At 37.0% G+C, this 72,089-nt stretch overlaps 2 protein-coding genes and 2 long non-coding RNA genes across 5 annotated transcripts; 2 read left to right on the top strand and 2 right to left on the bottom strand.

The window, feature by feature from the left end:
* Nucleotides 1–17,032: 17,032 nt before the first annotated feature.
* Nucleotides 17,033–26,042, bottom strand: LOC121765176. The gene is made up of 3 exons (XR_006042747.1): nt 25,914–26,042; nt 25,734–25,796; nt 17,033–17,114 (listed from the first exon to the last, which is right to left on the bottom strand). It is a non-coding gene; the product is annotated as an uncharacterized LOC121765176 (long non-coding RNA).
* Nucleotides 26,043–38,081: 12,039 nt separating this feature from the next.
* On the top strand, nt 38,082–46,621 carry LOC121765708 (CCA-adding enzyme-like). Of its 2 annotated transcripts, XM_042161915.1 has the most exons (15): nt 38,082–38,270; nt 38,406–38,463; nt 38,643–38,753; nt 39,958–40,055; nt 40,145–40,228; nt 40,321–40,454; nt 41,127–41,199; nt 41,282–41,327; nt 41,450–41,559; nt 41,768–41,875; nt 41,952–42,011; nt 42,181–42,242; nt 44,119–44,431; nt 45,717–46,268; nt 46,357–46,621. In XM_042161915.1, exons 1-14 carry the CDS (start codon nt 38,208–38,210, stop codon nt 46,224–46,226), a joined length of 1,830 nt encoding a protein of 609 aa, XP_042017849.1. In that variant the 5' UTR covers nt 38,082–38,207; the 3' UTR covers nt 46,227–46,268; nt 46,357–46,621. The 2 variants fall into 2 exon arrangements, with proteins under 2 accessions (XP_042017849.1, XP_042017848.1); XM_042161914.1 differs by having other exon boundaries at nt 45,717–46,621.
* A 616-nt stretch (nt 46,622–47,237) lies between these two features.
* LOC121766119 (cation/H(+) antiporter 1-like) lies at nt 47,238–50,357 on the top strand. The gene is made up of 4 exons (XM_042162461.1): nt 47,238–47,589; nt 47,696–48,691; nt 48,784–49,703; nt 49,950–50,357. Exons 1-4 carry the CDS (start codon nt 47,434–47,436, stop codon nt 50,227–50,229), a joined length of 2,352 nt encoding a protein of 783 aa, XP_042018395.1. The 5' UTR covers nt 47,238–47,433; the 3' UTR covers nt 50,230–50,357.
* Nucleotides 50,358–66,418: 16,061 nt separating this feature from the next.
* LOC121764876 lies at nt 66,419–66,781 on the bottom strand. Its single transcript, XR_006042646.1, has 2 exons — nt 66,695–66,781; nt 66,419–66,612 (listed from the first exon to the last, which is right to left on the bottom strand). It is a non-coding gene; the product is annotated as an uncharacterized LOC121764876 (long non-coding RNA).
* Nucleotides 66,782–72,089: the final 5,308 nt, after the last annotated feature.

Raw genomic sequence — 72,089 nt, forward strand, 5'->3', positions numbered from 1 at the left:
ACTACCGCCAAGTCTCGGAAATGTGCATAGCGTCTTTCACGTATCTCAGTTGCGGAAATACGTGTTCGACCCAAAGCATGTGATTCATTACGAAGAAGTTGCGTTGAATTCCGATTTGAGCTACTAGGAGAGACCCCAAATGGTCTTGGACAGAAAGGTTCAGAATTTGAGAAATAAATCGATAGCTAGCGTAAAAGTGTTGTGGAGAAACCACAGGTACGAAGAAGCCACGTGGGAACTTGAGGAAAAAATGATGGAATTGTACCCGGAACACTTCTCATGAAGGTACCAAATTTCGGGATGAAATTTCTTTTAAGAGTGGTAGGATATAACGCCCCACTTTCGGAACCCTAATTTGCGAAGTAACAAATTTTTGCACTTAATGCTTTTAATGCCGTGAAGTATGTGAATTAAATGATGAGTGAATTAATTCCATATTTTCTGTGTGACCTAATTGCGTTTTGGAATTTAGATTTGATTTGATTAGTCAAATCCGTTGAACATATGACGTGGCCATTGAAAGGTCAAAGTGTTGAGAATATGTGGTGGAAGTGAAAATGGTTGAAATTGTGACGTGGCTGTGTGAATAATCTATGCGGGGTGGAATATATTGTGGCGAATTATTTCTTAAGGGATGAGTGAGATTAAATAGGAGCATCAGTATTCATTTGGCATTTTCGACCCCTGTTATTATTGGAGAAGAAATCCTATTTTTCCTTGGATTTAATTAATTGCTTGGGATATTTATCCAAATTAAATCCAAAACCCGATTATTCCTTATTTTTCACCATGAGAATTCGACCCCTATGCTTGTTCCAAGGGAGATTTCAAAAAGAGTGATGCTAAATGGCCATAATGTGGCCGGCCATAAAAATTTAATTTAGTCCATTTACATGTATAAAAAAATTAGAATTAATGATATAAACTTATATGTGTGTGAATGGACTTGTGAGGTGATACTTATCTTTGAATTCCATTACGTAAAACACATTAATATCACGAATTACTGTATACGTTGAGCAACAATCAAGAAATGACACTAGTAATAAGTTAAGCAAAAACTACGAAAGAGCAACAGTAACATGTTGAACAACATATAATGAAGATGATATAAATGTAAAATCAAGTAGTATTAAACCAAAAATTTGAAAAAAATCAATATTTTTTGTTATTTAATTAATTTATAGCGGGCCATAATGTGGCCGCATAGCTTTATTCTTTCAAAAATCTCCTATTTATGGGAGAAGAAAATCATTTTATTATATTATTTGATCCCTTATTTATTTCCTTCCATGAATAAATACAAATATCCTAGCAATCTTACCATATCTAAGGAGATCTTGCCATATAAATTAGGATTTGAATTTAATTCCTTGTGGGAGAGGAATAAAAATCGCCTACTTCCCTATTTTAATGGTGAAAATTATTATTTTATTCTGCTCCGTATTATTTTATTCTAGTCCGTGAAATACCAAATTAAATCATAGGCTAATTAAATAGCCTTGATTTTGAATTCCTCCTTATTCTTCCCCCATAATTCGTGTCATTCTCCCTCTCTTTCTCTAACTCCACATTATTCATTTAATTAATTATGGAGAATCAAATCTTGGAAATTATCTCTATAAATAAGGGAGGAAAACCCTAACCCTAGCCACTAACTACACGCCACTCTCCACTCTCCCACTCTCTCTCAATTTTTCTTCTATCTTTCTCCAAGAATTCTTCACCTTTTTGAGAAGAATTTAAGTTGAAGCCTCAAGAATTGTTGAAAAATCAAGATTTTACTTTGTTTCTACCGATCGTTTCGATCAAGAAAGGTATAATTGAATTTCTTTTCCTCATCCTCTCCATTGAAACCTTGATTTTGATTCTTTCATGCATATAATGAGTGTATAGATCGTAGATCTAAGTTTTAATCGGGTGGGATTGATGGTTGCATGAGAAAAAGATAGGTATATGCGTTTATGGTTGTTTATGAATGAACTTATGGATGATTTGTGGTGAATGCTATGTGAATATATGAGAACATGATGGTGAGATCTTTTTGAAGCATGATTATGTGTTGGAAGCATGAATATATGTGTTTGGATGAATATTTGATAAACCCTAATTCGAAATTTGGAAGCATGACAACTGTGGTGTTCGGACAGTAGATTCCGACGTCTGTTTGACTAAACGAACGATCTTATTTTGGTGCGAAGTTTTACCTGGGTAAACTTCAAGGTGTCTTCTGTGTTGTGTGTAAATTTCAGCCTTTTTGGATGAAAGACGAATATTTAATGAATTTTTGAAGTCGACTGCTCAGTTCTGCCAGAATTTATATTCTCGTCCAGTGAGTTTCGTTTTTTATTTAACCGACCTAAAGATGTGATTTTGAAGTGAAATTTTAACTGGATGATCTTTGATGTGTCTACTGTATTGTGGTAAAATTTAAGCCGCAACAAAGGTCGGATGAAGTTTTAATGATTTGTACAAATGACTGCGCTATTCTGCCAGATTTCTATCATACAAAAATAATCTATGTTGTTAAGTTTTGAATGGTATACATGATGTATATGTGTTAAGGAACTCATTCTATGATGAACTGATGTGTTTTTCGTTGATGTAAGCTATGGTGTGTTTCCTTGTGTTGATGAACGTTTGAGATGAGTAAATTAAAGAGACGATGGAAGGAACGTTAGGGCATGCATGATAATTTTTTGTGATGAAAGGCTGATTGTATTGTGGTGTTGACAAGGGTTGTCGTGCGTACGTGAGCACAAGGAACGAGGATTGCTTTGAGTTGTGTATTGTGTTATCTAAACAAGCGAGGTGGGCTTTCTTTTAAATAAGGATCATGTCCTAAATATCTTATCGATGGGAATGCAACTATATTTATCATGCGGTATTTTGATTTTAACGTGCCTATCTGATGTGGCTTTTGCCACTATTATTTAAATTTAATTCGGGTCCTCGTAGGGCCGCAAACCCTACTTGGATTAGTGTACACCTATGGTAGACTATGTGCTAGCGTACGGGCTGGCCGGTTAGTGACTTGGTTTGTTGCCATATTCCAAGTCATGTATTGACAGATATGGTTAACGTCTATGGGAAAATGACCGATCAGTCGACTTTTACAATGAGAAATGATTTTCAGTACCCGGGCCTTTCTAAAGCTAAACCCCGATGGTTACTTATGTATGGCATGATAAATAATAATTTTTATGAAAATGTTTTCGGCATAAGTACACTGAGTATCTTTATAGTACTCAGCCCTGCATGTGTTTTCCCTATGTGCAGGTTGAGCGGCGTCAAGAGTATGGTGGTGTTGAGCAAGTTAATTGAAGAATGAAATTTTTATCTTTGATCTGTGAGTGTCGTTGTGTCTTCACACATAACTTCACTCTTCTCTTGGATGCTTCCGCTGAAACCTGTTTTACTTATTGTTTGATCTTGACACTATTTTGAGTTCCGTCTAGAATCTAAAGACATGATACGTTTTGGAGTACGTTGAACCCCTTTGTTATCTTGAATACCAATGATTATAATTGTTTTCTCCTTTGGTCCATCTGTCAAAGAGTCACCCTGACCCTTTTCTCTTGATTTATTGTTCATTTATTTCATTGGTCAAACCCCTTTTTATAAAACCCTAGCCCTTTTATTTGATTGCATTTAAGTCCTGTTAGGTCACGATCGCCGCATTTAATTACCCTATAAGGGCGGTCGTGACATTTGTTCACTCGCATTTGCTTTTGGATGAAGACACGAAAGATTGAGATAATTGACAATAGTATGGCGCCTGAAGGGACGGATCCACTGGACAAGTATGGTTTTGATATTGGAATATTGTTATGTATTAACCAAAAGTTAACATTTGTTTAATAAATAAATACTACTTTCTCCGTCTCGGCTAAGATGACACATTTCTTGGTCGGCACGGGATTTTAGGTGTTATTGGTTAATGTGTATAATTGGAGAGAGAAAAGGTAAAAGTAAGTCTAAAAAAGAGAGAGAAAGAAAATGAATATTTTAATAGGTGTGAGAAAAGTGGTTGGGTGTATTAATTGGAAAGTTTCCAAAAATGAAAATGCGTCATCTTATTTGGGATAAACTAAAAAGGTAAACGTGAGGGAGTATTTGTTTTAGTTTTCTATATAGTTGACATGGCGTGTGCATGCCGTTGACTTTAGCTTTCTATATTGTTGATATTTCACTTAGTATAACGAAATCTATCAAATTTGTTGATATTAATTACATAATTGCAGAAAGATATGTTCGAGCTGTATACTTCACAGGATCTGGTGGAGTTGGGGCAGACAATATTAAGAAATCTAAAACAGTGTCTTCTTAGATATATAAGTTAGGCCACAACCACTAAAAAAAGACTCTGGGACATACCTGATGCGGCATATGAAAACTTATTTTGGGAGAAAGAAAAAAGAATTATTCGAAACAATGCTTGCCTCTGAATTCAATGTAGAAGGTACCAAAATGATAGGATTGGCTAATGACTTTGCCAAGAAAAACAAGGGGATAATGTCTTCTCTGAATGCAAAGTTGAAGGAATTGATTAGTCCCAAAAATTGAATGTATAATCGTAGGTTGAATATGAAACAGAATTCAAAAATGACATGTCTGTTTTTTGGGGTTGAATGTGAAACAATTATCGTAGGTTGTTTATTGGTTTAAACACAATACAGTATATGTCAATTGGCAATGCAGAAAATGTCAACAATGCAACAATTGTATTATATGCACATCAATTAACATTATTATAAGTAGGTCACTGGCTCTCCAAAAATTAACACTATATAAGCATAAAATGTCAAAATGCAATAAATGTATGCTATTCATTCACCATCAATTAACAGTCTTATAGTATGTCGTTTTTTGGTTTATTAAACACTATATATCTCAATTTGCAGTTACATAAGACTAGCGAGTATATCAAATGTCAACATCATACACAATAAATGTGAACTGAAAGTGTAAAAAATGTCAACGTGCAATAAATATATGATATTCAGCATCAATTAACATGATTATAAGTGGGTATTGTCACTGGCTCTGCATAAGTTGACATTGTTAAATTCTAGTAAGTAAAAAGAGCAACTATTTCCCTTTAGTTTCTTTTTAACCTTGCACAATTCCTGAAATCATGAGTTTCTCTTTTACAGATTTACAAGGACCAACACCTTTTCTATTGTGAGCTTCATTCCCTAATCTTGGCCTGTAATGATTATCTTAGGTGCAACATCCATGCATTCAATAAAAACGGTGAACAGCCATGAGAATGCGTCATTGCATACACAACCAGCTCCACAGGACAACCATGATTGTCTTTACTAGTAAATGGACCAACACCATATAATACCTGTTGAATAAAAACATAAACATCAAAATAGATAAATATGAATGTCAATAACTAATGTACCCAGTGTCAACACCATATAATTGTTAACCGATACTAGAAGAATTAGGGACATAGAAGATGATACTTTTTACTGTGTATTTTATTCATTGTACAATAATCCTCTTATAGAGGTTGATACATTGATATACAAGGAAGGTTTCTATTCTCCTACAATTATGCTATCAATCTTCTATAATCTTCTAAATTGATTTCCAAATCATCGTGATTGATATTAAGAAATCTTTCCATTCTAACACTCCCCCTCAAGCTTAGTAGTGGGGTCACCAATACTTAGCTTGCCCAACGCGTCTTCAAAACTCCTAGAACTGACTGCTTTGGTGAGAATGTCCGCCAACTGATCTTCTGATCTTACAAATGGAAATTCCACGACTCCTTTCTCAATTTTCTCCTTGATGAAGTGTCTGTCGACTTCCACGTGTTTGGTTCTGTCGTGCTGCACAGGATTCTCAGCAATGCTTATTGCTGCCTTATTGTCACAATACAGTTGGCTTCTCTGAGGTTGAAAGCCAATCTCTGTCATCAACCTTCTTAGCCACAGTAATTCTGTCAACCCACTCTTGATCCCTCGGAACTCCGCCTCCGCACTAGATAGTGCTACTACCTTCTGTTTCTTGCTTCTCCATGTTACCAGATTTCCTCCAACGAAGGTGAAGTAGCCGGAGGTGGATCGTCTATCTACTGGGTTGCCAGCCCAGTCTGCATCTGTGTACCCACTTATCTCTAGATGTCCTTCCTTTTTGAACAATACTCCATGTCCAACGGTTCCTTTCAAGTACTTCACAATTCTCAACGCGGCTTCCATATGGTCAGTTTGCGGCGAGTGCATGAACTGACTCACAACTCCGACTGCGTAAGCGATATCTGGCCTAGTATGGGAGAGATAGATGAGCTTCCCAACTAAACGCTGATACCTATCACGATCTGCCCGTTCAGCACCTTCTACGACCCTCAGCCCATGATTTACTCCGATTGGCGTGTCAGGAGGTTTGCAATCTAATAGCCCTGTTTCAGCCAGGATGTCGAGAATATATTTCTTCTGCCTCAAGAAAATCCCCCTTTTGGATCTCAACACCTCGATCCCTAAGAAGTATTTGAGGTCGCCCAAATCTTTCATCTCGAATTCCTCAAACAAACTATCTCTTAACTTCTTGATTTCCTCTGCATCATTACCTGTAATAATCATATCATCTACGTAAATGATTAAACAGGTTACCTTCCCTTCTTGTCTTTTGATGAACAGCGTATGGTCCGAGTGACTCTGGTGGAAACCATACGAAATCATAGCATCAGTGAATCTTCCAAACCATACCCTTGGTGATTGTTTCAGTCCATACAAGGTCTTCTTCAGGTGGCAGACTTCTCCCTTTTTGAATCCTTGTGTAAACCCCGGCGGTGCCTCCATATATACCCTCTTCTTCAATTCTCCATGCAGAAAGGCGTTCGTGACGTCGAACTGGTAGAGGGGCCAGTCTTGATTAGCTGCAATCGATAGAAGGACTCTAATTGTGTTCATCTTGGCGACTGGTGAAAAGGTCTCTGCGTAGTCCACCCCATATGTCTGAGTGTACCCCTTTGCTACCAGCCGTGCTTTGTACCTTTCGATGGACCCGTCTGGTTTCCTTTTAATTGTGAACACCCATCTGCAACCAATTGGTCTTACTCCCTCTGGTAGCTTGCTCTTATCCCACGTCTGATTTCGAGCTAGGGCATCCATTTCTTTCTGCATGGCTGCTCTCCAGTGTTTGTGTCGCATAGCTTCCTCTGCTGAATAAGGTATCTCTTCCTCCTCACACAGTGCAGCTTCAAATGCTCGTGCCATCTCCGACAAGTGACTGGTGGCACTATTTGCTATAGCATAGCGTGCGTTCCTGCCAATTTTCTCTGGGGAGTACCTTTTTGGTGGGACTCCTCTGTTCGCCCGTGGTGGCAATATGTACCGTCCGGTATCTTCATCAACGGTAACCTCCTCAGCACTGGAGATGTTGTTGGAGATTTCTTGCGACTCATCTCCCCCTGTCTCATTACTAGTTCCGGACGAGTTATCAGAGTTAGCAGCATCAGAGATGGGAAGAATACTTACATTGGATATCAGGGGAGGATCTTGTTCGTCGACACTGAGTTGGCTGGATTGTTCTACTGAGACCTGCTCGGTGGTCCCGACAACCTTCTCGGGTGGGTCCGCGGTGAGGTAGCTTGGTAATGGCAACCACCTTAGTGGGTCACTATTTCTGCTCTCCCCCTCTATCCTGTCACTCTCCCCCTGACCACTAAGGTGGTGGAAAAAATATTCCGACTCCAAGAAATTACAATTCATTGTGACATGGATTCGTTTGGTTTTGGGGTCATAACATCGGTACCCCTTTTGACTTACCCCATACCCCACGAAAACACATTTTACAGCGCACGGTGAGAGTTTGGTACGTTCGTGTTTCGGAATATGGACAAAAACGGAGCTTCCAAAGATTCTAGGTCTAAGGGTCAAAGGTTGTGGAATTTTAGCCTGTGTCGAGAGGATTTCCAGAGGGGTTTTAAATCCCAAGGTTCGGGTAGGCAGACGGTTTATTAGGTAGGCTGCGGTGGCTAAAGCTTCAGGCCAAAAGTGTTTCGGTGTTTGGGATTCAAGGAGCATTGCTCTAGTCATTTCGAGGAGGATACGGTTTTTCCTTTCTGCTACACCGTTCTGTTCTGGTGTGTGAGGACAGGTGGTTTGATGAAGAATCCCATTATCCCTACAAAAGGTTTTCATACTCGAGTTGACAAATTCCCCCCCATTGTCAGACCGAAGAGTTTGGATATTTTTTTGGTACTGATTTTTCACAAGTTTACAAAAGTGTATAAAATGAGACACGACTTCAGACTTATGCTTCATAAAATAAACCCATAACATACGAGTGCAATCGTCCACAAAAATCAAGAAATATCGAAAACCTTGTCCCCCCACTACAGGTGCGGGTCCCCATATATCAGAATGAACTAGAGAAAACAAAGTCTCAACCCGTGTGTTACTTAACTGATAGGATTGTCTACGGCTTTTGGCCAAAATACAGGTTTCACAATGTAAATTCTTGGAAAAATTGGGAAATAACAAATTTAAATAACTTGCAGAAGGATGACCTAGACGACGATGCCACAACCAAGCTTCTCGATTTGCAGACCCGTGAGTCAGCAACGCGGTTCCTTTTTGAGCTATCTCGTCGACGTAGTACAACCCGTCCTTCTCAGTGCCACGTCCAATAATCTCCTTCGTCTTGATATCCTGCAGTAGACAAAAATTGGGCTGCATTAGTAAGGAGCAATTAAGTTCTCGGGTGACATGGCTAATCGACAATAGCTTGTGTGATAGGGACGGGACATAGAGACAATTTGACAATTTTAATGTTGATGATATGTTTACTGTCCCGGCTCCCTCAACATTCGACACCTCTCCACTGGCTGTCTGAACGTATGCCTTCCCCGGTTTTGTGGGTTCAGTGATGTCGGAGGCATCATAGGTCATTGTATCCGTCGCCCCACAATCAAAGATCCACCTGTCATTTTTTTCCTCACAAGTAGATACTGCACAAGCAGTTGACAATTTTCCGAGTATTTCAAAACGATTCTTACATGAAATAAAATTGACATCATCTCCTTTTTGACAAATAGGGGTGTTACTTCTATTTTCGAAAATATTGGGGTCAATTTGCAAGACTTGTAAAGTTGAGGGATCTGGAGGTAAACAGTGGGGTTCAATATATGGTACTTGAAAACTTGAGGGGCTTGATTGCAAACATGCATCAAGCCCTAATTTGTTACCTCCTTTCGGCGCCGATTCCTCATTCGCCCGATTTGCCAAATTGGCACTTGCAATTCCTCCGTTCATCTCTTCAGGCTGTCGCCGGTCGCCGCTGTTGCCTCGGGTTGGTGCGGCCTCGGTGTTGCCCCCGATGGCGGCGGGCGCTCCGTCTCCAGCCACTGATACCGCCGCGCGACCGCTGCCTCTCCCCTGCGTCGGTTGTCCTCCTCTGCTCGAGTTATGGGGCGGTGGTCGGCCGTATTTGGTTTCCCACCACTCTGGGAAACCCACCACTTCGAAGCAGTTCTCCTTGGTGTGCTTCTTCCGACCACATACCGTACACACCATTTTAGATCTATCTTCGTCCGTCCGTCGGTTCCAGCCATTACCGCCGCCACCGCCACCGTTTCTTTGAGATTGGGGTGTCCTACTTCGCACGGCGAGTCCGGCACCTACTCCCTGCGGGGTGCTCTTCTCCTCGCTGTAGGCAGGTTGAAGGACCCTCATCCTTGCATCCTCCCTCCTTATCTCGGAGTATGCTTCATCCAAAGAGGGAAACGGTTCCATCTTGAGTATTTCCCTCTTAGTATTTTCATACTTGTCATCTAGGGCAGTGAGTAATTGATACACTCTATCTTCTTGTGTACAATTGTCGTAGATCTCGACATCCTCCTGATACTTCATCGGATTTGGTGATTTCTGATCGATTGCTAGCCATATCTCTTGTAATTGAGTCCAGATCTCCTCTAACGTTTCTCCTTTCTGTTTCAGAGTGCTTGCTCGGCGGCGGAGATCGTAGACTTGTATTCTGTCCCCGCCGCTGGAGTATGTCACGGCTAGACTCTTCCACACTTCCCTGGTTGTTGCGTGTTTGGAGATTCGGGTTACTATCTTTGGTTCCATATTTTGAACCAACCACGTGAAGACGCAATGGTCCGCCTGTTGCCACCGTGCAAAGGCTGGATCAGTCTTCGACGGAGGAGCGGGATGCCCGGTGAGGTGGGAGATCATTCCCCTGCCACTGACGGCTCTCTCCATCAATACGACCCACAACGAGTAATTCTCGCTGGTCAGTTTGTAGCCGATATCCAACGGCTTGGTGTCCACCACGATCTCCTGTGGTGGGTTCGGTTCCGGGTTGGCATCTGCTGTGTTCGTCATGGCAAAACTGCTGCGCATGAAGTTTGCAAACATCCTTGCAAACTGCTCTGTCTCTGTTCTGTCGGTAACAATCTCTTTGTGTTCATTGGATTCTGACATCCTTTTACTGATTTTTCACAGGTTTTGGTTACAATTGGTCGGGAAAGGTAAGTTTTTGGTTACAATTGGTCGGGAAAGGTATAGACGATGATGAGATTTCTCTGAGTCACAGGAAAACATCCTGCTCTGGTACCATGTTAACCGATACTAGAAGAATTAGGGACATAGAAGATGATACTTTTTACTGTGTATTTTATTCATTGTACAATAATCCTCTTATAGAGGTTGATACATTGATATACAAGGAAGGTTTCTATTCTCCTACAATTATGCTATCAATCTTCTATAATCTTCTAAATTGATTTCCAAATCATCGTGATTGATATTAAGAAATCTTTCCATTCTAACAATAATACCTGTTGAATAAAAACATAAACATCAAAATAGATAAATATGAATGTCAATAACTAATGTACCCAGTGTCAACTCAATATGCATTATATGTCAATAACTAATAATTGCACTTGTACTCAGTGTGAACTCAACATATATTATATGTCAACAGTGTCAACTCAATATACATTATATGTCAATAACTAATAACCGATGTCAATAATTGCACTTGTACTCAGTGTGAACTCAGCATATATTATATGTCAACAAATATGAATGTGAACATAGATGTAATTACTCGAATACATTGTATGAAATGCTACAATATCTCCAAGCAGGTGGTACTTTCTTTGGGACTCAACATCAGTTCAGAATAAACTAATTAACTTTTTGTCGAATACTAACTAAAATTTATAAAAAAAACCCTCACAAGATTCCTTCTTCTCATGCATTTGGTCTAAAATCACTTGGACATCAACTCCTTTCAATTTCTCTTTAATATCCTGGGAGCAGTATCTGACGTCGTTCAACTCAAAGTGCATCGCACTGAATCATAACCACCAAGAAGTCAGAACAATATTAACTTTGGTGCAATCCTCCAAAACTTGTGATGTACTTCATTCAACTTGCGATTGCCTTTCATAAATCGCTTATGATCTTTTTCAACCACAACATGGTTATGTTTGTCGACAAAATCATGCACAACATAATAATTGAAACCACCTTCAGAACAAAACTTCAAAGTGATTTTCGCTTTGCATCCACATCTTTTTGAGCCACGCTTGTGTCAAAGTATGGCAAGGAATCAATCAACGGAATCAATGGGAGGAGAAGATTGTGGGAATAATTGATTGATATCAAAGAATATTATTTCCTAGAATAGGTTGATACAATTTCCATAGATAAGTGACCAATTATTCCTATATAATTGAGGATGTAAATCATTGTAATGTATCAAGGAATATACGAACCTTTCTACTCCCCATTCTCTGGGTTCCCAATGTCGATCAATACGAGTTTAGCCTCTCTCGATTACCATCTCTAAGATGGTATCAGAGCAGGAAATCAACAAAAAGCCTCAAATGGAGAACAACCTAATACACTCTCCTGAGCTATTGATCGAGACAATCTCAAATCTAATTGATTTGTACAAAGCCAACACTAATCAAAACCAAAATTCCTACCAACCGAAGAACTTCGGCGTTGAGACCAATCCCCCTCCGCCAGGGCCACTCTCTGCAACTCAGTCACACCCAAATGGTGAAGAAAGTAAGGAATCAAGCCGCCAAAACCCTAGACCTCAAAGCACGAAATGTCAGCTGCCGCCACTCGCCCCCTCGTCACAGTGCAGTCGCTGGAGAGCGACATGGCCACCGACGCCAATTCCGCTCCCTACCCCGAAGAAGACCAGCGGCGGCGGCGAACCTAAATCCGATCGACTCAGTCAGCAGCCGCCGGAGTCACCATCCGAACCTAAATCCGATCGATTCAGTCAACAGCATCGACATCAGCGGCGGAAGCAGTAGCACCAGACGGCAGCAGCACCCGTCGCAGGCTGAAGCTCCATTGGCGGCGGAGGTTGTGCAGCGAGGAAGAAGAAAGAAATGGAGGAGGCGCGAGATTTGGGCGAGCGGCGAGGACCAAACACCCACCGCCGACCAAGGCGTCGTGAGGAAGGCCGGCGACGCGAAGGTCTCCCAGGCGGCTAGGGTCTCGAACACCATGAGAGAACCCGTCTCAAATAACCCCCCACACTTCCATAAATCCAACTTTTCCCACCCAAGAATCCTATATTCCATAAGCCACCCCCACTCCTAAATAAATCCCAGAATCCACCCCGAGAAAGTCATAAATTCAAAAATCCACCCCCAAACTCCCATGAATTTCAGAATTAACCCAGAATTTTTCCCAAACCTCAAACTAACCCCAACACAGCCAAAACTTTGCAAATTGCACCCCAGTTACAGAAACAACCCAAAATTCAGCCATCTATTCCGTGTAGAAATTCATTTGAAACCTTAGCATGTTCCTCTACCTCCCAGTCACATACCAAAGACACCCAATGGATATTTGATTGCGGAGCCACCGACACAATGTCATTTGATGCCTCAGATTTTCTAACCATTTCAAAATCCCAAAAATCCTATGTCCAGACCGCCAGTGGAGACCTAGAGCAAGTCCGGGGAGCGGGAACAATTAATATTTCCCCTACGCTACGCCTGTCTAACTGTCTTTATGTTCCGTCATTATCACACAAGCTTTTATCCATCAGTCATGTGACTCAAGAACTGAACTGCAAGTTACTAATGCAACCGAAATTTTGTATATTACAGGATATCAAGACGGGGACGATAGTTGGGCGTGGCACTGAACGATGCGGACTGTACTATGTGGATGAGATAGCCCAATAGAGTACTGCGATGCTGACTCGCGGACTGACAGACAGGCAGGCTTGGCTTTGGCATTGAAGGTTAGGACATCCATCTATATGATATCTTCGTTTACTTTATCCTAAGTTAGCTACTTCTATGCAGTCTTTTCATTGTGAAACTTGTCTATTGGCCAAAAGCCATAGATACTCCTTTAAGTTGAATAACACTAGAATGAAAAAATCATTTGCTTTGATTCACTTTGATATGTGGGGTCCTGCACCCGTTACTGGTGGTCAGAGATTTCGTTATTTCGTGCTATTTGTGGATGATTACACTCGTATGACTTGGGTGTATTTTTTGAAAAATAAGTCTGAAGTTTTCGAAAAGTTCACAGATTTCTATACACTTATCCAAACCCAGTACAACCAAAAAATCCAAATCCTTAGGTCGGATAATGGGGGAGAATTTGTGAATGGAAAAATGCAAGACTTTTTTCGAGAAAATGGTCTAGTCCATCAAACATCATGTGCCTACTCTCCAGAACAGAACGGGGTAGCAGAGAGAAAAAACAGATATATCCTAGAAGTCACCAGAGCCCTATTAATCGAATCTAAAATACCCAAAGCCTTTTGGCCCGAAGCCGTGGCCACCGCAATTTACCTCATGAACCGCCTACCCACTGGAATCCTCCAATTCAAAACTCCCTTAGACATTTTCTCCAAACATTTCGAGTTACCATCGTCACTTTCTCTTGAACCTAGAGTTTTTGGCTGCACGATCTTCGTCCATATCCCTAAACATGAACATACTAAGTTTTCACTGTGCGCCCTCAAATGTGTCTTCTTAGGTTACGGAAAAAACCAGAAAGGCTATAGGTGCTATGATCCGACCACAAATCGCATGCACACAACTATGAATTGTGACTTTATAGAAGGGGAATACTTTTACAGCCAATCTAGTAGTCAGGGGGAGATTCCGCACGATAATAGTCCTACTAGTGATCCACTAAATTGGTTTCCTACACCTATACCTAGCCAGGGGAGAGACCAGTCAGGGGGAGAGGATCAACCTAAGCCAAGTCTTGTCACAGACGTTGGTCCTACTAGTTAGGTGACATTCCTCCGACTTCAACCCCGTCTTCGAATCCTGAGGTAAACAATTCAGTTATGATAATGTACGGCTGGAGAATACTAATGTGAACAGGAACAATGAAGATGGAGACACGGGGCAACCATATGAATTACCCCCCAGAAGTACAAGAGGAATCCCTCCAGGGAGATACTCTCCTGACTGGAAAGGGAGGAAAGCCAGATATGCAGTGGCGAACATTGCTCAAGGCCAGCTTACTGAAATGGCATGTGCATTCGAAGCCGCCCTATATGAAGAAGAGGAGATACCACAGTCATTTGAGGAGGCTTCAAAACACAAGCATTGGAGGGAAGCCATGAAGAAGGAGATAGATGCTCTCATAAAAAACGAGACATGGGAGAAGTGTACACTGTCGACAGGAAAAGAACCGGTTGGATGCCGATGGATATTCACTATAAAACGGCGTGATGATGGTTCAATCGAGAGATATAAGGCAAGACTTGTGGCCAAGGGATATACACAGGTGTATGGAGTAGATTATGAGGAAACCTTCTCCCCAGTTGCCAAATTAGACACTGTTCGAGCCCTACTTTCCGTGGCAGCTTGCAAAGCCTCTACACCAATTTGATGTAACCAATGCATTCGTACATGGTGAATTAGAGAAGGACAAGGAAGTGTACATGGAAGTCCCCTGGGATACTCAGGAGAGTTTGGTGCAGGACAAGTGTGTCGCCTCAGGAAGACACTGTATGGATTAAAGCAATCCCCAATCCCCAAGAATCTGGTTTGGGAGATTCTGTCAAGCAATGTTCAAACACGGTTTTAAGCAAAGCCATTCAAATCATACACTCTTCACCAAGAGAAGGGATGGAAAAGTGACATGTCTAATCATCTATGTGGATGACACGATCATCACGGGAGACGATACTAAAGAAATCCAAAATTTGAGGGAAAATATGGCCAAAGAATTTGAGATGAAAGATCTATGAGCACTAAAGTACTTCCTTGGAATTGAAGTGTTGAGACCCAGACACGGAATATTTCTAAGGCATAAAAAGTATGTACTAGATCTTCTTGCAGAAACCGGGTTGCTAGACTGCAAGCCTCCAGAAACTCCGATGATCCCCAATCATGGATTGAAGATGGAAGAGGGAGCTGAGCTTGCAGGCCGAGAGAGATACCAACGGCTAGTGGGGAGACTCATCTACCTCTCACACACTAGACCCGACATAACCTATGCGGTCGGCATTATTAGCCAGTTTATGCACCGACCTCAAGCCGACCATATGGAGGCTGCATTGAGGATCGTGAGATACCTAAAAGGAACTATTGGCTATGGAGTGTTCCTAGCTAAAAGAGATGATCTGGAAATCGATGAATATACTGATGCCGACTGGGCTAGCAATCCAATTAACAGAAAATCCACCGGGGGATACTTCACATTCATAGGAGGGAACTTAGTCACTTGGAGAAGCAAGAAACAGAAGGTGGTTGCTCTATCAAGTGCAGAGGCAGAATTTCGAGGAATCAAAAGTGGGCTAATGGAAATCATGTGGCTAAGGAGATTGTTGATAGAAATTGGCTTTCCACCCACACGGAAAAGAGTAAATTGTTCTGTGACAACAAAGCCGCAATCAGCATTTCGGAAAATCCAGTACAACACGACCGAACCAAACATGTGGAAGTTGATCGCCACTTCATCAAAGAGAAACTCGAAGGAGGAATCATAGAGTTCCCATTCGTTCAGTCAGAATAGCAACTTGCAGACATCCTCACCAAAGCAGTGCATCCAAAAGTCTTCAAGGAAATTCTGGACAAGTTGAGATACCGTTGCTCAACTTGAGGGGGAGTGTCAAAGTATGGCAAGGAATCAATCAACGGAATCAATGGGAGGAGAAGATTGTGGGAATAATTGATTGATAATTGATTGATATCAAAGAATATTATTTCCTAGAATAGGTTGATACAATTTCCATAGATAAGTGACCAATTATTCCTATATAATTGAGAATGTAAAATCATTTGTAATGTATCAAGGAATATACGAACCTTTCTACTCCCTATTCTCTGTGTTCCCAATGTCGATCAATACGAGTTTAGCTTCTCTCGATTACCATCTCTAAGAGCTTGCGTTTGTTTGAAGATTCTTATTGATTACCTGATAGATCCCCATCTTCAAATATATTGATCTTCAGATTAAGGGATCAACTGTGATGTGAGTAGCTCCAACCTGGAGGCATCACAAGTGCACGAGGGACCCATTACGAGACGGTAGGCCCAACGGCTTAAGGAAGTAGTGCATGGACTGGTACGGGAGGCAGGAAATTGCCGACATAAAGGAGAAACAACAGCCCGAGGCTGTAAAGCCCCGACTTTTTCTACTTTTTAATTGCTCCCAAAAGGACGTCAAAATTTGAAGGAAACTTCATTTTGTCTTTGTTCTTTTCATCAATTAGTGGAGTTATTAATCAAGAGCTCAATTCATTTTATTGAAGTACTCGACTATGCAGCAAACGTGAGAGATGCGATTGGAAACGAAGAAGGAGATTAGTTTTATGGACGACCAAGAAGAGTTTAAATAACGTTTAGTACTTGGGTTAACACCAAAGTATTAAATGTTAATTTATACAACGGATTTAATGCTAAAGAAATTAAGGTGAAGTTGTGATTGATTTCTGAACCGATTGATCGTAGGGAGTATTTTCGTGTTGGACCAGAGGGTTCAAATGTGTTATAACAATTGGGCCTAAAGGAATTAAGTTAAGTATAACCTTAATAAAGGCCGAAGAGGATGTTTGTTTTGAGCCCAAATCTTTTCGTCCAAGATCAAACGCCAGAGACTCCTCTGCTCCCAGTATTTACCTCCATCCTTAATCTGCAATTAAACTTTACAATTGTAAGATCACCATCTTCATCAATCTGTAATTCACAATTGACAGAAATGAGATACAGAGGAGCAAGAACAGAAAAGCTATTGGGGCAGTTTCTTCACAAGTCGTCAATCACAAAGAGAGACCAGACTCCAGAGAATAGAGAGAGCAGGATGTTGATCGTGGCAGCAACGATGACTCCGTTGCTGGACCACAAACTGACGACGCACAAGGGCAGAAGCAGGATGGCGACGGCTGCTTAGTGAGGGGGCAGGTTCGGAGTTGCAGCAGATCAGATATATGTGAAAGATGATGAGCGAGTAAGGCATGCATGCGTGAGAAAAGAAAGGTGGTGAAGCTCGAGACTCAGCATTGAGACAGCTGCATGACTAAGCATCTAGTCAGCCTTGGACGTGATCAAGTTAGTTAGATGTACAGGTTGTTTTACTTGGATATATTTGTGTAATAGCTGATAGTATAAATAGAACACTGTGTATTCGGTTGGTTGGATTATTATTGTTAGCAAGGGAAGAAATCAGAGTATATCAAGGAAATCAAGGAGGAAATACTAAGAGGAAAATCAGGGATATCATACCTTAATTATCATGAACAGAATCAATGTAAATATTTTTGTATGTCTCTGATCCCTATTTAAGGGTACATACTCTATGTTAATAAACACACAATTCGATCCTATTCAGTATTCAACAATTATCAATAAAAAGTGGTGGTTCAGTATTCTTCTTCATGATGAATCACAATCGTGGTGCCACTCATCCGGTTCCTCTGATGGAGGATACCTCAAGCCCTTACTATCTACATCCAAGTGATAGTCCGAGTTTTCAGCTGGGTCCTCATGTTCTAACTGGCGCCAATTACATCAATTGGAGCACATCTGTCACCACAGCTCTTGTGGCGAAGAATAAAATCAATTTTGTTAACGGTGCTCTCCTTGGGCCAGCCGATGATGATCTATTCTTCCCCGTGTAGCTTCGATGCAATAGCATGGTGGATCGTGGCTCAGGAATGGGAATTCGATCTCACCTCAAATTTGCTCGAGCGTCATGTATCTCGATAATCCTCATGACATCTGGTCCGATCTATGTGACACGGCTCGTGCTTATTTCATGTCTCTATCGCAGGGGCAGGATGACATCAATACTTATTTCACCAATTTGAGAATCCTTTGGGAAGAATATAGGCATTCTCAGCCAATTGCATGGTGTATCTGTGGTACATGCCGATGCAACAGTGCTTCGAAGTGGCATCATTACCAAAAGAGAGAGTGTAGCATGCAATTTTTGATCGGCCTCAACTCTAGTTTTTCTCAGATCCGATCAAGTATCCTATCCATTGTTCCTCTACCTTCTATATCCAAAGTTTTCTCCCTTGTTTTGCAGGACACGATTGATGCATGGTGGTGCATCTTCTCTAATTCCTTCAATCATATTCTTTTAATGATGCTCAATCTTTTGAGATGAATCCACCTCAATGTGGATGTGCCACAAGCCGACAATAGTTGACTAAGCTTGTGAAGATTTACATTTATTGTGAATAGTGTTTGGAAATGGGTTTTTCAACATTTGCAGTAAGATTGTGCACACCTCCCTTATTTCTTCAAATGTTGCAGCCATAGAGGGTGGCTATAGGAGTGGAAATTTGCCGAAGAACAAGTGTGCAAGAGTTGCAAATCATAGCAACTAGTGAGAGAGAGCGAGAGAGAGTTTTGGTGAGTTCATTTTGAGACAAGAAAAGTGAGGAAATTCCTATCTCCCTTAAAATTGCAGCTCACTCCTCTTGTGTGTATTTCAAGTTATTCAACTTGAGATTTGTGTTTCCCCTATATAGAGTGTAGGGAGAATTTTGTAAGCCTACTATATACATAGTGGAAGATTTAGACTTCGGTCTCATGGTTTTTCCCAATCTCGGTTTTCCACGTAAAAATTCTCGTCTCACATTTCTGCACCAAATTTGTCTTCTTGGTTTGGTCCCATTATTTAATCCAGCAAGAGGGAAAAGAATTATTATGGTTCCGCTGTGCAAGTATCAATTTATTTTTGATACTCTTTGATAATTATCACCACTTTTCCCAACAAGTGATATCAAAGCCATCGTGGTTCTGAGGTAGATTAAAAATGGAGGAATCGTCTTCGTTTGGTGGCATGTTCAAATTGAGCAGATCGAATTACTCAATTTGGAAGCCAAGCATGTTGGATCTCATCTACTGTAAGGATCTCTATTTGCCCTTACAGGGAGATGATGCCAAACTAAAAGATATGAGTGATGATGAATGGATCATCATGCATAGAAAAATTGTTGGTTACATCCGGCGCTTCATCGAACTCAATACCTTCCATCATTTCGCCAATGAGGAAAAGGTTGAAGTTCTTTGGAAGAAAATGGAAGCTATGTTTGAGAGGAAAAATGCCTTGAACAAAGCATCCATCATCAGCAAAATCGTTCGATTGCAATATGTGGAGAGTGCCAACATGATGAAGCACCTGAAGGGTCTTATTAACCAATCTATCGACATGAAGATTTCTCGTGTTGATGAAGTGATAGCTTTATTGCTACTCAGTTCGTTGCCGGATAGTTGGGACACTCTTGTAGTGTCAATCAGCAACTAGGCTCCACGGGGAGCATTGACCTTCCAGATGGTCAAAGATTGTCTTCTTAACGAAGAATCAAAAGAAGGGAGCAAGATCATTCTTTGAGACAGGCGATGGTTGCTGAAAATTGTAATTGAGGGAGAAGTAAAAATAAAAACTCTCAAAACACGAGAGAGAAATCTAGGGGGAAGTCTAAACATAAAAAGGACTTCAAATGCCACTACGGCGGTGCTCCAAACCACTACGAAAGAGACTGCAGAAAAAAAAAAGAAAAGTGATCAAATGCGGGGAAATAATGAAAATGCTGAGAAGGACATAACGGCAGTTGCAACTGATGGCGATGTTGTAGTAGTTTGCGATGATGCTTGTGTGAGTTCGTCATGCCAACATAGTGACTGGATCGTTGATTGGGGTGCATCATATCACATTACACCGTATCATGATATGTTTGCATCATACACCGGTGGCAGCTTTGGTAAAGTCAGAATGGCCAATCACGGCATGACAGAAGTTGCTGGTATTGGATACATTCATCTACCTGGCACGGGATGTAAGCTCGTTCTGAAAGATGTTCGACATGTGCCTGATATCAGACTCAACATTATATCCACTGGCAAGCTCGACGATGATGGTTACATCAACCATTTCGGCGAAGAAAAATGGAAGTTCATAAAAGGCTCCCTCATTGCAACAAAAGGCAAAATTCGCACTACTTGATGCATGGAATGTTTTCCAATGGAGAAGTGAATGCAGTCGTCAAAAATTCCTCCATTGAGATATGGCATAAGAGGCTTGGCATCTGAGCCAGAAGGGTCTTGAGATCTTGGCTAGAAGAACCCTCATCCCTGAGGTAAAAGGAGTGTGTTTGTAAACCTGAGTTGATTGTTTGGCCGGAAAACAACACAGAGTTGCATTAAAGAGCTTCTCTCCCTCAAGAAGAGCTCAGCCTCTTGATTTGGTGCACACAGATTTGTGCTACATGAAAGACATAACTCTTGGTGGCGCATTATATTTCGTCACTTCATTGACGATTTTTTGAGAAAAGTCTGGTGTTTTGCTCTGAAAACCAAAGACCAAACCTTGGAGGTCTTTAAGAATTTTCAAGCAAAAGTCAAGAGATAGACGAGAAGGAAATTGAAGTGTGTTTGTGCAGATAACAACGGCGAGTACCAAGGCCCATTTGAGCTGCACTGCAAGAACCATGGTATCAAGCTTGACAAAAGTTACCCAAAGACTCCACAACACAATGGAGTGGCAGAGAGGATGAACAGAATGATTTGTGAAAGAATCAAATGCATGTTGTCGCATTCCAAACTGCCAAAACCCTTTTGGGGTGATGCTATGAGGGCTGTAGTGGACTTGATCAACCTTTCTCCATCAACTCCTCTGGGCGGTGACGTTCCAGACAGATTTTTGTCCGGAAAAGACGCGTCTTACAAACACTTGAGAGTTTTTTGCTGCAAGGCATTTTTGCACATTTCAAAAGATGAGAGATCCAATCTTGATGACAAAACCAAACAATGTATCTTCTTGGGATACGCTCATGAAGAGTTTGGTTACAGATTATGGGACCCGATTAACAGGAAGGTCATCAGAAGCAAGGATGTCATATTCCTTGAAGATCAAGTTCCTGATGATGCGAAAGAAAAGCCCGAATCTAATTCAGAAGTTCCTGTCAACTTCGATCCAGTTTCTTCACCGATGGTTCAAGATTACGGGGAGAGATATCCAACCGGAGCAAGGCGATTCGGTTGATAATGAAGCATGTGACAAGGAGATTCAACCTGCACAAGATTAAGTCCCTCAGAAGGTCTACTAGAGAAAGAAAACCTTCTACGACATATAGCCCTCATGAGTATGTAATGCTCACTGATAGAGGAGAGCCAAGCCACAGAGTTTTGCTGAAACCATGGCGCATGACAAAAAGGAGAAGTGGTTAGAGGCCATGAAGGAGGAGATGAACTCCTTACTTCAAAATCACACCTATGACTTGGTGCAGTTGCAAGCCAGCAAGAGACCACTGGAAAACAAGTGGATCTACAAATTGAAGGGTGGGGTGCACAACTCACAACCAAGGTACAAAGCCAGACTGGTTGTGAAAGGTTTTAGTCAAAGAAAGGGTGTTGATTTTGAAGATATTTTCTCACCAGTGGTAAGATGTCTTTAATCAGAGTCGTGCTCGCGATTGTTGCCAGCTCAGACTTGGAGATAGAGCAACTTGATGTGAAGACTGCGTTTCTACATAGAGATTTAGATAAAGAAATCTACATGAACCAACCTGAAGGGTTCAAAGTCAAAGGGAAAGAGAACCTTGTGTGCAGGTTGAAGAAGAGCTTTTATGGCCTAAAACAAGCTCCCAGACTATGGTACATGAAGTTTGAGTCCTTCGTGTCGACCCATGGCTACAACAAGACCACCTCAAATCATTGTGTTTTCTTCAAGAAGTTCACAAGGGGAGAGTTTATCATACTGTTAGTCTACGTTGACGACATGATGATTGTAGGCCATGATGCCAGCAAGATTGATGAGTTGAACAGAGAGCTAAGCGAGTCTTTTGCAATGAAAGACTTGGGCGCAGCCAAGCAGATCCTTGGAATGAAGATCTTCAGGGATAGAAAGAACAAGAAGCTCTGGTTATCTTAAGAACAATACGTTGATAAAGTTCTTGAAAGATTCAGTATGAGCAAGTCGAAGCCAGCACCACTCCACTTCGATGCAATAGCTCTGCTCTGCTCTGCTTAATGCCCGACAAGTGAGACATAAAAGGGAGAGTTGCAAAAGGTGTCATATGCTTCTGCAATGGGCAGTCTAATGCATGCTACGATATGCACCAGACCAGACATAGCTCACGCAGTTGGTGTGGTTAGTAGAATTCTCTCTAACCCGGGAAAAGATCATTGGACTTCAGTGAAATAGATATTTCGGTACCTGCGAGGTACTTCTAAACTTTGTCTGAAGTTTGGCGACAACCATATCCTACTAGATTGATATCCGGTGGCGGACATGGCTGATGACGTAGATTCCAGGAAGTCCACGTCTGGATACCTGATGAGACTTGCAAGGGGAGCTATCTCGTGGCAATCGAAACTTCAAAAATGAGTAGCATTATCCACTACGGAAATTGAGTACATATCTGCGACGGAGGCTTGTAAAGCCATGTTGTGGTTGAAGAAGTTTTTGCAAGAGTTGGACTTGAAGCAAGAAAAGTATGTGCTTTACTGCGACAGTCAAAGCACAATTCACTTGAGTGAGAATTCGAGTTTTCACTCAAGAACGAAGCATATTGATGTGAGGTATCATTGGATACGAGAAGCACTTGATAGAAAGCTTATGCGGCTGGAGAAGGGGCACACCGATGAGAACGGTGCCGATATGATTACCAAGTCCTTACCTCGAGATAAGCTTGAGATCTGCAAACGAGAAGCGGGTCTGGTTGAATCCCCACATGAGGATGAGGGGGAGAATTGTTGAGACGAATCCACCTCATTGTGGATGTGCCACAAGCCAACAATAGTGTACTAAGCTTGTGAAGATTTGCATTTATTGCAAATAGTGTTTGGAAATGGGTTTTTCAACATTTGTAGTAAGATTGCTGCACACCTCCCCTATTTCTTCAAATGTTGTGGCCGTAGAGGGTGGCTATAGGAGTGGAAATTTGCAGCTCATTCCTCCTATAAATAGAGCTCATTTCTGCCGAAGAAGAAGTGTGCAAGAGTTGCAAATCGTAGCAACTAGTGAGAGAGAGCAAGAGAGAATTTTGGTGAGTTCATTTTGAGAGAAGAAAAAGTAAGGAAATTCCTATCACCCTTAAAATTGTAGCTCACTCCTCTTGTGTGTATTCCAAGTTATTCAACATAAGATTTGTGTTTCCCCTATAGAGTGTAGGGAGAATTTTGTAAGCTTACTGTATACATAGTGGAAGATTTAGACTTAGGTCTCATGGTTTTTCCCGTTCTGGGTTTTCCATGTAAAAATTCTCGTCTCACGTTTCTGCATCAAATTTGTTTTCTTGGTTAGGTCCTATCATTTAATCCAGCAAGAGGGAAAGAATTATCCTGGTTCCGCTCTGCAAGTATCAATTTATTTTTCATACTCTTTGATAATTATCACCACTTTTCCCAACACAATCCACAATAAAAGCAAATTGTGTTCTCATTGTGGCAAGACTAACCACATGGTGGATAAATGTTTCTCTCTTCATGGATTTCTTCTAAGTTTTGGGAAGGGAAAGAGCAAGTTCAATGCTAGGGAGAGCAACTTCTCCAAATTTGTGAATTTTGTAGATGATAGCTTTGATGATTCATGTGATAAATTTTCTATCTCTCCATCCACTGGTGTTAGCATGCCATCTCCTATATAGATCAAGCTAATGATCTCCATTATCTCTTGAGATTATTTTCATTATTATGGAGATTGTTGAAAGATTATTTTATATATTGAGGATTTGTTTCCTTGCTTATTTATAGGTTGATTCACTTTCCTAGATTATAGTTCATAGGATCGCTATAAATAGCTCCTCTTTAGAAGAGCTAGAAACCTCGAAAAATAAAGTGTATTAGGACGGTATCAATCGTAGGTCTCTTCGGATGATTATCTTGGCCTCTTTGGAGGATTGTTCTTCTTTAATATTGAAGAGTAAATGTCAATTTTGGTCCTCAACATATGACTAAAATACGAATTTGGTCCAAACCATTCACTTTTTGAAAAATAGATCCATAACAAATGATATCATTGTTGGAGTGGTCTTTGTTAACGGTTCCGTAAAAAAACTAACGGTTATGTCACTGTGCAAATAGCGTTGACCGTTAGTTTTTTGACGGAATCATCAAAAAAGGACTAATTCGTCGACATTTTCATTTGTTATGAACCTGTTTATCAAAAAGTGAATGTTTTGGACAAGATTGACTTTTACTCTAATTGAATTTCTGTTTTTGTTTTACTTTCGTCTTTCACTCCATAAAATCTACTGAGCAGTGCCAGTAGCTCATTCATCCATTGCATACTCAACTTGCTGCTACTGTCACTCTATCTCCACCAAAATAACTACATTTTCTCTATCAAATCTTCTGCCGCACTAAATAATTCCCCATCCACAAACTGTGTTCCTTTCACATGTACCCTTTCATTCCTTTTGTTGCTTCAAATCACTGCATCTACACCTATGTGGATTCTAGACACAAGAGATACTCACCATGTTAGTTGTGACTTATCCATGTTTAACACTTATTCTGCCATTAAAAAGGCTTATGTACATCTTCCGAATGTTGCAACTGCTTCAGTTACATTACCTTAAATTCCTCTGTAACTCTTCTATCCTTTGTGTCCCTAGTTTCACTTTCAATCTATCTCCATCAGTTTCACTTTCTTGTACTGTGGTTTTCACTCACAATTCTTTTGAAATCCAGGGAAACGCAACTGTGATTGGGAGGGGTAATCGAATAGGCAATTTGTACAACCTAGACAAAAAATAAAGGTTCTGCTATTCCTTCTTCGTTTACAGCTTGTACTGTAATTCCTTGTGCTAATTCTGTTGTTAGCATTGATGTATGGCACAGGAAACTAGGACACTTATCCTATGACAATTTGAGGTCTATGACTGATGTTCTTCATTTCACAAATAAAACTCCTTAACTGTGTGAAATGTGTCCCCTTGCAAATCAGAAACACTCGTCTTTCTGAAGCAAATAGCTGCATTGATCTTATACACTGTGGTACCTAGCACTAATCAAGGTTTCAAATACTTCATCACCATAATAGATGATTACTCTAGATTTGTTTGGACTTTTTTTATGCAAAGCAAATCTGATGTTGGGGTACTTCTTCCTCAGTTTTGTAACATTGTTCTTACTCAGTTTGGGAAGAAAATTAAAGCCATTTGATGTGATAATTCCCCTAAGCTAAATATAGGCGGGCCTCAGTGGGGCTGGCCCTGCATGGCCCACTTGACAACTCTAGTTGTGACTCACCAAAAAGACTACTAAAAGTTATAGAACAGTTGAAATTCAAAGAATATACCTTCTATTGGTCCTGTGTTAGATAAAGAGTCCATAAGATAACAACTTCGGCGTCAATTATAAGCTGGAATTCAATGTAAAACGAAAAAATAAATAAAAAAGAAACAACCGATTAAAAGAAAAATCTGAATGGGCATCGATTATATCAACGTAAAACATATTGATAGTGGATTAAATCAACCTGAAAACGACAGATTCAATCAAAATCCATAGAATTGGTCGTCCGATTTTAGAAGATTTGCTCAAATTTGGGATGGCCGTTGATCACAACTGAATTCGACATCCAATATGACGAGATTTGCTCAGAATTGCAAACGCAGAATTCTTCACAAAATGATTCTGAAATTAACGAAGATTACGGATTGAATTAGGTAATAATTGTTACGGAATCGGTAAGAAGAAGATGGAGCAAATCACGTATGACAATTTTGCCCTTTTGTTAATTAAAAAAATTAAAAATTAAAATCCACATTGCATAATGTGGACCACCAGATTCTAAAAACTAATGGTGCAAATTTGGTTGTAGTTAACAATATACTATTATATAGTTAGCAATTGATCAACATGACCATTTCATTATATCTAAGAATGTACTTATAAAAATAACATCTATGATAGGAAAGCTGATGTTAATGTATACTCCATCTGTCCCATTAGAAATGAAACGTTTTCCTTTTTGGTCTGTCCCATTAAAAATGAAACGTTTCTAAAAATGGATACAATACTCACTCTATTTTTTCTTCTGTCTTACTTAACTCTCTCTTCATTAACTCACGAAACAACACTACATAAAATCTTGTGCCGAAAAGCAAATGTTGCATATTTAATAGGACGGAGGGAGTACAATTTAACAATATTGTTTCTATAATTGCATCCCTTTCTAAATCAGTCTCAGGTAGTGTTGGGCATGCTCTTACTTTGAAAAAGGAAGACGCGTTTGGTCAATTAGGGAAGAAGAAATAATTTGATCCTCATTAAAGGAGCTTGTCACACATGGATGGAAGTTATACAATGGATTAAGGGTTGAGTATTTACATAAGCTTGAGGAAGCCATGCCGGCGCGAGTTCCCGGATACTTGCCTCAAGGTAAATCCCCATACTGTGTGGAAGAAAAACTACTACTCGTTGTTGGGTATGGATTTAACCTCAAAGGACTTAGTAATCAATTGCGATAATGATTAGTGGGAACAATAAAGGTAATTTTTCATAACGTGCTTTGCGAACCTAGTGAAGCATTAGGTGCATTATGTTCTGGTAAAAATTCATTCTTATGCACTTGCAATAACTGGTTTACATTTTTGTCTTCATTTCAGGTTGATTCCAATGCAAAATTTATGAGGAATAAGCCATGGCCACACTTTGACGACTGGAAAATAAGTTTTGGAAAAAGACCGTCAATGGAGAGATTGTTGAGGGCATAAAAATGAAGTGAATGTCTTAGAGTTAGATGCATGGGAGGCCATAAGAAACACAAATACTTCTAGAGTGTATAGTATCAACTTTGACGAGGATTATATCATGGAGGACGAGGATGATATCAAGTGGGATGAGGATGATACTGTTCCATGCCAAAAGGGAACAAAGGGTTTTAAAACAGAGTGGTCGGAAGCTAAAGAGAGATGATTTGAGAGATCATACCTTCCGACATCATAGTAAGAATGCATTCTAACACAACTTAAAGTCTAGAGGGTTTGTGATGAGGCTCGTTTCACGCATGTGTTCTGTCATAAAACTACATCAAATTCTGTGAACTAACGTCTAATTTTGAGCTAGTTGTGTATGAAAGTCCGCCATTTTCAGAAAACAAGTTGATCAACTGGGCGGGCGAATGGATCAGGAGAAGGAGTCAAATTTGCTGCGCAAACGGATCAAGTTGGATCAGATGGCATGCAGCGGGAGCACCAAATTAGAAGACTGATGCGTCACACAAGAAAGATCCCCAAGGGTAGAGGGTAAAGCAGACTTTTCAGAGAAAAATGCCCTAAGGATCAAGACCTCACGCCTTCCTATAAATGAAAATAGAGAAGGAGGAAGGAGGCAGCTTCCAACCGGCGAGGGACGCTCATTAGTCTTCAGCTCTCTTCCAGAGGTGAAATGGCAGCTCATTCTACTCAAAATTCCTGATCCCAGTCACATACACTCTTGGTTCTTAGCTTAGTTTAGTTTAGAAGGTGTTTGGTGTTGGTTTTGTCATTTCAATCCTTAGTTCTGTTATTCCGCTTCAAGAAGAGGCGATGAAACAATCTCTGTTTTCGACTGTCTATTTTCAATTTACATTCACTGTTGCAGACTCAATGCTTTTGGATTAGTAAATTTAGTGTTTGATTCCGATATGTGTTGAAATGCTTGCTTACCATGCATGATATCTCTGTTCTTATTTCGATTTTAGTCCTATGATGCAGATTTTAGCTAAAATGTTCAGTTACGTTTCGATTTGTTTGGATCTGAGCTTTCGATTTATGCTTCTGTCTAGTTGTGAAGAAATTATGGATAAACTGATCAGGATGTTTAGATCTAGTAGCTGAATATTTGTTTCTGCATGATAATGGTTTAGTTCTTGTTCACGTGGGTGTGGTTTAGTTCTTGGGAGCAGATTCAAGTTTACAAGTTGTTATGATCTTTCATTGTTCGTAATTGTTCAGATATGTTTTCACTTTGTTTCTTTTATGTTAATTCTGTGAAGAAGATGAAGTTGTTGGAAAAGTTTTACTTTATCGTCCTTTTTGCAGGAGACTGACAGTCGTCCACTTTGCACTGTCTGTCCCTTTCAGGAAAGTTTCATTATGAGTTGACCAAGTAGATTTTTGTTAAGCTTAAGTAAGTTGCTCAGTTTAGCAAGTTTAATATCACGAGTGAAGAATCTCAAACTTAACCCACCGTAGTGAAGCGTGGCAGCAACCATCCCATTCGTGTCCGCAACCAATGTTAAACACATGATCTCTGTGGGATCGATCCTTACTTCCCTATACTAGTTAATAGTATTGTGGGTTAAGGTTTTGAAAACACTTTTATGTCCCTCTGTTCATCTCACTCAAGGAGGATTAAGTACATTTGATCAGTCTGAATCTCCACTGGATCCACTCACCTATGTTCGCAGGCAGAAGGCACGCACCTGGCCAGCTTGATCAGTTGACAATCCAACTTGAGCAAGCCACAATGATAAAAGATGACAATGAAGGAGAGCGAAATCGTGTCGTTTCAGTCTGTCATCAAGGATCGATAATCAGATTGATCTAAGCAACAAACAAACAAAGACTGTCGAGATTTTGGAACACATATGAGGCTCATCGATCAAAGATAATTTGAGGCAATCCACATCTTACTTGAGAAACATGACCATCTTGATGTTGTCATTGACTTGCCCGGATCTAAACGACATGCGTACATTACCTACATTCTTGATTTTTATTAGCAAAAATGAACTTGGTTTGTAATCATTGTTTAATAGGCAAACTTTTGTTGTGATGAGATATGACAACTTCGGTTGTTAATCTCCTGGGCTGGTACGTCTTGGTTTGTTATGGTATGTATTGTTGTGAACATGTTGTGGGATTGGAGTTGTCTGTTGCATTTATCTTTCATGTATTCCCGTAACTATGTACTTCATTCGTCCCTTTGTAGTAGAGGTATTTTTGTTCTAAGGCGGGTTTTAAAAAAATTGTGTTAATTGAGTTAAGTGAAGAGAGAATAAAGTAGGAAAAAAAATGAAGTAGAGAGATGAACAGAGAATAAAGTAAAAAATGAATTAAAGTAAGAGAGAGGAGATGTGTTACTATTTCCAAAAAAATGGAAATAACTCAGCTACGGGGTGGGACAATAAAAAAAATGAATACCACTTAGATACAAAGGAAGTATGAAGGTTTTTATTGTGAACAACAGAACAAGAGGTATGTCACCATTTAGCATATACTCCCTCTGTTAGAAATGAAACGTTTTCTTTTTTTGGTTGTCCCATTAAAAATAAACGTTTCTTAAAATGGAACAACGCTATCTCTACTTTATCATCTCTCTTACATTACTCTCTCTTCATTAACTCACAAAACAACACTACATAAAATCATGTGCCGAAAACCAAATGTTTCATATTTATTGGGACAGATGAAGGTTTCTATTTGTTTTGATAATTCTTTTAGTTATCTATGTATTAGAGCATCCACAATAGCACACCCTAGCCAATAGGCTAGTACTATGACTAGCCAAAAACACTTCCTGCCTCATCACTAGGACTTCCCAGCCTAGTAATAGGCTAGCATTGGGACTAGCCGACGCCCTAGCCAAGCAAACAAATTCACAAATACGTAAATTAAAAGTCCGACACAAATACGGAGCTATAATAATTTCATTAAATATAAAAAAAATTTACATAGTACAATTAAAAAAATTTCTAGTAAACTTTTAAAAAAAACAATGATACAAATAAATTACATTTTATATATCAGCGTGCAATCCTACGCGCCCATAACTCTTCAATTATATCTTGCTGGAGTCGAATATGAGCTTCTTGTTGGCGCATCTATAAATATATAAAAGCGGAATATCTATTTTCCCGCCCAGTTTCATGAAAAATTGTTCGCTATATTATAAAATTTCATTAGCATATAATATAATATCTTAACATATGATTGACATGAATATATAACATAAAGAGTTGTCAAATTAGTCAAATCACACTTATATATATCCAATGGTTAAAATGAAAACTCTTTAGATCGATGCATAAAATAAGACTAAGTGGTTGAGGAATATATGTGATTATGCCATTTGTTACAATGTCATTGGACAATAAATGTTTTATTTAATATTCAAATATCTTTTATATATTAAATGTATATATAATATAAATTGAACCAAAATTCTTTTTTTTTTATCCTCTACAAATAGAGATCACATTTGCTATAGTTCTATTCACAAAAAAAATCTCTATTTTTCTCTGTATATAATATTCTTTCTATTTTACAATTTCTCATTTTTTTAATTTGATCACTATGGTCTATGGATAATGAGAATGACATGTTCTCTAATTCCTAAAATTTCGCACCTTCCTAAGATTGTTTATATTTTAATTTTTACAAATTTTTTATTTGTTTTTATTTTATTTTGCATATTTTATAATTTTATAAAAAAATTTTCTATAAATATATAAAAGCGGAATACCAAAAAAATCCATTTTCCCGCCCCAGTTTCATGAAAAATTGTTCACTATCTATACATATATAAAAGTCAAGTTGTGAGAATTTTTGTTTTCACGCTCAGTTCATGAATTTTTTTGAGTATATTGTATAAATCTTTTAACATGTATTATAGAAATTTAATGTAAGATGCATGACATGATAGGTTGTCATTGAATAAAGCACCATTATACATTGGATAATACTCATAAAAACGTGAAGGAGTGTTATTGACGTGATTAATAAGATGCTACTCCATAAACCAATGGTCAATAAATAAATCAATGTACCAAATGGCACAATCTCATTGGTTAATAAATATTTTTCTTTAAATTTATATTTTTTTTATCTATTATATTAAATAATTATAAAAATTCATAATTTTTTAGCCTCTATAAATAGAGACCACATTTGCTATATTTTTTTTATCATAAAAATATCATCTTTTCTCCTTATATAATCCTTCTTCTTGAAGGGTTGGCAGTGGAAGCGTGCATCAATTTATCGATCACATAAATTTGATCTATTTAGCAGATTATTTAGACAAATTATATTCGCGTAATTATCACATGTATCATGCTCATAACTTGAATTAAAACATGCTCTAGCATATAAAATCCCTAAAACATGCTTACTACGGAATTAGCCAATTTACCGTGTTGATTCAATCAAGAATCGATGATGGCTTGCGTCTTCTCCACGTGAAGATCTTCAGTACTCGACTTCGGACCTTCTGACTGGTGTCCCGGACTATACGCTGATATTTGTGTGGGAAAATCTCACCAACGTACTAGGACTTGAATAACGAAGACAGAACTCAGCTAACGGAGGAGGCAAAGTTTCGAACTCTCTCTTTCTCTGAGGGGGACGAAAATTCTCAACCAAATTATTGTTTTTTCTGTCTCCTTTATTCTCCTATTTATATTAAGTCACATATTGGGCCCAGTCAGGGATCTAAGGAAGAATTTGGAACAGACATCACCCAATTAGCTTTTTACTAATTAAATTGAACCCACAACTTAATATAAGCTTATATTAAAATATTACAAGCAGCCACTACAGAAGTAATATTGCACTGCCTTCCAAATCCGAAATTACAAGTATTCCGGATTTCCTTTAATTGCATTTAATTTATTTCCCGCGCTTAAGATAGAAACATCCATTAATTAATTATTGTCAGCTATGGACTTAATTAATTAACATATTTTAATCTCCAAGAGTGGACCTAGCAAGAAACTCTTATTTATTATTCATAGAGTAATTAAACTCCAACTAGCTAGGTTCCAAATAATAAAACCTTGTTTCGAGCTCCTCTTGTGGATGTTATCAAACGAGACTCTCCTCGCGCACGATTCAACGTAATAGCAATCCTAGCACCGCTAGATAATGATCGCCACTACCCAATATACCTGGATCGTTGGGTGACGAAAAACCCGCACCTTTGGTAAGTCAAAGTAGTAGATACTCAATATCGTATGCTCAATGCTAACGTACATTGATTAAGAAATTAATTATCAAAACCTCGTCTTTCAGTAGATAGCATAAAGACTCGTCTTGCTGTTAGATCCATTCAGTGCTATACCACACCAACGTCATCTTATTTCAATAAGGCTTAGAAATAATCAGACTGACATTGCAACCTTTCACGATAGGTAGTCTAGGCCTATCTAGGTTGTGAAATTCTTATTTTTCTTTGTTTAGAACTGACCGTGTTACCTTAAATTGGACGACGCCCACAACCGGTCTACTAAAACAAAGACTTAGACTTTGTTACGTTTGCTTATATATTTAAATATGTAATAAACAACCATTAAATGTAAAACATAACAACATTATGACAAAAAATAATCTGTTGCATTTATTGGAAAATAACAATTAGAGTTTTACAGTATCCAATCAATCGAAAGGTGATTTCTAGTATACAAAACCCTAACACTTCTTTGGTACAATTTTGAATTTTGTAGTCTTCTTTGTTGTTCACTATGAATGATGATGAGAGTACTATATTCTTCGATACTCAAAATTTCTATTAGTAATTTTCATCTTATGTTTTGAGCACCAGTTATTATAATTCATTCTTTTGAGTTGGATGAATATTGAACATAATCTTAAAATATTACTCCCTCCGTTTCTTCATAGTTGAGTCATTTTCATATATGGTAATTATTTTCTCTTTCTTACTTTACTCTCTCTTACTTTTTTCTCTCTACTTTATTCACTTTCTACTTTATTCTCTCCACCTTTTCTCTCTCTTACTTATTTTATCTATTTATTCAACACACTCAACATCCCTTTCTTAAACTCCGTGCCGAAAAGTTTTGTCTCAACTATGGTGAAACGGAGGGAGTACTATAATTCATTCCTTTGGGTTCTCTTATACATATATTATGCAAAAAGTAAGTTGTCAATTGTACAAAACAAAAACTTGATTGATAGATTGACTGATTTACAATCAATCAAAGATAATAAAAAAAGTCCAAAAGTTACATCAATTATATTGCTTCTTATGAATACTTTTAAGAAGCTTTGCACAAAACCTAAATAAAAGGCAAATGTATACATTGAGCCAATCTCTGTAGATTTTTTAACATGTGTGATAGAAATAAACCGCTGGTTAATGACATAAAAAGGATTAAAACACATATTTCAATACATTTCTGCATAATTTGTCGATTCTACATACTTCATATTAATGATTTTAAGAAATATAAATGCAATTTTGAAACATACAATTTTTTGCAAATGGCAGAAACTCTCTTTGATTTCAACCCAAAATTTTTCAAAAAAACCGTTACTTTATATATTTATAGATTATAGATCAGAGATAGATATATTATAAAGGATTATAAATTTGCAAGAAAATTATAATGAGCTTTTTAATTGTATTTTCAAAACTGGATTTATATTTCTTAAATCATTAGTCAATAAAATTATTTTAAAGAAACTACATTTACATCTTAAACTAAAAGATAGGTGATTTATGCATAAAGTAGTGTATCGTAATTTAAATTCTTCTTATATAAATTGAATACATTAGATGCAATATCTAGGTGAAAGAGGCCATTAAATTGTCTTACTCTTAACTATGTATTCCTATGAGGCCCTTATAATTAATGTGTTTCGAAGTAATATATAAAAATACAGTATATCATAATTTGTTTTTTTATGTAGATATATAAGAATTATCTTAATTAAATTAAATTATAGTACTGCTTAATAAACCTTCATTTTTAAATTTTTACATAATATTTATTGCTCCCCAATACATAAACTCCAACTATGGACAATGGGCGGAATATCGAATTCAATACGAGCCCATTATATATAAGTTCAATTTGTGTTGCTTTTATTAACCTAACATCGTGCTAACTATGGAAAAGTTATTTGTGCAAATTGCATCCGATCCGAAATTCGTAAAATATGACATAAAGAAATAAAGTGAGTAAAATATGAAAGACCAAGATCAAATGTGAATAAAGTAAAAAAGAATAATATAAAACGAGAGTACTAATAAATTAAAAGTCATTTTTCATTTTAAATATAAGACTATTTTTTATGGATGGTCGGAAATTGAGATGTGAGTCTATTTTTTTTAGACGAAGATAATATTTAATAAATGGATGATTTGATAATGAATCTAAATTGGCCAAGTGGGCTAATAATTCAATCAAAAATAGTTATGTATATATGGAATCTTATATATATGGAACCGCGCATAGCGCGGGTAGAAAACTAATATCAGCAAATGCTTGGACACTTTCGGCGTCCCCCCCGGGGTATCCCCATTCATTCATTGGCGGTGGCTTGGACCGACAACATCTTTAGCGGCCCAATCAATGAGCTCGACACTTTCATTTTTGATGATCATGTTGTGCATTATAATACATGCGTACATGACATCGGCAATGCAGTCAGTATACCACAGGCGTGTTGGGCCCTTCACCGCCGCCCATCAAGACTGGAGCACAGCAAATGCCGGCTCGATATCCTTGCGCGCTGCCTCTTATTGTTGCGCAAGGTAAATTTTCTTTGGATCTGTTGGGCATCTAATCGTCTTCACAAAGACGGGCCACCTGGGATATATCAATCCGCCAAATAGTAGCTCATATTGTGCTGGTTGTCGTTGGCGACGAAACTGATGGCCGGTCCAACGCCCAGGCACTGATCGTTGAAAAGGGACGACGATTGGAGGACGTTGAGGGCGTTGTTCGACCCGGCTACCCCAAAATACGCATGTTAAATCCATAGCCGGTAGTCAGCTACGGCCTCGGGGATCATAGTGGGATTCTTGCCTTTGAAGCCGATTGTGTACATCCCTTTCCAAGCGGTGGGGCAATTCTTCCACTCCCAATGCATACAATCTATGATGCCCAATATTCCGAGAAAACCGTGCATTGTCCTGTGCATGTCAATCAGACCTTGGCAGTCTTCGGGGGTAGGCTTTTGAAGATACATCTCCCGGAATATGTGAATGACTCCCCGACAGAAATGCTGCAGACACTCGCGGGCAGTCGTCTCGCCTATGTGTAGGTACTCGTCGAACATGTCGGTCGCGCCTCCGTAAGCCAACTGCCTAATTGCGGCGGTACACTTCTGTATCAGGGAGTGGGAGAGTCTACCACTTGCATCCTCTCTGAACTGGAAATACTTGTACCGAGACTCTAAACCCGACACGATACGCAGAAATAGGAGTCGGTGCATCCTAAAACGCCGCTGGAAAAATGACTCCCGAGGGAGTCGGTGCATCCCAAACCGCGGCTCTTAATCGAAGTAGTCGTCAAACAACCGTTGGTGGGCAGCGAGGTGGTCCCGAGAGACTACAACTCGACGATTGATGGGAGCAAGGGACCGTCGGCTGCTCCTGTTGGCGCAAGTGCTCTAACCGATCTATCTCCATAGACGTATAGGCCCATATCTCTTCGTCAATTCGCCTTGACAGATCATCATCACCATCATGAGCCATTTTGTATCCACGGATGAGAAATGAAGAGATGGGGAAGAGAAACTCGCTAACACAAGTGGTGCGAATGAAATGAAGTGCAACGAGCCGTATATATAGAGTAGAAATAAAAAAATATCAAAAAACACCACTCGCCGATCGAGGGCCCGCAATAGTTGTAGAGCGATCGGCTAACGCCCTTCTACCGCGCCCTGACCACTCGTCCTACTTTTTTCTTGTCCGATTTTTTCGCTGTGCCCAATAGCGAATGACCGCGACGCCTCAGCCGCTAGCCGGTGGCTAGGGTGTGCGTTCGTCCGCTATTGCGAATGCTCTTATATTCCCTGAAGAAGGTGTTTATTGTGAACAAGAGGTCTTTCACCATTTATCTACTCCCTCGGTCCTTAATAATTTGTCACCATTTGACCCGACACGCGTTTTAAGAAATGTAATAAAAAGTGGATTGAAAAAGTTAGTGGCATGTGGGTCTTATTTTTATACATGTAGTTTTATAATAAAATGTGAGTGAGAATGAGTTAGTGGAATGTGAGGTCCACTACCAAAAATGGTAAGTGAAAGGTGATTAATTTTTAAGGACGAACGAAAATAAAAATAAGTGACAAATTTTCAGGGACAAAGAGAGTATTTGATTTGATTATTCTTCTACTCCCTCTGTCCCGGTTAAGATGACACATTTCTTGGCCGTCACGAGATTTTAGGAGTTATTCGTTAATGTCTTTAATTGGAGAGAGAAAAGATGTGTGTAAGTATTAAAATACAGAGATAAATAAATATGAATATTTAAATAAAAGTGAGAAAAAGTGGTAGGGTGTATTAATTGGAGAGAGAAACTTTTCAAAAAGAAAATGTGTTATCTTATTTGGAACAAACTAAAAAGTAAAATGTGTCATCTAAAGTTGTATCATCTAAAGTAGTTATCTGTACTATATATTCTCTGGAGAATTTTCATCATTTACTGCTCTCATCCTTACTTCACAATGTGTGTTCACATTGAGCATAAACTTGTCTTCTATATTCTCTCTACTCACTCAAAGACTTGGTATGACTTTTATTTCCATGGAATTTTTCTATTTTATAACTAATTGATTACTTCAAATATTCTTACTTGTCAGCCATTTTATTTCGATTAGCCATTTTTTTCTCAATTATTTATATGTATTGTATCAAACCCACTAAGTTTGGCAATCTAAGCTAAGAAATATATCATTCTGTCCATAAAAAATATGCAAACTTGTAAATAGTACTTCCTCCGTTCCATATTATGAGAGTCATTTTACTATTTTGGAAAATTTCAAGTTAATAGAGTTATTTCTATTTTTAGTAAAAAATAATTATTTCTTTTACTTTATTCTCTCTTCATTTCTCTTACTTTTTTCACTATTCATTTGACACTCTATTCTTAAACTTCGTGCCAAAAATAAATGTCTCTATTAATAAGGAACGAAGGGAGTACGAGTTTTAACATGTAATTGGTAAAGTAAGAAAGAGATAGAAAAAGTAAGAAAGAGAAAAAGGAAAAATTAGTGAAAGTAGTGTTAATAGATTATGGAATCCACATTATTAGTGGTGTGTAATTGGTTAAAATTTTTCCACATTTAGACTTTGCATTTTAGGGACGGCAATAAATGGTAGAAATATGTTTTTTTATGGACGAATGAAGTATTATCTTGTGTGTTTTGAAGAGTTCACATGGAGTACTACATAAGTAAAAATTGATTGAGTTAAAATTATGGTTACGATTTTGAATCTAAATGAAACAACAATAAAACATTTTGCAATCTCTTCGTTCTGGCTAAGATGAAACATTTCTTAGTCGACATGTGATTTTAAAAGTTGTTGGTTAATGTATTTGGTTTGATTGGAAAGAGAAAATATAGATATAGCTATTAAATAGAAAGAAAAAAAAGAGTTGAATGTATTAATTGGTGAGGGAAAATATGATTGAATGTATAAATTGGAGAGAAAAATTTACTTTATTATTTCTAAAATTAGAAATGTATTATCTTATTTGAGACAAACTAAACATAAAAGTATATTTTTAATTAAGGTACCAAATTGAAATAAAAGTAATATATTTTGTATAAATGGAGTATTTACCTCAAAACAGAACTAAACAAATAATGCTTACTTGATTAAATAAAACCTGTGCTCGCGGATTTTAATTTCATAAAATATGTAGCGTAGAATTTATTTATATCTAACTTGGTAGAAATTTTATCAAAATTATTTATAATTATACACACAAACATCCACAATAAAATGGTTGCAACTAAGTAGGGCAGACAGCAGCGAGTATACAATTACCGGAAAATTCATTTCGCCGGCATGGCCACCTGAGCTCCTTTACATGACGTCGAAGTGCCCTAGCGAAGCCAGGATTTTGCTCTCTCGCCTAAAACCTGCCATCCAGGTTAATCATTTCAAAGCAGTGCATTTGTATATATATTTTTCGTTTAAGCATTTGATCAAACACCTGGTTCGTACTTCAAATTGCGGCCGCGTGATTCTTCATTCATTCTGCTAACACATTTGCCGTCTCATACAGAGATTGAAGTGCAGCTTTGTCGAAGACAGGAGTCGGGCACATTTTTCTTCTCATATGGGTTCGTTTTGAGCTATTTGACAAACTTCGGAAAACCTTAGGTGTTAATTTACTTGAACATTAGGGCTTCTAAATAGATTACTTTCTTGTGAAATCAACCTTGAGCATTTTACAGTGTTTTATTTGTTATATTTTCAACTATGATACATTGAGTCTTTTAATTAGATTTTATGTTTTCAGGTGAAGGCGAGTTCTCGAAATGGAGGAAGTTGGACTCTAGGAAATATGGGTTAGAAAGGCCAAAAATATCTGTTGCTTCTTGGACAGTTTTGAGGAATTTACGTGCAAAAGGTGGTAGTCTTGTATGAGTTAGATGTGACATGCTAATGTACCATTTGTTTGGAAGTTTGGTAAATTTAACATTCTTCTGAATTTTAAAATTCTGAGCTTCACCTTTTATGCGCCACTATCTATTGTAAAATCTGCTCTCTCTACCACAAAGTGCTTAACTTTGACATATAGTTCTTTCAGCATTGTTTTGATGGTATTGATTTTGTTTGGAGTTTCTTGTGTGGTTTGAGTTGTGTGAACCTCCTTCTCTTCAATCACCATAAATGGAACTGTATCTCATGGTTTTCTTTGTTCAACAATTTAGCATATGTGTTGGTTCATCGTGGTAGCTAAGTAGTTCTCCTTATATGACTGTGGTTTGTTAAGTGCTTGGCTAGAGTGGACTAAGTTTCTTAGTAGAATATGTAGAAAATTTGCTTGGACAGAAATATAGAAATCTTAGTAATTGTATAAAATACTTTAGTGAACCTTGAAAGTTTTTCAGTGTTACCAATACAATCTAATACTCACAAATTCTCGGAATCCTGTACAATATTTATAGCATAATCTTCTAGATATGAATCTATAGACTTCTATACATTCGCTAGAAGATTACATGTGCAAGCAAGCAAAGTACTTGGGCTAATTATGGTGGGCTAAGATAGTTTGGACTTTGGACGTAGGAAGAACCTCTAAGTCGAGCCGTAATTGGAAAAACATGCCCAGGTGTGTGTCAAGTAGCTATAAATGATTGGCAAAACTTACTTTCACAAAGAAGGAAAGAATCACATCCACCCCAAAGATGGTGTGAGGTAATTATATTTTCAAGATGATACACATATATAGTTCAAATGCTTTTAATTACTTAAGATGAACGTCAAGCAAACATATTAGAAGCAATAACTATATTGCTGAAAGGAGAACCTTGGAAGTTGGAACTCGTTCGTAATCTTGCATGTCCTTTTCAAGTTGCTTATATGATGGATTCTCATAAAATTAAAATTTTGGTTGAGACTTTTATCCTCATGAATTATGTTGATTGATCAATTATGCACAACCTTGGTCAGTATACCAACCACAGGATATTTTCTCTTGCCTTTTAAGTTCAAATTATTGGATTAATGATGCTTTAACATGTTTTTTGTTCCTTTTTATTTCCCTTACCCAAGTAAGTGTTGGTTGCAAACATTTATGGTTGTCTGATTATTGAAGCTTGAATGCACAGGATTTGAGGCCTACTTAGTTGGTGGATGTGTTAGAGACTTACTTCTCAATAAGGTGCCAAAGGACTTTGATGTGATCACAACAGCAGGGCTTAAACAGGTCCTTTTACTTTCAAGAGTTGTTTGCTTATTGAATCAACAAATGCATATTGAGAAGCCTGCTCTAAGCTGTAACATGCGAATTTGAAGGTCAAGAGGACATTTCAGCGTGCATTAATTGTTGGAAAGCGGTTCCCTATATGTATGGTCACTGTAAAAGGCTCTGTGGTGGAGGTTATTGCCTATTCATATGATTTTTGAGCTTCTGCAATTTTCCCAACATCTATGCCTAGCTATAGTTTACTTGTTATACAACACATTTTCAGGTATCAAGTTTTGACACTATAGCCAAAGATTCTGGAGGAGAAAAAGCAGAAGTCTCCCAAAAGCCGAGGGGTTGTGATCCAAGAGACTTTCTTCGCTGGAAAAATTGCCTGCGCAGAGACTTCACGGTGAACAGGTTTGAATCTTTGCTTTTAATAAGTTTAAATAATTCCAGTCTGCTGTACTCTTATCTGAATTCTTGTTTCGATTTCCCCTTTCATCATAGTAGGTATGCAGAACAATATCAACTTCAGTTCAGCCATTGTATTTCAGTTGGCCCTGTTTTGTGTCATACGAATAATTCTGTTATATGAAGCATCTATACAGGACATTCTGAGTCATCATGTAGTCAATGTAATCATCCAGAAAGAATTGTAATTAGGTAACTAAAAACACATGTCACTGAAAGTTAGACCAATGACTACTTTGGTGGGAGAGCTTTAACTATTATCTTTCTATGTATGTTTTATATTTTTGCTTATTGCAATTTGCTTTACTGAAACAACCTGATTTTAAGTGGAAATGGAATGAAATTTATTATGTTATGCTAATTGGGGAATAATTCTGATCATAACTGGGGAAGTAATCTTGATCATTAGAGTCTTCTAGTTGAGTACTTGATCATTTTTACCTCGACGCAAAGAAGTAGGGGGAAGAAGGTCATTAATATGTTTCCTTCTCCCATCCCTTTTAAACTGCTTCGAAAAAAAGAGTAGTTTGTTGACCTTTTCTGCATATATATATATGTTTTTACTTTTTTTCTGCCTCTAGACTAACTACGCTCTAATATTGGTTACATTTGAAACAGCTTATTTTTTGATCCTTTTGCAAACGTGATCTATGACTATACTAATGCAGTTATGGACTTGAAGTCTTTGAAGGTAAGGATATATTTCCTTTAAGGGTACAACATTTTCTTATGATCTTAATTTTTTGAAAGTTGTTCTTTGTTGACTATAACAGCTAAGAACAGTAAAACCAGCTCACTTGTCATTCAAAGAGGATCAAGGTTGTTACATCTCACTCGCGCAAATTGTAGTATCTTAAAGTATACTGCATGTGGTATCAATTTTTTTGATTTATAAATGATTTATAAATTAACCACCATACCCACCCAACATATTTGTTCAGCGAGGATTTTGCGTGGATTGAGACTTGCAGCTCGTCTCAACTTGTCATTTTCTGAGGAGACAGAGGATGCTCTATATAGTCTCTCTTCATCAGTTTCTGATCTTAGCACGGTGAGTCTACAGTTTCTAACTACTCACCAAGTATAGCTTGTCCCTTATGTTTTCTTAACATACTGAAATGAGACTTTCTAGCATTTCCCATTTAATTTTCTTGCTTTCTCTTTGTTAAACCTTCTTGTTCTGTTATCAATTTCCTCCCAGGCCATTTTGTGGTCTGATTTATTTCACAAGAGGTTTTAAACAATGCTTTTTTACACAGTCCAGGATATTTATGGAGATTAATTATATGCTCTCATATGGAGCTGCTGAGCGCTCCCTTCTTAAGCTTAAAAGGTTTCAGCTACTAGATATCTTGCTACCATTAAATGTAAGTTTATTAATGTTGTTCAAAATCAGCAATTTTTTATCTGAGCATATATGACTGAGCATCAATTTTATTGTAGGCAGCATATCTTTCCAAGCAGGTGCATAATCAACTTGGTATACGTTCCTCAATTTTAATGGTTAGCTTCCTTGGCCTGTTGTGGTATATATTGCATCTATTTTATGTGTGCTATACCTCTTTCTGCTTGTCTTCTATTCCCGCTTTATCTGATACCGTTTGATTTTAATTTCTGCATGTATCATTGTCTTTTTCTGACTTTTTGATCACTGATCTTTAATCCTCTCCAGAAATTATTTTCCAATTTGGATCAGTTGATTACTTGCGATCGACCTTGTAATGACAGTTTGTGGTGAGTTACTACTCCTTTTTAATGTCTTTGTTAGTTTGTTTAAACTGAAAATAAAATATACACATCCATGTCCATACACATGCGGGGCTTGCAGTTGTCTAATTTACTACGATGAAGATGCATGTCAATGAAGTATTATATTTCCCCACAACATAACGTTAGTTCACATTATATATATTTTGAGGAGCTAAATAGTAAATAATTAAGTAGTACAAATGAGGAAATACAGAGGCCGAGCGACATGAGTTACTGTCTTCATGGTCAGTCCCACAATCTATAATGGTTTGGAAATAACCCACCTTTCCCCCAGCCTCCCTTCCCCTTGACAGCAGCAGAATAATAATTCACCAATGGCCTTCCCTGGTTTCTTTCACTCCTTTCTCAGTTACCCTCTATCTTGTTCATATTTGTATTGACGGTCACCCAAGGCTGCACTTTGTTTTTTCCAACTCATAATATGATAGACACATGTTCCTTCTTGTGCCATTTGAAGACCTCTTTTGCATATAAGGATGATCATCTTATTTTGAAGATGAAATATTTTGCTTGGGTTGAAAGAGAATGACCAATTCCATAGTTCATAAATAAATGAAAAGAAGTAAAAGGAATGGATCTGTTATTATATACTCCCTCCTTTCTGTAGTAGTGGATGCGTTTCCTTTCGGCACGCGATTTAAGAAATATTGTGTTAAGTGAGTTAAGTAAATGAAGAATAAAGTGAGAAATAAAAGGAGAGAGATGAAGAGAGAATAAAGTAAGAGAGAGTAAATGTGTTGACTTTTGCTAGAAAAGGAAATGACTCTACTATTATGGAACATGACCAAAATGGCAAAATGACTCCACTACTGCGGAACGGAGGGAGTGTCAAATGTGCCATCATTTCCTATGACAATCAAATATGCCAAATTCCTAGGTAAAGGTAAGAGTAGTTCAGCCATATTTGTTTTCCGAAAATAGTTCCACCATACAAAACACATGCAAGTATGCAACTGAAGGCTAATTTGGCAGAATACCGACCAAAGCAGAAAAATAGAAGGAAAAGAAGTACCTAACATATCTACAATCCAATCCAATATATGCCCAAAGACTGAGCAAATCTTGAAAACGGCATTTGAGTATCACTTCCTGTATTTTGGAAAAAAAATTACTCATGTTTCTCCACTTGGTCTCTATTATTGGTATGTAGATTGATGACCTTAGGAACATGGTTAAATCTTGGTGCAACTGTTTTGTATGATGTTACACGGCCATAGGGGTCACATATATTTTTCAATGTGACCATGCACTAACTTTCTTTATCATTCCTTCCCTGTGACTATGGCTAGTCATCATACAATTCATGTTCTATTGAAGAGCAACACCTTCTCCCCTAGATGCCCCAACCAAGTTCCATTAGTTGCACCTAGCGCAATAAGTATTTGTTGGGGATGCAGTTCAGTCTTTTTTTTATATTATGGGCAAATACGTTATCAAGCAATCATTATATATACATGTGCAAGCGGTGAGGATGGTGAATATCTTAACATGAGATAAACTTGGGAATTTGGGATCTTTGTTCAAGTGTAAGTGTAGTTGTTCTTCTTGGTTTCCAAGATATATAAGCAACAACTGTTGTCTTCTATAACAGTTGATTTCATACTTTCATATTGTATCTCAATATATTTGAATTTGTACTAAATTATTTGCTAGTGTAGATTTCAATTGTTGTCCACCATAAAAAATATGACTTGTAAGTGATTTGTACAAATTCCTAAATACTCGTTACTCATTCCGTTATTTTTGTCAAGAGCCTGCTTTCATCCTCTTTATTATCCTTTTCGCTTCTGTCTTCTTTTTGTTTCCTTTTTTCCTGTTCTTACTTGTATTTATGCAACAGGGTTGCAATCTTGGCGTTTCACCTGGCAATATGTAGTAATCCTCAACATCCTATCGTCATTTTAACCTTTACCTCACTTCTACATTATAGAACAATGGAAGAAAGCATAAGATTTGCAAGACAAAACGCTCTAGCTACCAGAACTGACATGCCTGAAATCATGGGTGTTCTCGACAATTTACTGGATGATGAAATAGTAGAAAGAGTGATTTTGTTTATTGAGCAAGTCATAAATTCTGTACATGTTCTGATCAAGAAAGAGTCTCTTTTGGAATCAATGATCAGGTTTCCCGAGTTTCCATCTTCTGGTTTGGTAAGTATTATCTGGTGTCATGAGTGAGCTCTTCTACTGTCCCATACTTTTATTTACTAATCAAGAAGTTACTGCCTTTTGTTTCATTAATCATTGAAGATATGCTTTTGAGCAACTGTTATGTTTTCTATCATATATGTCTTGCATTGAAGTTAAGGCCATGATGGCGAGATTTGCTCATGTTCTTTTTGCTTTTACAATATGCATTTAAAATCAATGGTATTTGCCAATAAATTCCTAAACTTACACCAAATTTTGGTTTTGCATACCAGCTTTAAAATCTGCCTGAAAATTACTAAACTATTGATCTGTTCTGATTTTGCAACCAGTCAACATTTTGATGCTGACATAACTTGATGACTTACTTACGTGGCACTATCATACTTCAACCAAAACGTCACATTATAGGCATTGAAACAATTTCGTATTATTCTAAATTAATAATTTCATTTGTTGTACTTCAGTCATCTTGTTTTTCATTTCCCCCTCCACCTGAGTCTTTCTTAATACAATCCCAATTCAACAAATGAAATTATTTAATTCAACATAATAAGATATTGTTTCGCTGTCTACAATGTGACGTGGTGTTGGCTGACGTTTGATAGTGCCACGTAAGTAAGTCGTCAAATCATGCTAGCATCATAATCTTAATTGGTCAAAATCAGAATAAATTAACAATTTAACAATTTACTGGTGGATTTGAAGCTGGTATGCTAAACCAAAGTTTGCAAAAGCTTAGGAATTTAGAGGCAAATTATCAAGATGTCCTAGGAATAGTTTTTTTGTTGAGAAAGTAGTTATTTAATACATTGAACTGAAACTTCTGCCTTATGCTTGATAATTGCGAGTTCTTTGTTGTTGAAACTATTTAAAGTTGCGTACATTGAACTTTGGATCCAAATTCTCTACACTAATACGTGTGTTAATTTAACATACGTAAATTCATTCTCTTTTGTTCAAGGTTATATTTATTAATCAGTGATATATGGAGTTGATAGAATTTGGTCATTTCTTTACTAATATCAAGAATTAAAGGGCTAAGATATTCGTTTTATGTTTTGATGGCCTTATCACTAGACTGGTGTAGAAGCCATTGTTCATTGTGATTTATCTCTTTGTTGAAAGATGCATTAACAAGATTTCTGTTATTGATGATATAATATCTGATTTGTTAATATCTGAATGTGTTGAGAAATCATTGGATACTGTCCAAATGTGTTAATGAATGAAGCCACTTTAATTCAGCAACTAGTTTTGGTACTTACTGTTGTGACTTGTCTTTCAGGTTTTCATACCTCAAAAAATGGGGCAAAAAGTAAAGAATATTTTTAACATTTTGGGTAATGGTGTCAATTCTGTAAAGGCCAATGAAAGAGGTCAGGAGTTGCGTCACGAGTTGCTGAAAGAAGGAAATGTAAATGAGACCAGGTTCGTTCTTGGTAAGATACTAGCGACCACTCTGCTTCACAGTAAAAAGCGAACACAAGGATCGGATGCTGAAGATGGAAAGAATGATTTACTTGTAACAAACCAACCACAGAAGGGAGATTTTGAACAGACTAAGAATACAGCAGGTCGTCTCAGCAACTACTTTGCTATGGATACACACGTGAACAGGAGGAGAGAAACACAGTCAGGTGACAAGAAATTGTCTGATGTTGCTACTAAGAGGACAAGGTTAGCCGATGGAGAATGGAGGAGTAGGTGTCATGACTCACACAGTCATGGATCAAATCCAGGTAAGAAGATTCTGAAAGACGACCATGTGAATGCTGAGACTCGCAGTGATAGATAGCTCTGTGATACGGTTGATCAAAGTGAGCCGTGATAATGTGATGTAAGAAGATAATTCTCGGTCCACTGAGTTTGTGTCAGTTTAAGAATTTGAGGTATCTCTGCCAAACTCAATATTTATTGGCTCGCAGGTGAGGTACGTTCATAGGAAAATTGATGTGAAATAGAGCTTGAGCAAAGACTAACTATATCCCATTCAAGAAGCAGTGCTTGTGTTGGAGAAAACATCTTGATTCTATGCATGTCTAGGCGCACTAAATTTTGGTTCTACTTATAGGATGTACTATTAGTTAGTTGATATCTGCTTTTCTCTGATGTTTAACTATTTATAGTGTTGTATTTATCTTTAACATGTTCGATTATATTATAATTGAACCACCATGTTTGATTTTTCAATTAGATTACAGCCATTTTTATTATACTATCTCCATCCTCTAAAAATAGACTTTGAAGATGACATAAATTTTAATATGACATTGCTAAAGTAGGAGAAATTAAAAAAATAACTTAAATAGGCTTGCAAATTCGGGTACCTAAGGATACCCAAACTTGAAAAATTGGGTATTCGAACCCGAAATCTCTCAACCTACATATGAATTCGTGTACATTGATTCGGGTGGACTGGCATGTTTAAGCTTTTGGAAGTTTTTTTTTTAATGTAGTGTAATTTTTTTTTTTAAATTTTAATGTAGTATATTTGTGTTTCCTCCTTTTCATGTCCAAGTAATGTTTATTTGTTGTTTTAAATATTTGATGAAACACCAATAGATAGATTAAAATGAATTGAAATGGGAGAGCTGTTGGGGAGGTTGTTGGGCAGGCTATTTTAGAGCTGAAGGTATTTTTGGGAGAGCTGAAATAGTGTGAATGGAAAATAATTTTGTCAATTCAAAATTGTAAAAGAAAAAATCGTCACCAAATTACAACCATCAACAAAGAAAATACTAGTACAAACTAAAGCGCATGTCAAAATAAATAATTAAATTTAAAAGATAAAAGAAGAAGAAGAAGAAGCACAAAATTTGAATTCATCCGTTAATGACGGCCCTCCATCAACTAAATTAAGTATTCCTGATTTTCCTTTTCCAAATCCGAAGCCAAGGAAAACGATATTCAATTCAGTGAAAAGATGCTACACAAATTCCCGCCGAAGAAGGGGAATTGGAAATCCGCAAGAACCTTTTTGATCAATCAATTAATCGTTCAAAATGGACGATGGCTCGGATTGTTTCGGCCGGAGCGGGGAGTTTTTCAATCCGGTGCTGGCGATGGGGGCGCAGGTTTCATCCCTGCTTGTCATCTCCCATTTCTTCCAGCTCCTGCTCAAGCCTTTGGGCCAACCAGCTCCCCTCGCGCAAATTCTCGTATGTCCCTCACAACAATTACATTTTTCATTTTCGATCATCTAGGGTTTCTGTGTTCTTCCATTTATTAGCATAGCTTTAAATCTGCTTTTCCATTTGAATGCAGGCAGGATTCGTGCTAGGCCCATCTTGTTTATCACACATAGATAGTATCAGAACATTCTTTTTTTACGATTCTGCTGAGTACTATGAAACCATGGCACTATATGCTAGGATCATTATCATGTATCTTATCGGGCTCGAGATCGATTTTGCCTATCTAAGGCGCAACTTGCGCGTAGCAACCGTCATTGCCTGTGGAAGCAGTTTTATCTGTACGATATTTGCCATAGCTGTGACCTCTTTCATATACGAAGAGACGGGAGCCCAAGGTTCTACAGTCATGATGACTTTAACACTAGCAATCATCTTATGCAACACAGCCTCACCTTTCGTGACTTGCTTGGCACATGACCTTAAGTTTGCGTATTCTGATCTTGGGAGGTTGGCCATATCTTCCTCGTTAGTAGCTGATACATATGCTGTTTTTCTCCTGATCATACTTTCAACGAGCAAGCGTGACTTTGGCTTCTCGGATTGGCTAGTCCGGGGAGTTCTATATCTTATCATTGTTGTAACTGCTATTTTCCTCAACATAAATTTAGCAGATTGGTTGAACAGGAGACAGAGAACCCAAAAGTATCTTAAAAACACCGAGCTTTTTGCTCTTATAGCAGTCTTGTTCGTTGCTGCCACATCTCTTGAGACCATGGGAATCAGCAGCATATTTGCTTGTTTCATTCTCGGTGCACTGTTTCCTAGAGGAGGCAAAGCGGCTCGGACTCTCTTGATTAAACTCTCATATTCAGTCCATAACTTTGTGCTACCATTTTACTTTGGCTACAGCGGGTTCAGGGCAGATCTCACTCATGTAAACAGTTTTCGTTACTTTGCTGTAGTTGCAATTATTATCCTACTCAGCATTGGGGGGAAAGTAACTGGCACACTAGTTGCTTGTTTCCACCTGAAAATTCCAATGAATGAAGGGGTTCTTCTTGCTTTCTTAATGAACTTGAAAGGTCACGTGGACTTGCTTGCTCTTACCGTAGGCGTCGAGGACAAAGTAAGTGTATGAAATTCCTTTATTTTGCAGAGTATTATTTGATCATCAAATGAAGAAGATGCTGAAATTGAAATGTAAAATGGTTGATGCAGGTCTTGTCTAGCCAACTATTCTGCAACTTGATGACAGCAGCTGTAGTGATCAATTCGTTGATCTGGGGACCCTTGATAGCATATACGGTAAGAAGAGAGAGTGATATCCTAGGTTATAAGCATATAGATTTCGAAAAGCAATGTCCAGAGAGTGAGTTAAAACTTCTGGCTTGTGTACATAGTCCCCGTCCTGTAGCAACCATGATAGGACTGATTGCAACTTGTAAAGGTCCTGATAGTGTTGCTATTTCTCCTTACCTGATGCACCTGATTGAGCTTCCGGAGAAAAACAAATCAAAGAACCTCTTGTACCACCAGAAGGCAGAAGACGAACTCAGTGATGATGACAATTATGGTGGTAACGACGTGGTGGAGATCAACGAAACAGTAGACATCTTTTGTTCTGAGACTCCGGTAATGATAAATCAAGCTAAAGTTGTAGCACCTTATGCAACCATGTTTGCTGATGTATGCGAATTTGCTGAGGATGTGAGAGCATCTATCATCATTCTACCTTTCCATAAACATCAAAGAATTGATGGGAAACTGGAGAATGGAAAGGAAGGCATAAGGATCACAAATCAAAAGGTGCTCCTTCATGCAAAATGCACGGTTGCCATCCTTATTGATCGCGGGCTCACTGCTGGCTCAATGCATACAACCGCCTCTGGTACGTTGCATCACATAGCTATGCTGTTTTTTGGCGGACAAGATGATCGGGAAGCATTGGGGTTCAGTAAACGTCTAGGGATGCATCATCGAATTAGCCTCACCGTGATCAGGTTCCTACACAAGTCGGTGCCAACAGAGCATGTAGGGATCGATGTAGATCACAAGGAGGAAGACGTGTTGATGGCCATACCAAGCCACGAGTCAGAAGCCGATGCAGACAACACAGTCTTGACTGACTTCTTCAATAGGTATGTATGTTTGTAGGTATACCTCATAGCCACATTGTTTTCTTTTCCAGTTGCTGTTCTAGGAAAAAATGTTCTTCTCTTTGAATATCAGTCATACATGAAAATATTCCAGCAATAAAATGCCAAAGTTGAGGTTTTATAGACTTCTATTAACACTAGCTGAGAATATGAATTTCTTCTTCACACGAAAAATGGGATGTCCTCATCGGTAGCATGTATACGTCTCACCACACGTTATATTCGTAGGTTCGTAACATCAGGTCAGGCGGGATATGTAATGAAGCACGTAGAGAATGGGGAGGAGACAGCAATGGCTCTAAGGGACATGGCGGATATGTATACGATGTTCATAGTGGGGAAAGGAAGCAGATGCAACTCGTCATTAACAACTGGTATAAGTGACTGGGAAGAATGCCCAGAGCTTGGCAGAGTAGGTGATTTTTTAGCTTCTCCAGATTTTGAACTTTGTGGATCAGTATTAGTTGTACAACAGCATAGATCAGCCAGTGCTGATGAAGATCAATAGGATTTAATATGCCTCTATGTAAAATTACAGAATATGACTTCTTTTCCCCTTTGTTAATTTTTCTTTCATTTTCTCTTAAAGGGAGAGAGAATGAAGGGATTCGTGTGAATATGAGATAGATTTTCTTCCTTCCCCAAATTCTGATGTTTAACATTGCAACAATGTGATATCCAAATTAACGCATTAACGTTGTTGAGATAAAAGCTCGAAACGCTTTTGCTTCATAGGGAAATCCAATAAATGAGAACACGATAGTAATTCGTATGTTAAGGACGTTTCCCTTAACAAGCACCGGCGGCGAGTTTCGCTCGGCGGTGGAGATAAATTTCCGGCGGCCAATAGGCTCGGCGGACGATTGCAGAGTTTCTGTGCGCGGGAGTCGCTCCCGTCGGGCAGATAACTCGGCGATTGATAGAATACTCCGGCGTCCAATTAGGATCGGCGGAGGGAATCCAAAATTAGGATTGGAAAACACACGTTATATTTGGGAGAGAAAATATTTCATTAATTGATTGAATGAATAAAAAGATAACAGTCTATCCTATTTATAATGCTACTGACTTAATGAACAAGAAAACAAAGATATAGAAAAAGATATGCTAAATCCCTATAATATCTAAACTAATAGAGGTTCGTATCAACTCCCCCACGGTTAAAATCCACCTTGTCCTCAAGGTGGGAACCACGAAGCAAAAAGGAGAGTTGAAAGCAGAAGCTTCGGCGAGGCAACTCCTCCTGGATCAAACACACACCGAACAGTTGAACGTCTCCCTTCTTCACTTCCATAAAAAATCAACAAAGGAGACCCAACTTTGGCGGAAAAATTCCTTGCCAAATCGAAAAGCTTGTCCACGCCTCCCAGAATGCCCAAGCATGGCATGTCATTACTCGGAGGGATCAACCTTGCATCTTTGTCGAGCGATGTTGATCGATGATTCATACTTGGAACATCACCGGCATTCAAATCCACATTGACACAAGCAATTACGGGCAATTCGGTGTAAGCACCATCTCCTTTCTTGCCCAAACAATTTCCAACAACATTTTGGGATGACACTTGAACAACATTGAGTGAGACGATTATCTTCTCCACTTCACCAATAGAACCATCCTCCTCTTTATCTTCTAGCATTGTCTCCTCATTTTCACCAATCTTCTCATCAGATACCCTAACGAGCACTTGCGGTGGCTCATTGTCGTTCTTGACAATCCCTTTGTTCTTGAGGAACTCTCCAGGGGACTCGTTGTTTGGAACATCAAGAGGAGCGTCGGTAATGTCATTGGGAACATCATCACCGAATACTATAGTGGGAGTATTATCAGTTTTCTCTTCGGCTAAATTCTCATCTTGAATGTTCTCCTCAAACTCATCCCCATCATCCGCATAACAGAGAATGCGTTGTTTACACACATGTCTCATCACCCATTTCTCGGGACAGTGCCAGCAGAGACCCAACCTGGACCGTTCTGACTTCTCCGCCTGGGAGACCCGTATTAGAGGCAGGCGTGGCTGCTCCGGAGTTTGACTGGTCACACGTGCGGGCTGACTGTACAGGTCTCGCATTGGCTTTTCGGTGGAGTAGCGGGGCTGGTGGGAGGCGGGCTGGACTCGCGCTCTCACCTCCTCCCGAGGGCGAGGTCGGTCCCAGCACGTCTCCGAGCGTCGGGGCCGGTCAACGGTCGGGTAGCCGCGGTCCTGCATTTGCGCCGGTGGGTCCCAACAGGTAGGTCGGCGCTTGGGCGGTGATGGCGAGTACATATCTAGCTCGTAGGATGAAGACTGTTGATATGCAGTGGTCCGACGGGTCCATGGTGGGTCCCAGCAAGTGGGCTGTCGGGTATGGCAAGGGTGAAACGGCTGCACGAGTTGAGGGAAATTGTATTTACGATGGCAATAGCTGGCGTAGTCGTATGACATGTCGACGGACTGAATCGTGGTTGTGGTAGAAATGGTGGTGATTTATTTGGGGATATGGATGAACGCAGACGGAGGATGCTGAGCTCTGGATGAAAGCACCAGTTGTTAAGGACGTTTCCCTTAACAAGCACCGGCGGCGAGTTTCGCTCGGCGGTGGAGATAAATTTCCGGCGGCCAATAGGCTCGGCGGACGATTGCAGAGTTTCTGTGCGCGGGAGTCGCTCCCGTCGGGCAGATAACTCGGCGATTGATAGAATACTCCGGCGTCCAATTAGGATCGGCGGAGGGAATCCAAAATTAGGATTGGAAAACACACGTTATATTTGGGAGAGAAAATATTTCATTAATTGATTGAATGAATAAAAAGATAACAGTCTATCCTATTTATAATGCTACTGACTTAATGAACAAGAAAACAAAGATATAGAAAAAGATATGCTAAATCCCTATAATATCTAAACTAATAGAGGTTCGTATCATCGTACCACACATCCTTCCGAGAGATCATTGCCTTGCTTAAGTGGAGAAGCAAATTTAGTCGTAATTAAAGTCACGGGACCTATATATATATATATATATATATATATATATATATATATATATATATATATATATATATATATATATATATATATATATATATATAGGGTTTTAATCTATGCAAAACTAGATTTAAATACAGAAATGCAGAACAATATCATGCATAGGGCATGTTTAGGTCATTGTTAGTTTATGTTTAGGTCATACTAACAAAGCATGACCTAAAATGATCTTAATATGACATTAAACTCAAATCTTATAATATGACCTAAAACTGCTTAATTTTGACCTTCCGTATTTTTGATTAATTATTGACCATTAGATCATCTAATCCTAGGGCCAAGATTTGGGCTGCATTTCTGGATTTAAACACATACTTGTTTTGATCATCTCCCTATATATATATATATATATATATATATATGATTTTGATCAATACAAAAATCAATCCTAATACCAAACATAAGCTAATTATTGTCCATGAGATTTGCCGTTATTTTAATCTTAGGACAAGATCTGAAGGCTGTCCTATTTTCATTTCTTTCTCATTTTTAAATAAAAATAATCGTATAAGGCTAGTATGGAACTTATACATTTGTGTTGTTATGGAATCTCCATTAATCATGCAGTATGATTACTCCATGATCATCTCTTTCTCTCACTTCATATCTGCATGAAATTTCTAACCACGATTCACTCATTCACTTTTATTTCTTCAGCTGATTCCATATTCTCGAATCATTCTGTCAAGTTATTCATCCTCTTCTTCAGCGATTTTTTCACCTTCTTCCATAAATATGAATATTTTTTAACTCTCGATCTCAGAATGTGTGTTCATCATCTTCAGCGATTGCTTCATAATCTTTTTTAATTTCTCTACCAGATTGCCGTTTTACATCTCCTCCTTCATCACTTCATTGTAAGATTTGTATTCACCTAAAATCTTAATTTTTGGAATTATCATCCAGAGGTTGAAATATTCTTATATATCCCTTTTCATAGCTTCTCTCTCTTTTGTTGATTTTTTTTTATCATTTGATCTATGATTGTGAATGCATAAATTGTTTACAGATTTGTTTATATCGAGCCTCACATTAATGGAAATTGGATCACCCCCACCGCCGAACTGTGACAATCATTCTTCATCTGATGAAAGTGTGGATAATACAAATTGTGGAGGTTAAATATATTGATTTGTTTTAATTTCATTTTTGTTTCTTGATTATGCCATAAGTTTTATATTTTATTTTTATGTTATGACTTTAATATACCGTAGTTATGCTCTTCGTTGTATATAATCTGTCTTCATGTTTAACTGGTTGCATGTATTTTTATGCATACATTCGCTGCATTTTTTCACATAACGGATTTCACATCTCCCTTTCGTTATTATGCTATGTTCTTATGCTCTATTTTTGTTTATTTCAGATTTACATACCCCTGATTGCCCTAACGAAGTGAAACCCTTTGTTGGTCGTAACTTTCCCACATTGGAGAAGGCAATTCAGTTTTATGAAAATTATGGTCGACATGTTGGTTTTGATACCCTCAAGTGCGGGTCTAAAAAAATTGGTCAACTCACCATATGGTTTTATATGGTGTGTAGTAGAGAAGGTGAAAAAAGAGTGCAAGACAAGCAAGCTAGACGCGAACGTAAATCCAAGAAATACGGCTGTAAAGCTAGGGTTGCCTTCAAGTTTGACTCCGACAGAGGCTACATAATCAAGAATTTGAATGAAGAACATAATCATCCTATGGTACTTCCAAACCACCAGAAATTCATGAGACTCAATCGCGTTCTTGACGATGTCCACCAAAAATTTATTACCGATTGTGCTGGTGTCAATATTGATCCATCACTAATATTTAAATTGTTGACTGAATTGATGGGTGGATATGAGTCAGTCGGGTGTACTGTATTGGACGTTCTCAATTACACCCGAGACATTAGGAGATATGCTGAAGGGCATGATGCTCAGATGATATTAGATGAGCTAAGGAAGAAGAAGGAAAGTTGTGATACCTTCACGTATGAATATAAGGTCGATTCTAGTGATAGAATGTCACATTTATTCTGGTGTGATCCGCTGTCGAAAAAGAATTTTTTGCTATTCGGTGACATTGTTTCATTTGACACTACTTACTCAACCAACAGGTACATGTTGTAAGCTTATTTGTTTTCACATTTAGTTTACATTTCGTGGTATGACATTCATTGTTTTCGTACTGGCCTATTGTTTGATATTCTATCTTGTCAAACTCCAGCTCCCATGCCTGATTTTAGAAAGACTATTTTTATGCAGGTATTCTATGATATTTGCTCCGTTCACTGGTAAGGACAATCATGGAAGAGCTGGGACATTTGGTGCCGGTCAACTTTGTAGTGAGAGTGCAGACTCTTTCTCCTGGCTATTCCAGTAGTTTGTGAAGTGCATGGGTGTAGCTCCGAAATTGATCATTACGGACCAAGACCTAGGAATGAAGGTTGCTGTCGAGGAGGTCCTTGTGAACACACGTCATAGATGGTGTATGTGGCACATCATGGCAAAAGTGTATTAGACTGACATGTATTTATACTTTTTCTTATAATGACTCGTATATGTTATCAGTATGACATGTATTCAGTCTTTTTCTTATACCGACTCTTATTTATCATCAGAATGCCCTGACTTCTTATAATGACTCGTTTATGTTTCAGAATGACATGTATTCAATGTTATTCTTAAATCTTATTATGTCAAAGTGTCAAACATTATGTCCAATATTTACCACTTCGAATAACCCATACTACATTGTCGCAACACATCTGCATTGTAAAGACAGGACTTAAAAATCAATTCAAAAGCAAACCAAGTTCTCGTAAATTACATAGCCCAAGATGTGAGACATAAAATCCAATGACATATCCCAACAACAAACCTATGAGATACGTGGAAATTCTAGAATCTGAAATTTCAAAACAAATAAAAAATGTCGATGTAGCCGTCTATGAATCTAAAATTCTAAGACAAATCCAAAACTGAAGCTTTGTAGTCCGCAATCATCTTCTCAACATCTATCTTCATTGTCTTGTTGTCATTTGCGTAATGTATGGATGCCGTTGTTTTATTAAAAAATGAACTATGATTATTATCGGCCAACATCAACGCACAACAGGTTGAGCAGCCAATACTTAAAAATGATTTTGTATCATCCAGGTTTTTATTCATTCCAATAGCGTCATGATCGATGATATTAGCTTCTTTATTAGTATCGTGTGCTTGGTACATTCCAATATTATTTCTAGTCTGATCCTGCGATGACATCATATTTTGCTAGTAAAAAAATCTGACACATATCTTACATCATATTAGAACATCAAATATGTCTTGACGATAGTATTTTCCAAAACATAATATTAACAGGCATTAAAGGTCATACAACAACATCGTTTAGGTCATAATATTACCACAAATAATACTAACAGACATTAAAGGTCATACATCGGCATCGTTTAGGTCATAATATTACCAGACATAATACTAACAGACATTAAAGGTCATACAACAACATCGTTTAGATCATAATATTACCAGACATACTAATAACAGACATTAAAGGTCATACAACAGCATTGTTTAGGTCATGTTTTCCAAAACTAAATCTATTACCTTCACCAAAAATAGAAACAAATCAACGTCATATAATAGCAACATATAAGTCAAAATATAATAGCAAGTTACATTACTTTCTCCAAAAGAGAACCCAGTGTCAAATGTTGGCCCAACCTCGGCCAGCTTCTTCAGTACATTGATAGGTTAAAATAAAACTAAAGAGCAAATATAGTGGAGAATAAAAGATAACGGCTACACAATCAGTTGGATTAGATTAGTCATGTGTCATGGTTAAATGCCACACATGTCATTCGATGGGACCTTTTATGTCAGCATAATATAATAGAATCAAACAAATGTCCAATCTGTAAACCATCTTATTTTGATCGTATACTAGCATATTGGTTTTTTCTTGATGGACTACAGTGCAACTAGCAAATACAGTTGCATACTAAGTTGCCAATTATGTCATTGCAGAGCACAGTATTCATTAAGAATGTTATACCTTTGTCCTTGTTCAGATTGTCAGCAGATGCATTACCGTCAGCTGTTGACGAGTTAGGTTTGATAACATTGCGTCCCTCAACATTGCTCTTTAAAGGTGGCTTTCGATGCATAATGACTGGTTTGTATCCGCATTGGCTTAAAGCATGCAATTTGTAGACATAAGGGTTCAACAATATGAACCAAATAAAACCTTTTGCGGGCTCCGTTTTTGCTTCGGTCTTCCTTTTTGCTGTAGACCTTTCGTAAACTAGTATACATCGTGGCAACCAGAAATCAGTTTTCAGCATTGTACCGATTCTAGAAAAAGAAAACACCCAAACAAGACCATTACTCACCTTCCCCCTCTTTGTTTGATGTTGCAGACCCCCGAGTTTCAACCATTGTTGCTGACAATGTCCCGATTCAAATCGTCGGAGAGTAGCGTTAGCGAAGTAGGGTTTTGTGTCACGGAGATGGAGATGAATCGTCCGTCAAAAGCTTCTGTCTATAGAGCGGGAATACAGAGAGTTTTTGGAAGTGTGTCTAATTAAATCCCGTTAATTGATCATAATTAATGCAATCAAGTTGTTCAAATGACTCGTTTAGTGTTAGTACCCAAAATACCCTTATAATGACCGAAATCTTTTTAATTATGACACAAAATTGTTTAAAATAAGAATCAATCATATCCGTTATTTACTACATCCAATGGCAGGAAATTGTCCTAGGTTTTTGTACTAAGAGGTGTTTTTGGATGGATTAAGACTCTATATATATATATATATATATATAGGGTTTTGATCTATGCAAAACTATATTTAAATACAGAAACGCAGAACAATATCATAATTAGGTCACTTTTAGGTCATAATTAGGTAATTTTTAGGTCATGCTAACAAAGCATGACCTAAAACGATCTTAGCATGACATTAAACCCAAATATTATAATATGACCTAAAATTGCTTAATTATGACCTTCCGTGTTTTTTGTTAATTATTGACCATTAGATCATCTAATCCTAGGGCCAAGATTTGGTCTGCATTTCTGGATTTAAACACATACTTATTTTGATCATCTCCCTATATATATATATATATATATATATAGGGTAGTGATCAAGATATAACTAATCTTAAGTGTATAACTAGAGAACAAATCTCAGCCACACATTTTAATGGAACAAATATTACTTATTTTAATAATATAAAATAGATCAAGGGTATTTTTGGAAATTACATTATGAAATTTAAATCTGCATCAATTACGTGGTTTCCTTTTCTTTCTCCTTCCATCATATTCCACTACACTAAATTTCCACTCCTATAACACAACCACCAACCAAAATCAACAAAACAACTCACGGTCATTCTTCTCAATCAGCAACGAGCCGGAGAAGTGCGACAAGGCCAAGGCCGCCCGCTCCTCCGCCGACCTCCTCGGCGCCGCCTTCGAGTACGGCAAGCTCGACTCCACCTAGGGTGTCGGAAAGTACGTCGACCAAGCCGAGTACCTCCGCCTGTACGGCGCTCCCAAATCCACCCCGCCGCCGCTGAAGACAAACCCGCGGTTGAGACCGAAATTCCTTCGGGCGGCGACGTGAAGAAGCCGGAGGAGAGCGGCGAGGTTAGGGACTACGCGAAGAAAGCGGAGGAGCTGCTCGGCGGAAACGGTGAGAAGAGCGGGGCGGAGGTTGGGGACCGAAATTTCAGTGTTGTTGATTTCATTTTTCATGCACTGTGTGTTATTTGCCACAATTTATGGAATTTGATTTTGAGTGAAATGACATTTAATTATAGTTCTATTTTGAGTGAAATGACATTATACTTCAACTTTGAGTTTGGATGGATGCTATAATTGTGGAGAATTGGATGTGTAGCCTTGCATGTTTGTTTTTTGAATAAGCTTAATATTTTGGAAATTTTGAATGATCTTAAATTTGGGATAACTCTATAAAAATATGGATAAATTCTCACATCACTATTAACATGAATTCTCGTCACTCTTGTTTACAAAACACATCACTCTTATTACGATTTTACTTCACTGTTATTTACAAAACACGTCACTTTTATTATGATATTACTTCACTCTTGTTTACAAAACACATCACTCTTAGCATGATTTTACTTCACTCTTGTTTACAAAACACATCACTCCTAACATGATTTTACTTCACTCTTGTTTACAAAACACATCACTCTTATTATGATTTTACTTCACTGTTATTTACAAAACACATCACTCTTACTCTGATTTTACTTCACTCTTGTTCACAAAACACACCACTCTTACTCTGATTTTACTTCACTCTTATTCACAAAACGCATCACTCTTATTATGATTTTACTTCACTCTTGTTCACAAAACACATCACTCTTATTATGATTTTACTTCACTCTTGTTCACAAAACGCATCACTCTTATTATGATTTTACTTCACTCTTGTTCACAAAACGCATCACTCTTATTATGATTTTACTTCACTGTTGTTCACAAAACGCATCACTCTTATTATAATTTTACTTCACTCTTGTGAACAAAACACATCACTATTAGCATGATTTTACTTCACTTTTGTTAACAAAACACATCACTATTAGCATGATTTTACTTCACTCTTGTTAACAAAACACATCACTATTATCATGATTTTACTTAATAAAACACATCACCAACAAACGTGCATCACAATTATTTAACTATTTATAATTATAAAATCGTTATTAAATAGACACAAATTTGGAAATAAAAATATACACGATCAATAAACTGGTCCTAGACTCCTAGTTCGGTACATCGACGCAATTCAAGGATGAGATTATGATCTAGCTCTGGATCAGATCAATTCTGCAGTGTTTAGAACTTTGATATTGTTCGCATGGTGCTCAATTTCAATTTTTCTTCAATGCACTACGATTTAATTCGGTTATTCAAAGAAGTAGCTTCAATTTCTAAAAACACAGCTACGGATATCATAAGAATATTCATGAAATCTCATGTTTTTTGCCTTTTTGTCTCTCTGGTAGTGGTGAATTGCGAAGCAGTGCTAAGTTCACAGAATTGGTACGCACGAACGATGCAAAGAGAAATCTCAATCTCATCCGGCATCTCCACTCTGCCTTTCAACGGCGAATTCGATCAATCATAATTTTTGTCTGTGAAGTGACAATTATACCCTCGCTTTGTTATTGTGGAGTAAATTTGTGAGAGAGGGAACTAATTTCTCCTTTAAATTCTAAAATTACATGTATTAATACTAGCCCTTGATTTTCTTGATCTTGTGGCTGTGATTTGTTCTCTAGTTATGTAGTTAGTGGGCACTTGCCATAGATCACTACTCTATATATATATATATATATATATATATATATAGAGGTGTGATCAAATACAAACTCTCTACAATACAAACTATACAAACTATGTCACCGGAGTGTACAAATTCTGTCACCGGAGTGTACAAATTATGTCAACGGACTGTACAAATTCTGTCACCGGGGGTCGATGTCAACGGAATGTACAAATTATGTCACCGGGGGGATGTACGGAGTGTACAAATTCTGTCGACGGGGGTGTCCAAATTCTGATTTTTCGATGTCAAAATGTTGACATTAGAAAAATCTCTTATATTAACCGTTGATTAATTGTATTAAGTGAGTATGATTAAAGTTTGTATAGTTTGTATTTTAGAGAGTTTGTATTTTATCACACCCCTATATATATATATATATAGAGTTGTGATCAATGCCGAACCCTTCTTAAAGACCGAACTAGAGACCAAATCTCATCCACCCATTAATCACATCTAATGGTTATTAAAAATTACAAAATATCTGATTTTTTATTAACAAAAGGGTAATTTTGGTAGATCAAATATTATGCAGTTACTGTGTATGCATCTCCTCCTATCTTCTCAAACCCAACCCACTTCTCTCTCTACAATTCTCACTCATCGCCCATGCCAACTACCTCCGGCGCGCGGCCTTCCCCCCCCCCACTGCATCGGAGTGGATCTCCGATCTGGTGGAGATGGAAACTCTGCGGAGCGGATCTCCGACTTGGTGGAGATGGAGAAGTAGTACTCTAAGGAAGAAGCAGCACTATGCGGAGTGGATCTCCGACCTGGTGGAGATGGAGAAGCTCTCTGATTACACGTGCAATGGGGCGTACACGACATCGTAGAACAAGCTGATGAGCATAATAGATTCATGGAGCAGATTCATGGCAATTTTCAGGGAGATCGCGCATCTGTAGGGCGTGAATGCGGATATGTTGCAGGAGTCATACGATCTGAAGATGAGGATGGAGGCATATTGGGATGTGGTAACAGGTACGATGGTGGATAACAGGGTGTTGCACTTGATGTTCAACATAGGGAAAGTGGTGAATAAGAAGATGTAGAAGGAGATAATTGATGAGGTTATGGGGCCATAGGGGAACAGGTTGGAGAGGATGTTGGACGAGCTGCCGTTGGTGGCAAAGAAGAGGAAGAAGTAGATATGGGAATGAAGGTCGCAAGTTTAGACATACAGAAGAGATTAGGTAATATTGGGAAAGTATGATGGAAAAGAGGAAAAGGGTGAAAAATGAGATTACTATGATGGAAAAGTGTATTGGGAAAAGTAGATATGGGAATGAAGGTCGCAAGTTTAGACATACAGAAGAGATTAGGTAGTAAAGACACAAAATGGCGGTGAAGTTCTGTGTAGTTCTATAGTGATGTATTTTATTAATAACAGTGAAGTAAAATCATACAAATAGTGATATGTTTCAGGATAGAGTGAAGTTTCTTTGATTCTCTGTTATAATGATGTATTTTGTTAACAACAGTGAAGTAAAATCATTCTAATAGTGATGTGTTTTGTTAACAAGAGTGAAGTAAAATCACAGTAAGAGTGATGTGTTTTGTGAACAAGAGTGAAGTAAAATTAGAGTAAGAATGATGTGTTTTGTGAACAAGAGTGAAGTACAATCAGAATAAGAGTGATGTGTTTTGTGAACAAGAGTGAAGTAAAATCAGAATAAGAGTGATGTGTTTTGTGAACAAGAGTGAAGTAAAATCACAGTAAGAGTGATGTGTTTTGTGAACAAGAGTGAACTAAAATCACAGTAAGAGTGATGCGTTTTGTGAACAAGAGTGAAGTAAAATTAGAGTAAGAATGATGCGTTTTGTGAACAAGAGTGAAGTAAAATCAGAATAAAAGTGATGTGTTTTGTGAACAAGAGTGAAGTAAAATCAGAATAAGAGTGATGTGTTTTGTGAACAAGAGTGAAGTAAAATCAGAATAAGAGTGATGTGTTTTGTGAACAAGAGTGAAGTAAAATCACAGTAAGAGTGATGTGTTTTGTGAACAAGAGTGAAGTAAAATCACAGTAAGAGTGAAGTGTTTTGTGAACAAGAGTGAAGTAAAATCAGAATAAGAGTGATGTGTTTTGTAAACAAGAGTGAAGTAAAATCAGAATAACAGTGATGTGTTTTGTGAACAAGAGTGAAGTAAAATCAGAATAAGAGTGATGTGTTTTGTAAACAAGAGTGAAGTAAAATCAGAATAAGAGTGATGTGTTTTGTGAACAAGAGTGAAGTAAAATCAGAATAAGAGTGATGTGTTTTGTGAACAAGAGTGAAGTAAAATCATACTAATAGTGATGTGTTTTGTTAACAACAGTAAAGTAAAATCATAGTGAAGTAAAATCATGCTAATAGTGATGTGTTTTGTTAATAACACTGAAGTAAAAACATGGTTATAGTGATGTATTTCAATAAAATTCAATTATGAATATTTTCCGAAAAACATTAAAATGTCCATTATTTATTTGATTATAAACATTTATGTTTTACATTGAAGCCGTTGCTCGACAAACATTCTTCCAAATGTCATACAAACATTACTGTACATTAATATTCTTTAATAAATAAAAGCATCAGTATTGACACGTCGGCATTTTCCCTTTGGTAGTCACATGAAATTCGTGATCAGAATATTGTAAACACTTCAAATTTGCAATTAAAAAAATTAAAAAGTGAAAAATAAGAACGAAACTCGTATAATGAATTTATTGAAATTAGCCAGCACACAAGATGGGCCCTAGCTCTAACGGCTTCAATGTAAAACATCAGAGGAGCGGCGACACCGCGACACGACTGATTGACTATGAGATGGCGCTGCTGTGCCAGCCGTGGCTGCTGCTGGGCGTGAGCTGCGGGGTGGTGCTGAATGTCGTGTTCCCGGAGTGGCTGATCATGCTTATGTCCGTGGTCTTCGTCGCCGGATGCACCTTCAAGATACAGTTGGGGAGGCAGCCGTGAGAGGCAGACAGACTGGAGGAGGGTGTTGCCGGAGAGGAGGTGCAAGCTGCTCCGCCACCTCTTTCGTGAGAGAAGGAGAGAGTGTGTGTTTGTGTGTGAGCGTGAATAGTGTGTATATGAAAATATGAGAATAAAGTTGATTTCCTAAAATACCCCTATGCAGTTTTTATTAACTAAAAATGTTTACTTATTTTGGTCATTGGATTAAGATAATGAGTGGCTGAGATTTGTTCTCTAGTTATACCCTTAATATGAGTTATACTTTGATCACTACCCTCTATATATATATATATATATATATAGGGAGATGATCAAAATAAGTATGTGTTTAAATTCAGAAATGCAGACCAAATCTTGGCCCTAGGATTAGATGATCTAATGGTCAATAATTAACCAAAAACACGGAAGGTCATAATTAAGCAATTTTAGGTCATATTATAATATTTGGGTTTAATGTCATGCTAAGATCGTTTTAGGTCATGCTTTGTTAGCATGACCTAAAAATTACCTAATTATGACCTAAAAGTGACCTAATTATGATATTGTTCTGCGTTTCTGTATTTAAATCTAGTTTTGCATAGATCAAAACCCTATATATATATATCTTTTTCTCGTGTAACTGTAATGTTTGACATTGAGTTAATTCCTTTAATTTCAGGGCCAAAAGAATGACGTAAAAGACTTAATTCCAATGCCCCAACATCAAAATTCTGCGAGTATGTTCTGGAAAATTAGGAGCACCTACATTGAACACTACAATCCGACATGCCAAGATCTAGAGAAGAAGGATATTGAAGCTCACGTTGATCTCATGGGAAGAAATCGTACACGATTTTGTAAGGTTTCATTACTAGAGTCCAATGTTGTGATTTCAGAATTAACAATGTGTGTGAAAGTTTTAATAGATATATTTTGAGCGCCAGAGCAAAACATTTAATAAGTATGTTGGAAGATATTAGAACCGCATAGATTAGTGGTGATTTATACATTAAGGTCATGTGGTTGTAGGGTGTGGGGGCATGGGTGCGCAGTCCTTATTTTAATACTCCTCCCGTCCCATAAAAATATGGGCAATGAGTATGCTACGGGAATTAAGAAAAAAATGGTAAAGTAAGAAAGATGAGGAGAATGATATGGTAAAATAAGAGAGGGAGGGAGAATGATAATTAAGTAGTGTTATTTGATAGTGGACCTACATTAATAAATTGATATAACTTTCCAAAAATGAAATGCACATATTTTTGTAGGACGTACGAAAATTGAGAATGCACATATTTTTATGGAACAGAGGGAGTAATATTGTTAAATCTGATATGAGTGAGAGTATAAATTGGGTCATATCTTTGGGATACCATCATTAAATGATGAGAAAATGTGTCTTAATGCACAAGGTTAAGGCGTCATACCACCTCTAGTGAAAAGATGTCCGGAAGACCAAAAAAGTTCATACCTAAATATGAAAAAAGATGGCAACCACTATTATCCATATTTGTTGTGGCTCTAGCCTCTGAGTAATTTGAGTTAAAAGACATTAGTGGAGAAACACAAATACATAACATAGCTCTTTTGCTCTAGACAACGTCATATTTCATAGCAAATACTCTTTCCATATGTGAATTGGAGTCCCGTATCATAATTATTATAAATGGTAAAGATGCCCCATATTCACTAACTTATTCCACTCACATTCATTTAAAACTAATACTTCCTTCTTTCCATAATAGTAGAGTCATTTTTCCATTCTGCGGTGTTTCATCATAGTAGAGTCATTTAAAATGTAACACTTTTTTCATCACATACTTTATTACTTCTGTTACTTTATTCTCTCTATTTTTTTCTCTTTCCTAATTTATTATCTATTCACTTAATATATTTAATGTTCTTAATCTTTGTGCCTTAAGGAAGTTCAACAATTCAGTAGCCTACATAAGTAAAAAAAATCGCCACGCACAATAACCCGATTACAAATTTCATCTTTTGATTTATTTTCCATAATTTCTCGACACATAGATTTAGTGATTCACATTCTTCACTCTTCAACCTTAGTTGTTCTTCAAGAAGAGTCTTCATCGTTGTTTTGCATTTCAATAGCTCTTCTAAGAGTTCTCTTTTAAGTTTCAATCTTTCAATATAATTCTCTTGACTCGAGTCAATATAGATATTTATATTTAGAGTTTGTATTTTTATTAGACTCAATACTCTAATAAAAATACAAACTCTAAATTGGGAAGACAAATAATAAATAAAATCTAACAAAAACTTCTAGATTCATGCTTAAAATTAGATATAAAAATAAATATCATCAATTCAAATCCAAATAATTATTCCGTTTCATAATAATAGGAAAATCATTTTCTTTTACAATAAAAAGTAACACATTTTCTGACTTTAACTTTTTTATTTTTCTTACTTTGTTCTCTCTACTTTTTTCTTCTTTCCTACTTTATTATCTTTTACTCCCTCCATCTCATAAAAATAGGTCATTTGGTATTGACACGAGTTTTAATGTGTAATTGATAAAGTAAGAGAAAAGAAGAAAAGATAATGAAATTGTATAATGGGGAATGGAGCCATAAATCATAAAGTAAAAGCCAAGAAGAAAAATATTGTCATAAATGGATAGTAATATTTGTATGAGACAGAAGAAAAATGAAATATGACCTATTTATGTGGCACAAAGAGAGTATTTAATACATTACACACATTTTTTTCAATATTTTACTGCTTCTTGATCGTCATTAAGAATCCCGATTTATTATTGTAGTCCTTCCAACATTAAGAATGTCAATTCACTCTAACTATAAATGGTAACTAAATTTCACTTTTCACTAGTACATATATACTCACATTTGATTATAAAACAAATATATACATATGGATCTTCCCCTTTCACACACTTTTCTTTATATTTTTTAAAATCTATGTAAAACTCACACACTTTTCTTTAAGTAGCCCAGTAAGAAGCTAATAGGTGATGGATTGATCCTTTAAAATTTTTTGCATATATTTATCTACAATAACGAAGCCAGTGAAATACTCCAAGAATCAATTTTACAGACTACAGATAATACAGGCTTTTAGTATATAATTTAACAAGGAAATTATGCTCACTCAACAAAAAACAGTTCAATGCTAGTTAAAATCTGCACTGATAAAGCAAGCGGGATGAGATTATTGTAAATTCAGTAGGTATTTTTTTTTTCAATTCAGCTAAACTGAATCACCTCGTTGCAATAATACTGAATATAATTTCGAAAAATCGATTGCAGCAATAGCATAAAATTAATAAAGGGCAATACACAACTGCACATTAAATAAAAACAGATGACGGAATTAAAAAAAAACAATTATTATCAACGAAGCATCAATTGATTAAATAGTAGATCCAAAATCATGTAGTTCATAACCAACTAGTATGATATAACAAAATTCGAGAAACAAAATACGAAAACAAAAACGCTGGGAATTGGGGAGACTACTTGGATCTCTGCCTCATCTTTCGGCGCTTCCTCTTCAATCTCCTCATACGCTTCTTCTTCCACTGTAAAATAAAGTTAATTAGCTGTAGATTCAGAAATAAAATTACTACAGATTGAAAGAATAGGAAAAAAACAAGTAATTACCTTAGCTCTCATGGTTGAAGGATGAAGTCTACTCTAGTGATAGAATCGTCTCTTCGAAGAAATTGGGATATGGCAATTGAAATCAGCCCTAGGGTTTGTATCATATATATATAGCAGCCTTGTCCCAATTTAAATAGGCCTCATAAGTAGCCCAGTAAGTATATAAGGCCCATTTCTCTAGCCAGCAACAATTCTGAAATTAAATAATAGTATTACGATAATTAGAAATCAAAATTTTATTTACCTATAAAAAATAATAGTATACGCTATATATTTATGTGAATTCAAATCTAATAGCTTTTATGGTGCGTATAATACTTCATCCGTCCTATAAAAATATGTGCACTTACTATTTTCGTCTGTCCCACAAAAATATGTGCATTCCATTTCTGAAAAGTTATACTTCCCCCGTTCACGAAAAATAGAGCGCATTTAAAAAAGGAAAGTTTTCAACAACTTTTCTCTTACTTTTTTCTCTACTCTCTTACTAATAATATGGACTACACATTCCACTAACACTACATCTCTCTTACCTTTTTCCCTACTATCTTAATTTACCAATTTCACATTAAAACCAGTGTCATTCACACTGTGTCATATTTTTTGTAGACGGAGGGAGTATTAATTTAAAATTATAGGTCTCACTATCCACTAATAGTATTTTAACTACCATTCTTGTCATCTCTCTTACTTTAACATATCATTCTCCTCATCTCTCGTATTTTACCAATTTTGTCTTAATTTTCGTGTCATATCCATTGCCCATATTTTTATGGAATTTTGAACAATATATCTGAAGTATCGATTCTGACTTTTCTCTTATTTGACGAAAATCTTCGTGTTTATTCTAAAAAAAATAGAAGAAACAAATGTATGTCACCCAAAGTGAAAAATCGAACAGTATGATTAGTATTCACGAAAGAGTAAAGGCCAAAATTGGTCCTGAACATATAGCCATTTTACGATTTTGGTCCTAAACATTATCTTTTGGATTTTTTGGTCCTGCACATATGGACATTTGATCATTTTGGTCCTGCACATATGGAAATTTGATCATTTTGGTCCCCCGTCAACATTTTCGTTAAAAACTAACGGTCAACATTATCTTTTGGATTTTTTGGTCCCGCACATATGGATATTTGATCATTTTGGTCCTGCACATATGGAATTTTGATCATTTTGGTCCTCCGTCAACATTTTCGTTAAAAACTAACGGCCGATTTTTGGCTAAAACAATGGGTTGGGTCGGGTCGTGTTTGGGTCGGGTTTGGGTTACACGTTAAGAAAAAAAATAATTATTTTTTATTAATTAAAAAATTATAAAAGTTTAATTTTTAGTTATTTTTGTTGATTAAAAATATTATAACGACTAAAACATGATGTTATTATACGATTTAAACATGATATTACACAATAAAATAAAAAATTACCAAATTAAAATAATCATTTTTTAATCAAAATAATAAAATTAAAGTATATTAATATTAAATCTATATAATAAAATTAAATAATTAAAAAATTATTTTTAATAAAATCTAAGCATAATATTTTCTTCAAATTCAAGAAAAAATTAATTAAAAAATACTATACTTTAATTTTATTAATTAAAAAATATTAATTAATTTTTTAAGAATATTATCCTTAGATTTTAACGAAAATATTATGCTTAGATTTTAAGAAAATATTATTTTTTTCTTAACGTGTAACCCAAACCCGACCCAAACACGACCCGACCCAACCCATTGTTTTAGTCAAAAATCGGCCGTTGACCGTTAGTTTTTAACGAAAATGTTGACGGAGGACCAAAATAATCAAAATTCCATATGTGCAGGACCAAAATGATCAAATGTCCATATGTGCAGGACCAAAAAATCCAAAAGATAATGTTGACCGTTAGTTTTTAACGGAAATATTGACGGAGGACCAAAATGATCAAATGTCCATATGTGCAGGACCAAAAAATCCAAAAGATAATGTTTAGGACCAAAATCGTAAAATGACTATATGTTCAGAACCAATTTTGGCCTTTACTCTTCACGAAAACTAAGTTAATCATGAATAAATTTATTTTTTCCAAGGTCAATTAAATTATATTCTTACTATTTTTTTTTTGATATTTTACCTACACTCTTAGCTAACTTAAGGCCCTCGACTTCCATTAAGTCATTTTAGCAAAAAAATATGCATTTTAATGTTAATTAAGCAAACTAATTTTGTTCCTTATTTGTTAATGAGCTCCAAATCACCAACCATGTCACAGGTTTTTGTAAATGGGGTATCTGAGCATACGTATCTAAGTAATGTTTGGGGGAAATATTTAATCAGACAAAATAATAGAGTATATTAAAGAGTTAGGAGATTTGTAGTGATTAGAGTGATTTAGTGTGACTTATCATGATTTAGGTGATACGAGTATTGTTTGTAGGAGATATTTAAAACGATTATGAAAAAGTTAAGAAGATATGAGTAAGATTATAGCGTGAATTTCACAATTTTAACTCTTTATTTTTCATTGATACAATAAGATAATATAAATTAAAATAGAGAAAAGATAAATAAATTCTACGTACATAGACCGATTTTAGTTAAACCGATTTTGTTATTAATGATATTATTAACTTACTAAATTACCCCTTATTGCATTTTAAATCCTAAAAACATTAACCTTCATATTTAAATATCTTTTCAAATTAAATGTCCATATCTTATACTCCTGCTCCATCGATTAAATCTCCATTTGTTGATATGTGCGAAATATTCTTGTTTCTCTTTCTCGCAATTTATATTTTTTTTTCTCCATCATCAATACGGGTTTTCTTCTCTATTTCACAATTCTAAATCTTCACTAAGATCGTACCTGTTCCTTCTTGCCAATTCCATATTTTTTGATGTTTCATTCTCTGCAAATTCCCAGCATTTGTATTTGTATTTATATTTGCAATATGGTGTTATTATTTCAAAAATTTATGAGATATTGTAAATCACCCCATTATTGTTTAATTAATGTGACATAAAACATGAACAACAAATTACAATAATAAATGAAGGCGTTCGATTTCAAGAGACCTAATTAGAAATAAAATTGCTTATCTAGAACTTCGAAATGCACTAGTTGATCATTTATGGGAACATTATACAGATTTTGAGTCTTGAATTTTTGCAATTTTACATGCATGCGTATTGTGGTATGTTTTATGTGATTGTGATATTTTAAATATATTTTGATTTATATTTTAATTTTATTAGCATGTGAAGTGTATTTTAATTTTCAAGTTAGTGTAATTTTTTTAAATATAAAGTATAGTTAATAAGAATTTTTTTGATTAATTTAATTTAATTTAATTTATTGATAAAGTGTTGTGGGAATAATGCATAATTTAAATAAATACGATGTAGGTATAATTGAAAAGGTATAAAAACTAGGTGGATATAAAATATTCTTTTATCAATGAATTACCGTTGGAATTTAAACACATTGGATAACTAACGATAATCAATTAATCTAGTTAAGGGAGATTCAATTAAATAATTAAGTTTTATCTTGGATAATAATTATCCAAATTCATTTAGGATTTATCAATATAGAGTTAACTATCTAAATCCATTTAGGATTATTCTAGATTTTATTTCGATAAAATCAAATCCTACAATTCAAGATAACATTGATCTAAGATTATCATTATTTAAACCGTACTATGATATTACTAGATAGAAACAATTCCATCATAATCCATAAGATAAAAATAAAATCCTATCAGCCAAGATTTATACAAATCTTAATTATATTTAAAATAGGCATTCTGAATATATCAAACATTACTTAGGATTTCTTAGATAAACAAAATTTATCTAAATCCAATTAAATAAGGATTTTCTTAATATCCTAATCTATCTAGGATATAAATCCAAAGATAAGGATAACTTGGATTAATGCTTATTCTAATCCGTCTAAGATTTGTCTTAATAGAATTAAAATCTATACAAATCCATAGGATAAAAATAAAACAATATTAATATTAGTCCTAATGCATCTAGGATTTAACTTGGAGTAAATCCATATAAATCCATAGAATTAGATAATATTATATTATCACTGTTCAAATCCATCTAGAACTCATATATGTATAAATCCATATAAATTCATAGGATAAGAATAAAATATTACTCCCTCCATTTCGCCATAGTTGAGGCGGAACTTTTGGGCACGGAGTCTAAGAAAGGGATGTTTAGTGGATTAAGTGGATAGATAATAAAGTAGATGAAGTAGTTGGACTTTCTAAATTTCAATTTCAATTTGATTTGAACCTTTTGTTTAAACTTGAAAAAAAATTCTTTTTAGAAATTATTTATTCATTTGTTAATTATCCACATACAACATTTAAATTCTGAGATTAACAGAGAGAGAGCCGACAATACATACACTTGAGTAGAATGAAAAGTGTACTCAAATGTTGGCAGCTGTAACATTTCAAAATTCCACTTTATAAAAATTTTCCAAAAATTCTGGCGCCACTTAACATTTCATTTAACTAAAGCTAGTGCCACTTTCTACTCCCTCTATTAATACTCCACTGCTACCAACAAATTTGTCATCCCCTGCCTTTAAACATTAAAAAGTTCAACCACCAAATGAAGTAAATCCTCTCTTTAGCATGCTGAAGTGCCTTGAATGCTCATAATGGGACATCAGGAGTACTTCTCAGAATTCAAGAACCAAGTGGTTCAATTCATCATTGGAAGGTGCATGGGCAATGTACCTCCTCGCGGCACACTTAAGGCGGCACAACTCAAATTCAAAATCTCCCGGCAAACCTGTACACGGTGGTAGAATGTTGTAAAGAAACAACAAAGAGGAGAATCAATGCAATTGGTAAGTCTAAAAAAAGTGAGGTCTTACCCTAAAAGTTGCATCTGGATGTTGAGGTTCTCAAGAGTATGCATTTCTCAAAAAGGTGCAACCTCTTAAGTGTGGCAGCCGGTTTAGATTGTTCAAAAGCAATTGTTTGGAGGTGGGTTAAGGCTGGCCTAATTAGGCCACACACATCAGCCATTAAGCCCAACCTAACAGCTGCAAACAAGTTGTTGTGACTGAGATTCACAGTTGAATCTTTAGAACTAGACAGGATCTTGAACAAGATCAAGTTCAGGAACATGTACAACACCATACATATCGATGAAAAGTGGTTCTACATGACGAAATGAGCTCAAAGATTCTATCTTGCTCCAGGAGAGCAAGAACCTCATAGAACATGTAAAAATAAGCAGTTCATATAAAAAATAATGTTCATGTGTGCAGTTTGTAGGCCATTGTTTGGTGTTAATGGTGAAAACTTGTTTGATGGAAAAATTGGAATTTTTCCATTTACCAAACAAGTTCCAGCCAAACGGTCAAGTA

Source organism: Salvia splendens, chromosome 14, assembly GCF_004379255.2.
Source record: "Salvia splendens isolate huo1 chromosome 14, SspV2, whole genome shotgun sequence".
NCBI classification, from domain to species: domain Eukaryota; kingdom Viridiplantae; phylum Streptophyta; class Magnoliopsida; order Lamiales; family Lamiaceae; genus Salvia; species Salvia splendens.

What these genes read in the sequence shown, in the direction of transcription:
- LOC121766119 (XM_042162461.1), top strand. Translation starts at nt 47,434, where the DNA reads ATGGACGATGGCTCGGATTGTTTCGGCCGGAGCGGGGAGTTTTTCAAT. An exon ending in CTCCCCTCGCGCAAATTCTC is followed by an intron (nt 47,590 to 47,695) that starts GTATGTCCCTCA and finishes ATTTGAATGCAG; the next exon opens with GCAGGATTCGTGCTAGGCCC. An exon ending in TTGACTGACTTCTTCAATAG is followed by an intron (nt 49,704 to 49,949) that starts GTATGTATGTTT and finishes TTATATTCGTAG; the next exon opens with GTTCGTAACATCAGGTCAGG.
- LOC121765708 (XM_042161914.1), top strand. Translation starts at nt 38,208, where the DNA reads ATGACGTCGAAGTGCCCTAGCGAAGCCAGGATTTTGCTCTCTCGCCTA. An exon ending in ACATTTTTCTTCTCATATGG is followed by an intron (nt 38,464 to 38,642) that starts GTTCGTTTTGAG and finishes TTATGTTTTCAG; the next exon opens with GTGAAGGCGAGTTCTCGAAA. An exon ending in AGTTTCCATCTTCTGGTTTG is followed by an intron (nt 44,432 to 45,716) that starts GTAAGTATTATC and finishes CTTGTCTTTCAG; the next exon opens with GTTTTCATACCTCAAAAAAT.